At 38.2% G+C, this 72,089-nt stretch overlaps 1 protein-coding gene across 2 annotated transcripts; it reads right to left on the bottom strand.

Moving 5' to 3' along the window:
• Window positions 1–22,265: 22,265 nt before the first annotated feature.
• On the bottom strand, window positions 22,266–69,340 carry EFNB2 (ephrin B2). Of its 2 annotated transcripts, XM_081327495.1 has the most exons (5): window positions 68,298–69,340; window positions 49,233–49,516; window positions 29,152–29,244; window positions 28,336–28,449; window positions 22,266–25,848 (listed from the first exon to the last, which is right to left on the bottom strand). In XM_081327495.1, the coding sequence occupies exons 1-5, from the start codon at window positions 68,423–68,425 to the stop codon at window positions 25,466–25,468; spliced, it is 1,002 nt and encodes a 333-aa protein (XP_081183621.1). In that variant the 5' UTR covers window positions 68,426–69,340; the 3' UTR covers window positions 22,266–25,465. The 2 variants fall into 2 exon arrangements, with proteins under 2 accessions (XP_081183621.1, XP_081183622.1); XM_081327496.1 differs by lacking the exon at window positions 28,336–28,449.
• Window positions 69,341–72,089: the final 2,749 nt, after the last annotated feature.

Raw genomic sequence — 72,089 nt, 5'->3', positions numbered from 1 at the left:
GAATAAGAGACAAATGCATAAAAGCTTGATGATTTTTTCTAAGTGAAGTATTATTATTATTTAGGAATGTCAGCATGAATTAGAATAAAAATTGAATATGGGAAAAATTGAATTGAATTGGGAAAAATACGTACTTATACAGCTCCAGGACATGATTAAAGGAAGGGAAAACTCCATTTAAGGGAGGGAAAACTATAGAAACATGGTGGAATCAGTAAATTTGATGTGAAGTTCTCAGGTTATTTGTCTGATAATTCCACATGCTTATTCTTAAGAGACAACATGCACCTTTGTCCTTCTTTCAAAAAAAAAACAAAACCCCTACACCGGGAATATGAAAAACTTGGGCATTCAGAAGTATCTTCTCCAATATGAATGTCAATAGCAGCTTGATGAAAAAGTGAAGGTAAAGCGAAGGAAGCTTTTAAAATCACTTAATAGTCATGCAGGAAAATCTTCCTTCACTTAGAACTCAGTATCAGACAACTACAGGGATCCATAAGAGGCAGCTAGGAATGGCTACTTCTGCCCGCTGATTGGGGAATTCTTAAGAGTTGAAATCCATGGGTCTTAAAGTTGCAAAGGTTGAGAAACACTAATTGGGCTACAAGTACTTCCTTCTCACAAAGATCATTACAGAGAATTCTCTATGAGTCAGAACAGCAGAATTATGAGCCCTGGGCCACAGAACCAACCATTTCTACTATTACAGGACTGCTTAAATATTAAGAACTGTCAATTCTTTTTTCTTCTTTTTCTATTCCCATTTCCTTGTCTCTTGTATCTGGGTTCAGGATTATGGTCTTTTTTATTATTATTAAACACTTTCCAACAACCTTTCAGGATAAAATGTGGGATAGAGATATTACAAACCGAAGTGTCCCAAAATAAAGCCACCTACCATACAGCAGAGCTTAGGCTATATCTTGCAAACAGAAAGTCATTGTACTCCTGTTCAAGACCCTGAAAGGAAATCTCCAGTTGTATTAAGTTGGATATGATTTCATTTTTTCAGACAAGTGAAACTCCTGAGATTGCAGAAGTGGTCTGCATTATCATTTGTCACATCTGAGGTGCTTTCCTTCAACTTCTCCTTATAATTCCTGTCTCCCTTGCAAGTAAGTCAGGTGATATTTTTATTGGACCAATTTCTGTCTCTCTTGTGACAAAGTCATTAATCATTTACAGTTTCCTCCATGAGCAGGGTGGCCTTAAGAAACCACAATTGTCCTTCTTACAGAAAACCTTAAATCATTCCCAGTCAACTAACATCAAGGCAAAGTAGCACAGCTTCAGATATCTAACTCATGACCAAAACATCTCATCTCCCTACCTTGCTTTTATTCTGTTATAACTTATTAATTTGTTCCAGCAATATCCTTCAGCTTTCTAATGGGCCACAGCTGTCAGCATTTACCTTCACAAAACCAGACAACAAACCCCCATCTTTATACAACTCCATCAGTTCTCTTCTGTCATTAAAAGCAGAATACACAATGTAAATAGATATGAAAGATAGGTATTCCCAAACCAATAGAACATATATCTGATACACCACAGGATAAGTCCACTATAGACTCTCTTCACAGTTTCTCCACCCCTTATCTTCATAATGCTATCACCCAACAAGCAGCAAAACTAATCAGGGTTTATAAAAAGGGGGGGTAGTCTCTTGATCTAAAGTAAAGTTGTCCCAAAGGATCTACTCAGCTTTATTAAAAAACAATGAGTAAGTTTATATTAGTTAATATATAGCAAAAAACCCACTTTTCTAATTATGTTCCTCAAACTGACTGTAGTCATCTTATCCATCCCACATCTTCCCATTGCTAATTCTCCAGCATTATGTTTGCCAAGTGGTTTAATCTCCACTGTATTTTCCCTTCACAAATGTTTTGTTCTTAAAATAGTGGGGAAGGGGAACCTGTGAATGGGCTGAAAGTAGTCTCCTACACTGTGATTTGTTATATTTACTAGATAATTCAATACAAAGAAGAATAGAACTCCTGAATTTTTGCCTACTTATTTTGATTGAAAGTTGGTTGTTTAATCTAGATTTGAATACTTTAAAATGTAACTCATTTTCTTTCGTTTAGCTTGTTTGTCTCTTTGGCAGAGACTGTCAGATCTTTAGTACTTTAACTATCATTATCATAATTTATGCAGGTATAATTTTCCATAATATAGTACTCTTCTTCATCCTGGAGTCCTCAAAGTGTATTGGGCTGACAGCTTTTAAATTTTACAGCAGAGCTATATGTCATACTGATTCAGAATTTTTGAAATTATCCAAACTTGATTGGATACAGGGCCCCTCCCTGATAATAAAAACACAAATTCTGCTGAAATAGAGATGCTAAAGTTCCTATAGCAGACGTGTCAAACTCGCAATGTCACGTGACATTGCACAATGTATCAGGATGGTTTTTCCATTGCCAGCAATGGGGTGGGGTGGGGTGGGGGGCTTCCGTGTGACGCATACAGCACGCAGGCTGGCAGTTTGACACCCCTGTCCTATAGTTTTGAATTTAAATTTCATTTAAATTTACATGCCTTGAGCTGCTGGTAGTAGCATAAGTCCAGAAATATAGAAAAGATTGCAAATTTACTAGAAATTATAAGAGAAGGAAGAGGAAGAAGAAGAAGCACTCATAGGAGATGCTAGAAACAGGAAACATGAAAATAGAAGAATTGGGGTTTTTTTTCTAAAAAAAAGGGAAGAGTACTATTGAAAAACAAATCAATAGAGCATATGTTGATAATGAGAAGAATCAGAACCTGTTTTGTTGTTTGCCAATGCAATGACTGCCTTTAAGGCAGAATCTCACTCAGGTTTCTGAAAATACATTTTGAACCATTTGAAGTTATGCATTGCTTCATGGGTTCTGTGTTAACATCACATAGGTATTCATTGCCTCCATTCATTCCAATTCAATGTAGAATAAATATTGTCTATTTTATAAAAGAAAGTAAGAAAAATAGAGAAATGTTCAAGACAAAAATAATATGAAATTGTCTCTGCATTTTTCTTTACTGATTTTTTCTCCTCTTGGAAAGCTCTGGTTCAGCTAGCTGCTAGTTTATCGAGGAGTATAGCTCTCTGGCAATTAAAACATTTAGGCAGGAAAAATCAAATGCACAGGTATAGTATAGGTGGTACCTTGCTCAATAGTAGTAACTGTGAGAGGGATCTTGGAGTCCTAGTAGACAATCACTTCAATATGAGCCAGCAGTGTGCTGCAGCTGTCAAAAAAGCCAACACAGTGCTAGGCTGCATTAACAGAGGGATAGAATCAAGATCAAGTGAAGTACTAATACCACTTTACAATGCTTTGGTAAGGCCACACCTAGAATACTGCATCCAGTTTTGGTCACCACCAAAATGTAAAAAATGTAAAAAAAATGTCGAGACTCTAGAAAGGGTAGAGAGAAGAGCAACAAAGATGATTAGGGGGCTGGAGGCTAAAACATATAGGGAACGGTTGCTGGAATTGGGTATGTGTAGTTTAATGAAGAGAAGGGTGAGGGGTGACATGATAGCAGTGTTCCAATATCTCAGGGGCTACCACAAAGAAGAGGGAGTCAAGCTATTCTCCAAAGCACCTGAAAGCAGGACAAGAAGCAACCGATGGAAACTAGTCAAGGAGAGAAGCAACCTGGAACTAAGGAGAAACTTCCTGACAGTTAGAACAATGAACCAGTGGAACAACCTGCCTCCACAGGTGGTGAATGCTCCAATACTGGACATTTTTAAGAAGAGACTGGACACTCATTTGTCTGAAATGGTATAAGGTTTCCTGCCTGAGCAGGGGGTTGGACTAGATGACCTCCAAGGCCCCTTCCAACTTCTTCTTCTTCTTCTTCTTCTTCTTCTTCTTCTTCTTCTTCTTCTTCTTCTTCTTCTTCTTCTTATTATTATTATTATTATTATTATTATTATTATTATTATTATTATTATTATTATTATTATTATTATTATTATTATTATTATTATTATTATTATTATTATTTCTCTTGAAATGGGGACAGATTTTTGGTAGAAGAAGGATATTTAGTGTTACTGCATTTAACATAGCAAGATTTCTAAGTAGTCAGGCCTAGGTTTATGGCATTAGAGAAAATTTCATCCTTTCTTTTCAGATAGGTAATGTGGAATCTTCTTTAGAGGTGACAAACAGTAACTAGATATGTTGTTCTACCTTATTGGATTTTAGAAAAAAGGGCGACATGTTTCTTTAGAATTTTGTTTTATTTTTACTTTATTTAAGAAAATTTATATGGCTCGCTCTCAGTGATTCCTGCCAGCTTACAAAGATAAAAGCCAATATATAAATAATAAAAAGCAACCCCCACCCCTCTGGACACAACAGTTGCCTGGAGGCGGTCCGGGTTTGGATGGGGAGAAACAGGCTTTGTCTCAATCCTGCCAAGACTGAGTGGCTGTGCATACTGGCATCTCAGACTAACCAATCTTTTCCATCGTTAACTATGGGGGGGGTGAGGTGTTACCCCCTGTTGATAGGGCCCGCAACTTGGGTGTCCTCCTGGATTCACGGCTCAGTTTGGAAGATCATATAGGAGCCGTGGCCAGGGGGGCTTTTGCCCAGGTTCGCTTGGTGCACCAGTTACGGCCCTATCTGGACTGAGATGCCCTACGCGCAGTCACCCATGCGCTCGTGACCTCCTGGCTAGACTACTGCAATGCTCTCTACATGGGGCTGCCCCTGAGGACCACTCGGAGGCTTCAGCTGGTGCAGAATGCAGCCGCGCGAGTTGTGATGGGAGTCTCCTGATACTCCCATGTAACACCTCTTCTCCGCGAGCTGCATTGGCTTCCAGTTGCCCTCCGGGTGAGATTCAAGGTGCTGGTGATGACCTATAAAGCCCTAAATGGCATGGGCCCAGATTATCTGAGGGAGCACCTGCTGCCAGCATCAATTTCCCATCGTCCTGTGCTCTCCCACAGGGAGGGCCTCCTCAGGGTACCGACGGTCAAGGATTGCCGACGGGCGATCCCCAGGGGGAGGGCGTTCTCTGTGGGCGCGCCTGCCCTATGGAATCAACTGCCAACGGAACTACGGACTGCCCCCGACCTTCGTTCATTTCACCGGGACCTAAAAACCTGGCTCTTCTCGTTGTGGGATCCTGAAGCCCTTTTGCAAAACCAGGTCTTCAAGGCTTTGCGAAAGAATATCAAAGTGGTAGCCAATCTTACCTCTGTGGAGATGATGTTGCATAGGTAGGGAATCACCATGGAGAAGCCCTTGTTCTTGGTTCCACTAGATAGAACTCTGAGGACCTGCAGCATTCCCTGCCTCCCTGTTCTGTTGGGTCAGATACATGTGACCAGAAAAAGAGGGTCCTTCAAATAACCTGGTCCCAGTTGGGAGAATATATTCATTGTATTTTTGGAATATAACTATATTAGTTTGTTACAATAACCCTCCCCATAGCTTTTTGACTCTTTGAAGATTCATGATTAACCATAAGTTAACCATGAGTTAATTTTTTATGAACTACATCTGGCTTTTTACATAAAATAAGTTAACACTTTAGAAAAACTCTTTTATTTTGAAGCCACATAACTCATTGAATCTACAAGACTCACTGAGTATGGTGAAAGGAAATGATAAAAAATGGTAAATGAATAAAGAATTGATATAGTTTTAATTTAATTTAATTTAATTTAATTTAATTAATGGATAGTGTCGTCATACTCAGCTATCCATTCTAGCTGTCCTGATTTGAAATAGGTGAAATTCTAGGGTTCTTTTTAAATGATGTATCTTATGCATTCAGCAATGGAACACTAAAAGGCGACAAAGCTAGTCCTTGACTTACAACCATTTGTTTAATGACCATTCGAAGTTGCGATGACACTGAAAAAAGTGACTTAAGACCATTTTTCACACTTATATCCATTGCAGCATCCCTATGGTCATGAGATTAAAATTCAGGCACTTGGCAACTATTTATGACTGTTGCAGTGTCCTTGGATCATGTGATCATATTTTGCAACCTTCTGAAAACAAAGCAAATGGGGAAGCCAGATTCACTTTACAACAGGGTTACTAACTTAACAACTGTAGTGATTCATTTAATGATTGTGGCAAGAAAGGTCATAAAATGGGGCTACATTTCCTTAGCAACTGTCTTGCTTAGCAATGGAAGTTTTGGGCTCAATTGTGGTCATAAGTCAAGGACTTGCCCAAGTGATTGATATATCAGCCAGAACCTTTAGACTTGTAAAGCATATTAAGCTTTTGCCCTGTCCTGCTTTCTCATTCTGGTTCTGTTATTTGAATTATACCTTTACATGCCACTCAAAAGTTGTGTAGCCCTCTGCCTGCAAAAAACAAAGATCATGCAATCTAGCCTTTTCACTATCAAGCAAAATTCCAATGTGTTTGGCTTAGATTTCAGTCTATTACCCTTCCACCCATTATTATGTTGAAGTAGTGATTAGGAATACTAAGTGGCTCACCAATATTACATGAGGAGAGGTAGAAGTAAAGCTGGTTGTCATTCACATATTGGTCAAATTTCAACCCATATTCCTAAAAATCCTCTTCTAAAGAAAACAGAGTATAAAGAAATCCTGAGAACAATCCCATAAAACACTAAAAAATCTTTAGAAGTCTTTTCTGAAGTTAGCTATCTCACTGGAGGGAATATTTGAATTCAGGAATCCCATGATTCATAGTTGATATCCATGTTTAAATGGATTGGTATACCATATATATAAGGGACGTGGTGGCTCAGTGGGTTAGGACGCTGAGCTTGTCGATCAGATGGTCGGCAGTCGAATCCCGAGTGCCGCGTAACAGAGTGAGCGCCTGTTACTCGTCCCACCTTCTGCCAACCTAGCAGTTCGAAAGCACATAAAAATGCAAGTAGAAAAATAGGGACCACTCCAGTGTTAACAGCGTTCCGTGCGCCTTTGGCATCTAGTCATGCCGGCCACATGACCAAGGAGACGTCCTCGGACAAACGCTGGCTCTTCGGCTTTGAAACGGAGATGAGCACCGGCCCCTAGAGTCGGAAACAACTAGCACGCATGTGCGGGGGAACTTTTACCTTTACCTTTATACCATATATGGATGTTAATACTTCATAGTTTGGATAAGTGGACTGTAGTTTATTAAAAAAATAAGTGATAATAAATTACTTAAATTTTAAGATGCAAATGCACTCTACCTGTCTCCAGTCTCTCTCTCTCTCTCTCTCTCTCTCTCTCTCTCTCTCTCTCTCTCTCTCTCTCTGTGTGTGTGTGTGTGTGTGTGTGTGTGTGTGTGTCAAAAGAATGGTGAACTTCAGAAATAAGATTTGAAATCTGGGACGTTTTACAATGAAGAAAAGTACATTCCAACTGAGTATTGAATACATTCCTGACAGTCTATTTCTGTGGAGGGAAAGTCTTGATACATAAGAGAGTGTCTGTTTTTCCATGAATTATTTTGTTTCACGGAAACTCAGCAATTATCAACAATTGCCTCTTTGGCATCTTTGAGTCAGAAAGTGGGGGAGATTCCTCTAAGAAAATGCTACCTTTTGGCATTATACTAAACTTTTCTGTCTGCTTTCTGGGTTAATTTTCTGTTTCAAACCATGAACTTGAATAAAGAAGGAGAAAAACTGAAGAGATGTCCACAACAGATCAGCTAAACTGTATATGTTTCGCATCCCTATACCTATACCTATACCTGTTTCTGATTAGGAAGGAAGACAAAATAAGGCTATAGATCTCTCCTGTTCCTTTGCTATTCTTGTTTCTATCCTTTGTTCTGGAGCAAACCTTCAATGATTATGGATTCTCTATAACCAGACACATTGAATTTTAAATAATTGGCTTCAAAATAATTGGTTCAACATATAGGAGCATAGGTGCAAATATTTATTTATTTGATTTCTGTCCCACCTTTATTACATTATAAGTAACTCAAAGTGGTGAACATACATAATATTCCTTCCTTTTCCTGTTTTTCCCCAAAACAACAACAACCCTGTGAGATAATTTGAGCTGAGAGAGAATGACTGGCCCAGTCACCCAGCCAGCTTTCATGTGTTAAATGGGACTAGAACTCACAGTCTCCTGGTTTTTAGGCCAGCATCCAATCTTCACCAAACTGGCTCTCTACATTATTTCATACTTTACAGTATGTAACATTCTAATCTGAAGGAACCTGAAGAAGCATAAAATATTGGAGAAGAAGGATTTTATTATTCCTAAGAACTATGCCTATATGAAACACCCTTTCTATCTGAAGCTAATTTTCTCTTTACAATTAGGTCAACTCTTCTCTGCATGAGGTGACCAGTGGTAGGTAAGCAAAAGAATGGCTGAAAAACCGTTCAATTGAGTTTTGATGTATATAAAATTAAATAGCCATACTTTCACTATTAGATTTTAGCTCATTGGTCATCTACTTTGTTCATTTATAGAAAAGAATAGAAATAACAGGATTTTCCAAAACCCAGGACTTATCTTTATTTGGAATAAATCTTTAGACTCTTTAGGATTTAATTCCATAGAGCTGAGATTTCTAGATCCATCCCATTTGGAAGCCGCCAGGTGGAACAAATCTGTGTAACTACAAGAGTAACATTTTCCTTCTGGAAGATGCTATAGCATGGGTCCCCAACCCCTGGTCCATGGACTGGCACCCGTTCATGGCATCCCAGAAACCAGGCTGTGCAAACAAGGGAAGCCCCATCCGCTGGATGCAGGCAGCACCTGAAACGATGCCTCCTCCAGTCTGTGTAAAAACCTCTCTCCACGGAACTGGTTCCTGGTGCCCAAAAGATTGGGGGCCACTGTGCTATACAGCAGGTTTTTTACTAGATGCAAGTGAATGATGATCAGATATTCTTGAGTAATGTGGAAGAGCCTTTCTGGAAGAAAACCTTGAAAGCCTATAGGCCTTACCTGCATTATTTATTCAGAGCACAGAAGGTTGTACAGACTGCAGAATCTGTACTGACTACAATAAGTGTTTTCCAATATTTAAATATGCCACATTTCCAGTCTTGCCATTAAAATATTAAACCACATGGCTGTTTTGTTGAAATAATAAGTTCTTCCAAAGGGGCAACATAGAAAGTTAGCTTTGCACTATTTCTCTTTTACTCTCTGCAATAAAGAAGCAGTATGCAAACATCATGTTCCTACCAGCTGCAATAGAGATACTGGATGGAAATGTTTGTGTAAGTATGTTTTTGCTATTCAGAGCTCTGGCTGCTTTAAAATTGTACATTGGAGGGGAAATGATAAAATAAAAGTAAAGCAGTAAACCAGGATGAAATGTAGAGGGAAAAGAAATAGGTATTTAAATTGGAAGAGTAGCCTGTTGTATAAAAGGACTGTGTGTAATCACACATTGTCCTGATTGGTTTACTGTTCATCCAGGTTTTGATTTTATTACTGAAGAAACAGCGCTACATAAATAAACCCAGTGTTCTTGTCTAGCTGGCAAGTAACAATGTAAGAGAATGTTCCAGTACAGACATTTAATAAAGGTCATGGCATCTATCAAAAAAGTCAAAGTGAAAATAAATATTGTAAGAAGTATAAGTGAAATCTGTAGGATCTTCAGTTCATGCCATTCACATCTATATGTGGGGAGAAGGGAAAGTTGATTTGGGAAGAGGCTGGATCAAATCCTGGAGGGCCCATAAACTTTAAAAAAAAATTCCAATTTGGTGCCTCCAAAAGTATTAGAATACAACTCCCAAGAATTCTCACCAGTAGCTGTGTAGATAATCATTTGGCATGTTTTCTATATTTTTCAGAAAACTGATATCAAGTTATTATTTCTCTCTTGGATTTTTAGTTTGTGGTCAGAGGAGACAATTATACATAGAATGTCCCACGTCGTTCCCTTTAGTGTTTTCAAGCTGTGGTTTGCAATCTGGAAGCAACTCATTAAAAAGTAAAGCCTTTTTCAACTTGAGCTTGACTTATCTTGGCACCAATACAGACATAGCTCATCAGTGAATCCTTCCAGAATACTTTTTTCAACTTTTCAGTCTATCTCACAGCCCTGGCATCCCCTGAATGTCACTATGAGGCCTAGTCCCACTTGACTGAACTGTATCAAGTCATCACTGAAGTGATACAAAAGCTGTCTGTATTATTATTATTTTGACACAAGAATGGTTGGATAACTCTAGTAGATGCTATAAATCACCAGCATAAAAATGGATCTACCAGATTCTTCCTGCTTACAAAACTTACATCTGCTCTCCTACACCTCCATGGTTGTATTCTCATCTTTACTTTGGTATCGAAGATTAAATTTCCTCCTTTCTCATCTGCACCTTACTTCCAGCATGCACAAACTACCTCTAAGCTAAAATTATCTGTCTTCTTCAGTACATTTTATGTCTACTCTTCAAATCAGCAGCCATTCCACTGAAAATGACCCATAGAAATAAATCTTCAAGAACTATAATGATAACCATACAAATAGTACAATAAAAATATGGGAGAAGTATCATGCGATTCATAAATGCACTGAACTTCATACAAGAATGTTTTTTGAAGAAGATAAAAATGATGATCAAGAAACAAGGGTTTAGTCAATAGTGGTTTCCTAATCCTTACATATTTCAAGATTTAGTAGTACATAAAATTACAATAAAATCTTATGAAGGTTACTGAAGAATGAACCAAAACTCCTAACTGGTTTAAATATGTACAGATTAGCACTATAATGTGCAAACAAATGCAGAAGCTTGGAGGTCATAGGAGAGATTAAATTTGAAAATGTTACAATAGTGTTGCTAATAATTAGGTGTTTTTTCACAAATTTATAAAATACTGTAAAAATGATTTTAGGAATCAAAGTCACCAGATGTTCAGACTTTTCAATGAAAAAGGATTTATTGATGCAATGCATTTTTTGTTTTTAAAGTTTAAGGTAGCAGATTTTAGATGCTATAGCATTTACTGCAGCTGAATTTCAGGCTTTCCTGAGAGCAAATTTCATCAGGCATGCAATGTCGGCCCCATTTCATCCATCCAGTAATGGTCAAGCTGAATGCATGGTAAGGACCACAAAGGAGTCACTGAAGCACATAGTGACTGGGGACTGGCATCACAGATTAGCAGATTTTTTACTTTGCCAGCATTCCATGCCCTGCACTGCTACTGGGAAAAGCCCGGCAGAACTACATTGGGGAAGGCGGCTGATCACGAAACTGGACAGGTTGCATCCAGATAGAGTGGCAGCAGAAGCCTCTCGACCAAAACCCCTGAGGGGGCTGCAAGTGGGCGATGGGGTGTGGGCCAGAAACTATGGGCATGGGAATCTGTGGGTTCCTGGAAAAATTACTAAATCATCTGGCCCCCTCTCCTACGAAGTGGGGCTGGAGGGAGGGCAAGTTGTCAGACACCACATTGATCAACTCATAAATCGGTTTCCAGAACGGCCACTAAGCGAGGACTGCAACATAAGTTCCTCCCAAGGTCCCCAAACTGGCAGCCAAACTGGTCCATGCATAGACTCCGAAGACTCTCACAGCACAAGCAATATGCAGTTGGCCATAGAGGAGGGGAGTCCGGAAGTGCAACATGGGTCCCCTGACGGAGCAAGCCAATCTGACTGTCACAGCAGCTGTGCTAACTCTGCTGAACAAACTGACTCTGGGGTGGGCCAACCTGGAGAGGCCAGCCAGAGAGCACCGAATCATTCTGACTCAGTTGCATTAAAGGACACTGGTCTACCCGGCCCGGCAGGTAAGCTGGTAGACAAGAAAGTGAATGGATCCCTCAGGCGTTCCACAAGGACACACAAACCTTCTGCTTATTTAGCAGATTATGTGACAAAACAAGGGCTATAATGTTGTATGTACTTTGTGTTAATTATTGACTATGAGACTGTACCAAAAAATAATGGAGCTATAATGTTGTTAGGTGTGTTATTGTACTGTTAAGTGGATCCTATCACACTATTGTTAAATTTTGCAAACTGTATTGCTGTAATTACTTTTGTTGTTGCTATGATGTTGTTCATTCTAAGAGGGGAGGGGTGTAATGTATTGGGCTTGATTGTAATACCATGTGGTAAGCTGGAGCTAGCTAATGGCTCCCAGCACCTCAGACACCCCATCTCCAGTGCTGCTATTGGCTGCCCCTAGGTGGCAATAGGTTGCTTTAAACCTATTGGCTGCTGCCTAGGGGCCAGGCTATAAATTGCTGCAGCTGCAGCCCAGTTCTCCAGTTCAGATCCTGCAAGCAAATAAACATGATCATTGCTGAACTCACTCGCCTCGTCTCCATTCCTGCACAATGAACCCAGTATACAATAGTTGCCATGTCGAACTTTTATAAAATGTTTTATAGATGGCATTTAGATCCTAAAAAGCTTGCAAGTATGTATCCGAATTATCAACCTAAATGTTGGAGGTGTGGTGGCGAAGATGCAACGTATTTTCATATATGGTGGACCTGCAAAAAGGTTAAGGCTTTTTGGATAAAAATTTGGTGGAATATGCAGAAGATCTTTAAGCAAAGGATAAAGTTTTGTCCGCAATTGTTTTTATTGGGCATAATTACAGATGCTACTGTTGTGGACATTAAGTTGATGTTGAACTTAATCACAGCAGCAAGACTCTTAATAGGTCAATATTGGAAAAAGGAGGAACTGCCGACTATAGAAGAATGGACACTAAAAGTTTCTGACCTGGCGGAAATGGCAAAGATTTCGGCTTACTTGAAAGATCATTCGCAAGAACGTTATATTATAGAGTGGAAAAAGTGGATTGATTATATCCAGAACAAATATGGGACTAAAAAGTTTCATTTAGCATTTGAATAAGTCTTCTTTTCCTTTTTTTCCTTTTTTTCCTTTTTATATGTAATATTAGTATTGCTTGTAGTCATTTCATATGAGCTAGAGTGCGATAGAATTAATAGCTTATTGTTGTTAGCATATGGATGTTTATGATTGTTCTTTGTTTTTATACCTTGTACTTAGCTCTGGGAAGTCGGGGGGAGGGGGGAATGGGGGAGAGGCATAGGGAGGGTTAGGTAGGGGTGGGTGGAGGGAGGGGGGGATTGTTAAAGATAAAATGTACTGTAAAACTTTTCAATAAAAAAAAAATAGTTGCCATGTCATAAAATTCATAAATTTAATCTCATGACCGGTATGGGACAATTATTTTTAAATGATTCTATTTCATGCTGCAAAAAAATCAGTGCTTTATTGGAGGGAAATATTTCATGACTTTGAAAGCACATAGAAAGCACCTGGAAATTTAAGAGGTTTGAACTGTTAGTCTAATACAGCGGTCTCCAATCTTTTGGGCTTTGCAGATTGGCATTGGGGGGGGGGAGAGGGGATGGTTCCACATGCAGCTCCATTTATGCCTGCCACTCACACAAATGGAGCTGTATGCATGCACTTGCCCGCGCACTGCATGCACAAGTAGAACTGTACACACATGCATGCTCACCTTCTGCTTCTGATGCCTGGTTCTGAATAACTTGAGGCCTGGGAATTGGGGACCCTGGTCTAATAAATATGATTGCAAAGGCATGAATTTAAATTTCAGAACCAAATGCAGTTTTATGTACGGTTACGTGAAGTCACTGCATTCCAAAGGACTTACCGGTATTTCTTTTTTATTATTATTAATTTATTTCTTTTATCAACAGGAATAAAATACAAAACAACAGGGGGAAAAACATCCAACACTAATGAAAACAAAAAATGTTGTCTACAAAAAAAAACCACCAAATATCAAATAGATCTAACATTGAACATTCCGTCTGGATGCTGAAAAGTAAATTAAAAAAGGTTCTCCTCCCTTTACATAACAGATCTACAAATAGTTATAAGCTTTCCCATCCTTATTTAACAAAAATACTATATTAAAAAAACCAAATATTCCAGATGAGGAAGTCTCTATCTAATAATCAAATCGAGCCACAGAGGGGCTTATTTCTGAGTAGGCAATATAGAAGAGTAATTTTAATAGTCTTCAAAGAGTCAGGTACACTAACAAAAGCTAAAAATAAATTCTTAACTGAAAGACAATGTCATGGAAAGAAAGAAGCTCTTAAACGTCTGGAAAAAATGCTTCAGACGCAAACAATGCAGAAGATATTTATAGTGGCACACTCAGAATCTACTTTTATGTGCAATCGCTACAATAGCTATGATTATCGCAAGATCAGTGTACCTGATGCATCATTACATAAGGCTGATTGAATTAAAATGCTCATATATATATGAAAGTGATCATTCATATGATCATTTATATGAGTATTGCCATCCTTTTGTGATAGAAAAAAGAATTCAAATATCACTCACACAGGAGTAGCTCCTTTGTTTAAAGATCCTTATATCTGAAACCTAATGGAGTAACATAGAATTACTGTGCCTATATTTTTGACAGTGAACTGAAATTAGAGCTACGGTATTTTTATCTTAGAGGGAGAGGTTCTCTGTCATTTCCAGTGAAACAAATTTCTGCTCCTTCTAGATAACATGATAGAGTGTCACAGACACATTTTCCACGCTAGTGGTCACGATATTACCATATTATGCAACAGTCATAAGATTTCTGAACATCACTGAAAATTCAGCAAGTTCTCATCAGTACATGTGGGGTTAACTCATCACAGATAAAACAAACCTCTAGGAAACTCATAAGCCAAGCAGTTGGAGAAGCAATGTCATTTCCTTATTTGACACCCATTTGTTGGTCATGATGTGTGCCTGTTTCAGAATTCATATTTGGGAAGGATTGCATTGGGTTTGCATACTGGCTCAGAGCAGATAACAAGAAATAATATCAATGTGTCACAGGAAAAATCCCTAAATATAAATATTTCTCTATCTACATACTGATTTTAAGATTGAATAATGGAAGTAAGGGCCTTTTGTTCACCCATTCATTGTCCACATAAAGTATTACACCTACTCCCATGTAATTAAATGTGCACTTACCTGTAAAATAACAGTGGTATGGACGGAATACAGACTGAGCTAGTCACTAACTTCTTCATGTAATTCTGCCTAGAATTAGACTGCCAACCATTGTACAGATATTCAAAAGATATTCTTTAAGAGGACATTTCAATTGGTGAGAAGAGAATAATTCCAGAATCTCCATAGAACTCTTGATTCAAGATTATTCCTCAACTCTTGACTCAAGAAATACTAATAATCGGACTCCAAAATAGCAGTTCCACAAGATAATTTTAAGATCAGACCTAAAACCAGAGAAAAATAATGGCTACAAAAACCTTCGTTTGGTGAAAAAGAAGCAATTTTTAAATAATTTAGAGGCAAATGTTTAATAACTACTTACCCTATGTCATGATGACAGAACACTAAAATTCAGTTTGTCCCTTTATTTCTGATATCATCAAGTATTATTGTAAAATATTAATGAAGTACCAATCCATTTCGATGAAATAGTTTGCTTGGAAATGAACAAAACTTAAAATGCATACTGGCATGTAATGGTTATCAAGGGAAGGGCAGTAACTAACAAAACAAATATGGTAAAAAGTAATATTTACCAACGTTTGTGAATTTATTTTGCTGTTGTTCAGTTTATATGGCTGTTCACGTCAGAGCAAGTATCAACAGCAGTATTTAGCATGATAAGCCCACTGCTTTAATACCATAATAAATAATTGCAATGTATTATTTATTTATTAAATTTATATTCAGGCCATCTCACTATGCAGAGATTTGTTGATTTGATGTTTATTATAAGTTAATAAACGCAGATGAAACAGTATTTGCATACCAGATTTAAATATTTGGGTCCGGACTGCTAGGCTAAACTCCGACATTGTGGAACTATTTTCTTTGCTCCTACAAATATTTTAATGAACATATGTTCATTTGGTTTTGTTATTATTAGTTGTGTAAAGGCAGAGTTTTTGTTAATATTTGTTTTAATTGGTTTAATATTATGGCTTTATAAGATAGCCTTTTATTGCCATTTTTTACTGTGGGCACACCGGCACACATTAAAAATGAAATTCTGTTGCCTGCTCTCAAAAGTCTACACATACATAATACCCATATAAACATGCAATATACAACACATTTATATACCTTATACTTTACATATTGTTGTTGTTAGCTGCGAAGTTGTGTCCGACCCATCGCGACCCTATGGACAATGTTCCTCCAGGCCTTCCTGTCCTCTACCATCTTTTGGAGTCCATTTAAACTCACGCCTACTGCTTCAGTGACTCCATCCAGCCACCTCATTCTCTGTCGTCCCCTTCTTCTATTGCCCTCAATCTTTCCCAGCATTAGGCTCTTCTCCAGTGAGTCTTTCCTTCTCATTAGGTGGCCAAAGTATTTGAGTTTTAGCTTCAGGATCTGGCCTTCTAAAGAGCAGTCAGGGTTGATCTCCTCTAGGACTGACCGGTTTGATCGCCTTGCAGTCCAAGGGACTCGCAGGAGTCTTCTCCAGCACCATAGTTCAAAGGCTTCAATTCTTTGGTGCTCAGCCTTTCTTATGGTCCAACTTTCACTGCCATACATTGCAACTGGGAAGACCATAGCCTTGACTATACACAATTTTGTTGACAGGGTGATGTCTCTGCTTCTTAGTGTGCTGTCTAGATTTGCCATGGCTTTTCTCCTGAGGAGCAAGCGTCTTTTAATTTCTTGGCTACAGTCCCCATCTGCAGTGAACTTGGAGCCCAGGAAAATAAAATCTGTCACTACCTCCATTTCTTCCCCATCTATTTCACAGGAATTGAGAGGGCCGGATGCCATGATCTTGGTTTTCTTAATGTTAAGTTTCAACCCAACTTTTGCACTCTCCTTCTTCACCCACAGCAAGAGGCTCTTTAGTTCTTCTTCACTTTCTGCCATTAGAGTGGTATCATCTGCAACTTGGGGGTCCTTCTAGATTCACAGCTCTCCTTAGTAGATCATATAGGAGCTGTGACTAGGGGGGCCTTCGCCCAGGTTCGCCTGATGCACCAGTTGCGGCTCTATCTAGACTGGGATGCCTTGCGTACAGTCACTCATGCACTCGTGACCTCTCGTTTGGACTACTGCAACGCTCTCTACATGGGGCTGCCCTTGAGGACCACTCGGAGGCTTCAACTGGTGCAGAATGCAGCCGCACGAGTTGTGTTGGGGGTCTCCCGATACTCCCATGTTACACCTCTGCTCTGTGAGCTGCATTGGCTGCCAGTTGCCCTCCAGGTGAGATTCAAGGTGCTGGTAATGACCTATAAAGCCCTACATGGCATGGGTCCGGATTACCTACGGCAGCACCTACTGCTGGCATCAACTTCCCTCCGTCCAGTGCACTCCCAGAGTGGGCCTCCTCAGGGTGCCTCCGATCAGAGAATGTCAATTGGTGGCCCCCAGGGGGAGGGCGTTCTTTGTGGGCGCGTCAGACCTATGGAACCGCTTGCCGGTTAAGCTCCGGATGGCCCCCGATCTCTTGTTTGGCCATGTCCAGCTTTCCTTGATTCATGGATCTTACATTCCAGGTTCCTATGGAGAAAGAATCTTTACAGCATCAGACTTTCCTTTCACCACCGGACACATCCACAGCTGAGCATCCTTTCGGCTTTGGCCCAGTCACTTCATTCTTTCTGGAGCTACTAGTACTAGCCCTCTGCTCTTCCACAGTAGCATATTGGATGCCTTCTGACCTGAGGGCTCATCTTCCAGCGTCATATGGTTTTGCCTTTTGGTACTGTCCATAGGGTTTTCATGGCAAAGATACTGGAGTGGTTTGCCATTTCCTTCTCCAGTGGATCACATTTTGTCAGAACTCTCTGCTATGACCTTTCCGTCTTGCATGACCCTGCATGGCATAGCTCATAGCTTCATTGAATTATGCAAGCCCCTTTGCCACGACAAGGCAGTAATCCATGGACCTTATATATAAATAGATATAAATATTAATAACTGTCCATCTTGAATACATAGCTGAAAGAGGAAGATTGAAAGTTCACAAGGTTAATACTATATGGAACAAAACTGTGTCTGAATCTGGATGTTCTGCTTTGGATACTATGAAGCCTCGTCCCAGAAGGTAACAAGGAAAGCAGGTTGTGAAGAGGATATATAGTGTCCCAGACAATCTTGCAGACCCTGCTCAAGCAACACTTATATGCTATGTCCTGGATGGAAGGGAGGGAACTGCCAATAATCTTTTCTGCCATCGTCACTACACTCTGCACCACCTTCCTGTCTGAAGCAGTGTCTCAGACCTCGTCCGGAGAGTAGGAAACTCAAGCAACCGAGACGAGTGCCGAGTTCTCAGGAACAGTTTATTGTCAAGAAGCAAACAAACTCCAAAGGAAACAAAGCCAGCGTTGGCTGCTACCCGCAGCCAACACTGTTAAATACACATTGCAGGTACACGCCCACGGCCCACCCGACCGCACCCACGTCTGCCCATCCCCTATTTAACAAACGTCCCTCCCAAAAACCTCCTTTCATGTCCTGCCCCGGCACCCGGCACCCTCCACCCCCCAGGTAAGTTTCCCCGCACCCCTCTACTCCCCCACCATCAGGATCCACCCACGCACCCCTCCCCAGACCCGGCACCTCCTGGCCCAGCTCCTCGGGCGTCGCCCCACCCCGCCACAGGTTCCTGCTCTGCGCCACCGCCGATACTCCAGCCGTGCTGGCCCGGGCACAGGCTGCAACCCCTTGCCTCGCACACAACAGCTGATGGGGTCCAGGCCAAAGATCCGGGTCCGCTGGTGCCCCGGCAGCCAGTCCCACGGCTGGCACGGGCCCAGGGCTCCACGAGTCCACCGCCGCCACCAGGAGGAAACGTCCAGGCTGTTGGGCGTGTGCGTGCGCCACTGAGGCCCTCGCCGACCCGGCGTGCGCATGTGCGCAGCTCCCAGCTGCATCCCGTTGCCGCCGCTGCTGCCGTTCCGATGCAGGAGCGGCCCGTCTCCGGCCGAGAACGTCGGAGCGAGGTGCGGCACGGGTAGAGGCGTGGGCGCGAAGACGTGGTGCCGGTGAGTGTCGAGCCTGCGGGGCACGACACAGTGATGCTTTCAAACCAGACTGTGATGCAATATGACAGGATGCTCTCAATTGTCCCTTTATAGAAAGTGGTAATGATAGGGGAAGGAAGATGTGCTTTTCTCATGCGATGCAGAAAAATTCAGGCACTGCTGTGCCCGCTTCACCAGTGTCTCCCTGTTGAGCAACCAAGCCAGCCTATTCGTTAGTGGCATACCCAGAAATTTGATGCTACTAACCATCTCCACAGGTGAATCATTAAGGAGTGTGGCTGTGCCTGTCTTTTCTGAAATTGACAATGATATCTTTAGTTTACCCAACATTTAAAACTAGGCTATTTTTCTTACACCGGTTCACCAAATCCTCTACCTCCTTGCGGTAAGCACCCTCATTGTCATCTTGAATAAGGCCCACTAGAGATATACTGCACAAACTAAAAAATGAAGTGTCAATCCTTGGCCAATTCCTAGTTTGATTTGCTGCTTGTTTGCCATATAGCAACAACATAAGCACAAAATCAAAATAAAATTGCTATAATCACGAAGAGTATGATATCTATAAAATGTGCAAAATATTTCTATTTACTTCCTAAGGCTCTTGGTGATCAAGGCTGGATATGGCCTCAGAAAGTAGAGCTTCTTGCAATCATACTGCAAGAATATCAGTTTTTCCATCTTCCATCCACCAAGAAATAAGGTGTAAATGAGGTGTTTCCCACATTACAATACCTGCCCAATGAATTAGCAGATTGACAAATACTAGAAATAAATTATTCCAAGGTTAAAGAAGAAAAGATCACTATTTGTGGTCATCTATTCCCAAGTAAAGCCAATCAAACATCAATTGTCTAGAATAGGGCTGCCAATTCTGGGCTGGAAAAAAAAGCCTGGACAATCTCTAGGTGGCAACAAAGAGTCATCTATTGTTCATCCTGCAAAAAGTAGGCTTTTTGTAAACCAGCTTGCAAATAACCAATTTGCCCAAGGCAACATGAACACCAGAACTACTAAATCTGTGACTAAAATGCCAATTTTGTTTCCATATTCATCAATATTACATAGCCTAATAGTTGTACCTACAACAACTGGGGAACTTAAACCATGTTATGGTCCCATTATGGTATATGCTACCATTATTCAACAATATCCTACCAGTTAACATTGGGCAATTTAGGCAATAATAAAAAATAAATAGACAAAATCTATAAACATAAATAGCCATAACTGAAAACTAGTGAAAATACATTTGACTCTTTCAAGACATTCTATGTTGACCCCAAGAATAATTGAGAAGATGTATACTAAGTCTAGAAAGGGACGCGGTGGCTCAGTGGGTTAGGACGCTGAGCTTGTCGATCAGAACGTCTGCAGTTTGGCGGGTCAAATCCCGAGTGCCGCGTAACAGAGTGAGCGCCTGTTACTCGTCCCACCTTCTGCCAACCTAGCAGTTCGAAAGCACGTAAAAGAAATGCAAGTAGAAAAATAGGGACCACTACGGTGGGAAGGTAATAGCGTTCCATGCGCCTCTGGCGTCTAGTCATGCCGGCCACATGACCATGGAGACGTCCTCGGACAAGCGCTGGCCCTTCGGCTTTGAAACGGAGATGAGCACCGGCCCCTAGAGTTGGAAATGACTAGCACGCATGTGTGGGGGAACCTTTACCTTTACCTATACTAAGTCTGGTTTCAAGATGAAATAGTGGTATCAGATATTATTAAAAGATTTCATGGATTCAACAAAGATCAACATTTCCTATCTCATAATATCCATTCCTATACTGAACGTTTGTGGTTCTCTCATCATTCTCTCTCCTCTCTTACTTTTCTTCAAATAAAAATTATGCATTGCAATCATAAATGTGTTTAAGGGGCTACAAGACTTGTTTTGCATTAATTTTACTGCTCATTTTATCAGAGACAGGACCGGACAATAGCACGTTTGTTGCTCATCAAAAATTGCAACATCAGTATGTAGGTAGTCCTCAACCTATAACAATTGGAACCAGAATTTTCACTGCTAAGCAGTAGTTGTTAAGTGAGTCGTGCTCAATATTACAACTTTTTTTGCCATGGATGTGACGTAAATCACTGCAGTTGTTAAGCGAATCCAGTTTCCCCCATTGAATTTGCTTGTCAGAAGCCAACTAAGGTTGCAAATAGCAATTAGATGACCCTGGCTGTGGGGTTGCTGCGATGGTCATAAGTGTGAGGATCAGTTGTCTTTTTTTTTCAGTGCTGTTGCAACTTCCAACAGTCAGTAAACAAATAGTTGTAGATATTGAAGAGTACCTGTACTAAAATGAAAATATGAACTCAGTGCTTTTTCATTTGCAAAGGCTAACATTATTAATCTTGCAGGAAAACAGTCACAATACACTATATTTATGAAAGAGAATGTTTGTGCCTAAAGGTTGAAATGAAGGGTCCTTGGTACTCTCTGGACATGTTTTTTTCTTGCAGATATTTCATTACCCAAACTAGCTAACAACACTGATAATGTTACCTAGTTTGGGCAAGGAAATGTCTGCAAGGAAACAACCAAGCTCAGAGAACAGCAAGGACCACTCCCACACTATATTTCTTATCCCAGTATCCTTATAGTGATTGTCTTCAAGAGGTACCCTAGCTTTCTAAATCATAGTATTTTGTAATGGCTCCTGCATTACAAATGTGAGATTTAATCTAGATTTCAGTCTTCAAATAATTTCAATGTAGAGCAGACAAAAAAATTCAGGAATAAGATCTGCAGCATCATACTTTGGGATGGGACAAACACATTTTCCCCTTTTCCTGTTCCACAATTGAAGTAAAACCAAAAACCTAGTATTTGAGATAGACACCCTTTTGAAAGTTGGGAAAGTTTATTGGTGGTGTTTTTTTTCCAGCTCTGAAAGTTTGGTCCTGCCCAGGTAAATTTTATTTGCACAGTTCCTGTATATAGCCCATAAAGAGATATCATGAATCAATTCTTTGCTCACAAACAATGTTAGTTTAGGTCTCTAGATTTATATATAATGCATATGCAAGTAGGAATTTGCTCTTTCAAGTTCTTAACAAGCCACACTTAACATTCTTGGGTGAATGAAAGCAAAAGTTTTCTCGGGAAGAAAAGGATCTTGGAGAGTTCTTCATACCCCACAATATTACATTAAAATTTTAACTTGGAAAAGAAAGGGAAAGCTTGGAAGAACATTTCCCACCCTCCACAAAAAGCCATTGAATCCATTATTTCCATAGGAAAAAAATATTTTATTTTTTTTAGAGAACAAATTCAGTTTGAAACAGATGTGGAATGTGAATTTTCAGATTTCAATTTCTCAAAGGGGCTAACTGCAACATAGGACAAAGCAGACTTCAAAACTAAGACAGTCTATGTGTGTTTTTTTTTTAAAAAAAAGAAAAAATATTTATAACTCAAGCATAATACTGTGTTACTTACAAACTGGACAAAGGAATTTTTAAATAAATATTCATGGTACACAGTTACAGCACAAATATGCAGCAATTTGGCAACCTTTTTAAATCTTATCTCTTTATCCTGGATACTGTGCAAAGGGGAATGACACGGCCTTTAAACAAGCTGTAGCTAAATACATAGCAAAAGTCAGATTTTATACAAAACATCTTGCTTAGACTTTATAAAAAAACAGTGTTGCTCTATATACACAGTCTGGTTAAGAAAAGATGTTTATTCTTGATTCCATGTGTATTTTTAATTGAATCTTTATTTAAAAATGTGAATAAGGCTACTGTAACACCCCAAATCCATATACAGTCAATCTCAACTTATTTACAGCATCTTCACTCTTAAACAGGATGATGTAAATTTTCAAAAAGTTAGGGCTAACACAAGCAAGGCATTTACAGTAACTTTTCAAAGCTGAACCAAACACCAACCTCAAGGAATAGTTGGTAAGATTGTCATTATTCTGCACAAGACACAACACAGGTAGATGGGGCTCCCTTCTCCCAACCCGCTCCTGGGTTGCAGGATGCTCTTCTTTATAGATTTATCCAATATCTCCCCTTCCCATGTTTAGTACATTGTGAGAAGGGAACTGGCTAAACAACCTCTTTCAGGTTTTGTTTTTTTAAAAACTACCCCATCTATTTTTTCACTTCCCCTTCAAATCCTAAGAACTTACAAGAAAAACCTTGCATGGATGGGTTCTTAGAGGGAAAAGCTTTAGGAAAGACTGCTTCTGTGCTGTAGCTAGTTACCATAGTAACCTCCCACAGAACCATGCTACTTCTCGCTTTCCTCTCCCTCCCCTCCATCTCTCTCTTCGTGAACCAATGTCATTTTCAGGTTCAGGAAATACCAAAAGTAATCATTTCTATGACACAACTCTGTAGTGTAGTGTGGTGTGGTGGTTTTTCTTTTTCTTTTCTTTTTTTGCATGTGCTCTGTGGAAGTTGAGAACCTTAAAATGCTGTAGCTACAACTTCTTTTGAGTCCAGAAAGTGAAGTGTTGCTATGGTAACAGGACTATGTGATAAGACATCTATTTTGCATAGCACATAAAAAAAGTAGATTTATGTCCCGCAGGGTGCAGAGGTTGGAGGAGAACAACAACTATGCTTCAAAGCAGGAACTTTATAGTAAACTTTCCTATTGGTATCCAGCTCAAAAAATACTCCATCTCATAAGGCAAGGCGGGAAAACACAGCACAAAAAAAGAAAAAGCCATATCAGAATATCTTGTTAAAATACACTGTGTAGTTATACACTTATCTCATGATTTAGGGGCTTTGTTTCCTAGTCTACTGGTTATGTAAGACAGCTAAGAGGGCTTGATTATTTTTACATTTCTTCTCAATATTGTTCTTTTTGGAGTTAAAAAGATATATTTTCCCCCAGAAGTAGCCAGATTGATTTCATGATCACAGAGGAATTTCACATCTTCTGTAAGGATTCTGTGCAATTTCAATATATAGATATATTAGTAATCTGAACAAAATCTGCTACCATACATCCCTTGGGTTCTATACACTTATTATAAATAAGTCACATTATACCTCCCCTTCTTGTAGCTGAATATGTTGCATCTTTGTGGATCACAAGTGGTTTACCATATGTGCTTTATTTCAGAAAGAGAAAAATCCCATGAATGGCAGTACAAGACTAACTCAAAATGCACTGCCAGAAATCAGAATATCAAAAGGCTTGATTGAAGGAAAAACACAATCCTGACCAATTTTTATATAGATGTGAATGCTTTGTTTTAAGTGATGGAATTATAGCCCTCTCGACCATTAAGCTTGTGATTTGTCTATGTCAGATGTTGCTGTTTTCTTTTTCCCTATGATTAGATAAAATATGATAAGTAATAGCAGCTGTGTCTGCTTAAAAAAATCATTTGAAGCAGACCAAGATTTTGCTACAGCTAATTCAAAGCTGTACATCTTATTGCTGGTAAAGTACCACAGCAGTCGTGCCCTAATATATCACCAGCAACCTTCCGTTGTCTTGTCCTTCAGGCACATTAATTTACTTGCACTACTTTGTGGGAGAACTATTTTCTCCTGCAAGTTACAATTTGAGAAAACCTTGGCATCCTTCAAGTACAGACCCTAATCAACTGCTTCTATTGCTGTGTGTTAACACTCTTCATTGAACTCCGGATATCAAAGTGCTGTGCTATTTAAATTGTCTAGCTTTGTCTAGTTGATATTCCAGAGACAGTAGCATTCTTTCAGCCCTTCCCTCTCTCTTCTGCCACATGTCACTTCTATTGTGGATTCGGCCGACAAGCTATCTTTTGGCTGGAAGATCTCCCTTCAGCAAGCCCAAAGTCTCTCCCAAAGCATTATCCATTCAAGTAAGGCTGCTTTCACAAATAAGTGGAATATGGAATGGTAAAAATAATTTTTAGAAAAATCACTTCTCCAAAAGCAATGCATGATATGGAGTGCATAAATTTTCACATGAAGGATGACAGAATGCTGTTTGGTTGAAGTAAAATGTCACAGGGACTGACTAAAACAAACAAAAAAGTTTAAAATCTTACTTAAAAGCAGAGGTCTGTAAGACAAATCCATGAGCACCAAGAGAAGCACACACAAAGTCACAGGGCTGCATTTCAAGCTTGATGACTTAAGACTCTCTTCCTAGAATGCCTAAAACCATTAGTATCTGCGAGTTGCTCCATCAACCCTGGGGGTTTTTGTACGTGCCTGAATGCCTACAGCACATGGCTTAGAAGGTGATGAACAAACAGCAATTGCTATGGGAATCTTCTATGTGACTTCTTCCAGCTTCCAAGTAAATGCTTGTTCACCAAGACAGGAATTCTACAGACTTGAAAGCTGCCCCCTCAAAGCAGCTCTCTGTAATAGGGTGGAGCTTGCTGTTCCCTCCTCTGCATCTGGTCCACGAAACCACAAAGTGGCTCATCACAATCCCCAACCTCTGTGTCATGGATAGCATTTGACCAGACAGACAGAGAGTTTCAAAACAGGAACCACACTGAGTGTTCATCAGACCTTGTAATAAATGTTTGCTGGGCTTTGAGGGGGCATCTCTTGAACTATATACACAGGATGTCCATAGTCACCACTGACTTTCTCATAGTGAGGGCAAAAGACACTATCTGCAGTCCTCAGAGGGATGATAATGTCACTGGGTTCAGACCCGTTGTTGTTCCCACTGCGTTTTGGGGTTGCTAATGTACTAAGCGACAAAGTTGTTGTGTGCTGAGGCGAATGCTTCCTGTGTCTCCTTCGATACTTCAACAAAAGAACCACCAGTGTGATGATGATGAGGAGGAATATGATGGACCCTGAAGCTATCCCTGCAAATAAGGCCACCTCTGAACCAAGGATACTGGAATGTCCAGCTTTGCTCCCATCTGAGTTGGGACCTAGGAATAAGGTTGGAGGGAGAAAGGGAGAGAAAGAGAGAAAGAGAAGGGAGAAATCTAAGTTCAAAACAATCACTGTCCATCACCACTTTGTAGCCATATTTAATTGTCTTCTGAAAACCGGAATAGCTAGATGCAACCAGTCATTCGCATTACAAAGACATTCTGACCGTTGCTCCTATCATGTTGCTCCCAAATTACACTTTGTATCTATTTTCACCCATCAGAATTGAAGGACAGCAGTGATAAAACAGCCGTTGATGCATGTCATGTCTCCCCAGAAGTTGCCCACCTTCAGGCAGCTAGTAGAATACAGTAAAAGACTCATCTGTCACTATCTTTTACAAACACCAATTTGCATGAAACTATACTACTGTCTGTTTCTTCCTGTCTACATATGCATCCTTATTATGTAGCCCAGAATTTAAAACAATATGTAAATACTGATGAGTGGAATAGCTATCTGTAGGCTTCAGTGTTCTAATACTGACTGAAAGTACTGCTAGCTTCGTATCACTATTGGGATTTTATTCAAATCCAAGTCTTAGAACTGTCTTTAATAGCTTTTCAAACCCAATGTTACTCAACTGTTACACAGAGTATCATATTTTGCAGTGGGGCTTCTAGACCAGCCATGTCAAACTCGCGACATCACGTGATGTCACACAATGTATCAGGACAGTTTTGCTATTGCCGGCAATGGGGTGGGCATGGCTTCCATGTGATGCATCCAGCCCACGGGCCGGCAGTTTGACACCCTTGTTCTAGAGTAGTAATTTTCAAACTTGGCAACTTTAAGATGTGTGGACTTCAGCTCCCAGAATTCCCCAGGCCATGCTGGCTGGGTAATTATGGGACCTGAAGTCCACATACCTCCAAGTTGTCAAATTTAAAAGAACACTACTCCAGAAGGTTCCAGTATGTTTGTCATAGTTAGTAGGACTTGTTGCTTATAGAATTCAAATAGTAAAAGTTGTAAATCAAAAGCAAGCATAATATGTCCAGCAATCCTTATTGCAAGGATATTTAAGTTTTATTAATTAAATCAAATGCTCTCTCACTGGAAAAATCAGTGCTAATTTAGCTGCAACTGGATGCTTGATTTAAATGGGAATATTGCTGTGATGTTAAATTTAGGTGAAAAGCCATTGCACATTATATTTCTAATATAAAAGTATTGATGTTTTCTAGCTGCCAACTAAAAGCTCTATAAGCATGAGGGCAAATAAATTTGAAAAGAAGCTATGAAACAATTAATGAGAATTTTAAAATAAACTAATATCTATGATTGAACAGTAATATCAGTTTGCTGTTCTTTCTGCTAACCTTCTCCAGTGTATTCTTTCTTGTTCAAGTGAAGCAAAGAGAAGAAGCTGATGTTAAAAAGGTGGCTAGTAACACAATTAATGAAGCAAAAATGCCAACCACCATGGCATGCCAATACAAAGAGAGAGGCCTTTTGAACTTCATTTATCAGTTTCAGGAGATGGGATATCGCAACACAGAGTCACCATCATGCAAACTTTATGAATGTAATAGTGGTTGGTTACTCTAGCAGAAGAGCAAGCTGCTGATGTCAACAGGGAGAACCTTTGTACAGCAACTATATGTTTACATGGGAAGCTGAAATCAGGACAATATCTCTATTGCTAGCCTCTCCAAGTAAAAGCAGGCTGGTAGTTTCAGGAAATGAAACTTTCATAAATGCTGCCAGGAGATGATGATGGTAATCCATAAGTGATTAAATATAAAAATATAAATATAAAAAGCATACCAAATAAGAGGGTTTAAGGGTGTTTAACTATGTCCTGGATTGCAACCAATGTTTTCCTTTTAAAAAAAATTAAAATCCATTTCTTATAATTGCAAAATGTTTTAGAGCAAGATCTGTTTCTAAAGATCAATAGCAAATATGTACGAAACCAAATTCATATGAAATCAAACAGGAGAGAGAGAGAGAGATTACTTTTTTTTGCAGAAGTTTTATCTTTTTTTGGATTGGTATATTCTTTTTTAAAATTGGCTGTTATATATTGAATTTGTTTAGTCTGATTAATGCTTTTGAGGTGCAAATGTGATGCATAGATTGTCCCTTGATCAGCAGCCAAAGCTCCATGGCCATGCAGGTGATAAGGACAAAGGAACATACCAGAATGATATAAAGGAAGCTCTGAAGCTAAGCATTTTCATTCCTCAACATACTCTGAATTTGTATGTGTGAGAGAGGGTTATATGCCAGTCTTGGAAGAGACATAGATAACTTCTTTCCAACAGATCAGTGGGGAGGAAGCATGTTTTTAAGAAGAGGAAAAAAGGAAAAAAAGCCATTCTGTCACTCTTGTTGTAGCTGTTGCAAGCTCTAAGGAGTTTAGGAAGTGGTAGCTCCTCTACCGTAGATAATCTCTCCCCCATCCCAGTCTCCATAGGATTGCACTTAGATAGCCCATAACAGACCCTCCTTCAGGATCTAGATGTTTTCCTGTTTACCTGCATGATCCTTTACAAAGGGACTTGTTGTGGAGCTTTTCCCGTTGGTACCAGCTTCCTGTTCCGGGCGTTTAGTTGGATCAGCATTTTTGGGGGACCCACCAGAATTGGGAACTGAAAGAACACAAATGATTCACTACAAACTAATAATAATGTGCTTTCTAAGCTGGTTATTAATTTTCATGAGGCATGAATGGCTTTGAACAGAAGGTCATTTATTTAGGACTACAAGGAGATAACGAGAATCTAATTTTCCTCTTTAAAGCAATTTTTTTTAAAGCTATATAGTTATTTTAGACTTTCGGATTGTGAAGCTATCAGCAAAAATGAAGGGGATTCCTGAAATTGGCAAGAAAGCCTTTGCAAATGACATTTCAGCACAGCCAAGCAAATTGATTGACTACTAAATCAACCTCTAATTAGGAAGGACAATTCATTCTTTCCCTGTACAATAGGTTATCTGTAGATGAGAAAAAGACCATGAACAAAACCCTCATTTTTAGTGAGGTTTTGTTACAAGCAAAGCTGTGAAAACATTAGCTCCCTCTCCTTTTAAAACAATTTTGAGCTGTGAAACTGTACTTTAATATATAGTCTACAAGCAAGAATAACTGGAGCACACACTATTCAAGGATGACTCGAAGATCTTAATGAAATTAACTCTTCTTATAAAATGTCAGTAACTTAGGTGTAGAAAATAGCATTTTACTTCAGAGTATAAGACAGTTTCACCCACTTTGCAAACCAGGGCCACTGAATTGGGGAGTGAGAGCTGTTTACAATTGTTGAATAAATAGTAATAAAGATAATCACTACCTTGTTCAACCTTCATAAGGATCTTCATGGCTTTTGTCTGGCATACACCTCCCTCCTGGTTATCCAAGCCTTCAAGAGATCCATTGGATGTTGCTGATTGGAAAAACAAAAAAATCAAATGAAAGTTTTCAGGATGCCAACAGGTATAGCCACCTAAAACAGAAAACAGATGTCACTTGTCCAAATTTACTTCTGCTGTTCAGGTTTATCCAGAAAAAGCTGGAAAATACTGGCAATTAAGAGAACAAACAAACATCCAATACAGTCTGGTTTTAGTTTCTAAGTCATCCAAAGAGCCTTTTTCCATAGCTGTCAACTGACTTATGCCGGTGTTTGGTCTCCACCTCCACCTCCACTCCCTTGAAAAAAATGGGTTAGTTCAGAAAAAAGTTTGCCAAGTTCAGCAAAACAAGGAAGTTTAGTTTTTAATTTTTTTTATTGAACTAAAATTCCACAGATTAAACAAATCAATTATTTTTAGATTGTGAAAAATTGTGAATACCTTTGATTTAGTTTGTAATAGTTCATTTATACATTCCAGTGCTTTATATACTAACAAAGTAAGATATGATGTGAATTGAAGCCTAACTTCTATTTACCTTTTGTATCTTCAATGAGGCAGGCAAGCTCTGCCTCCTTTTACTTGAAAAATTAATAAAAAGGGCATCAGTGATAAAACATTTTTAATAAAAAAAGATATAACAATTCAAATAATCATTTTACCTCATTTCTAATTCCTTAGCTACCTTATCTTACTTTACATTTATCTACATTTATCTAGTAATATATACCAACCCTAATTGAAAAGTGATACTTTCTCCTTAAAAACAGAATCACATTGCTTGGCAAAAGTCTCACTGAAGCAATTGTATTTCAGGTTACCACTCTCTTTACACAGCTCAAAAGCATGGTCTAAAAAGGTTGAGTATGCAGTTCAGTTGAAAGCCAAACACAAGGAAAGTGTCAGTACTAGTCCCTCAGAAAATTGCCAGTAGAATAGAACAGGTGAAAATGTCTGCCATGTTATTGATTAGAAGACCATAAGGGGCAGGAAGGAATCGGTAGGTTACAATCTCATCCACAATGTTTAGTACAGAAATCATCCAGAAATAGTCTTGCAGATTGTCCACCTTGATTTACAAAACTAAAGTTGCTAATTTATTGCGTCCAAGCCAAATGGCTGATCTTCATTTCTAAAGGAATCATCCCTACACAGAGCAGGGAGGAGGGGGGGGGAGAGAGGGGGATCTTTATCCTTTCACAGCACATATGATACATCTGGCCACTTACTCAAAATATGAAAGAAAAGGAATAAGAGAAGACCATGAAAATACTTGTAGGATTTCCCATGGAGAAAAAGTAATTAAATGAGACTTCTGGCACTAAGCAGAATCTCTCTTTCATCTAATTTAGATAGGGCCCCATAAGTCTTCTTTTTCTTTAGGTCTTTTAGTTATCCCACATTTTTCCTGGGGCATTTCTATTCTTAAAAAATGTACCTTTTATCTATCTATCTATCTATCTATCTATCTATCTATCTATCTATCTATCTATCTATCTCAAAAAAATAAAGGGAACACTTAAACAACACAATGTACTGTGTTTAATAGTAGGATGTCTTATCTTGTGTTCCCTTTATTTATATATATATAAATAAATATCCTGTTTTCTTCATATGCTCAGAGTCTTTCACTAGGTCTGATATTTTTCTTTCTCTAATCTTCTCACTAGCTGCAAAAACTATGAACTTTTTCTCTGCCTTTGATCTATTTCTTGCTTTTGTTCTACTTCTCCCTCCTTGTGGGTGTAACATAATTCCTCCCTACATGAACTTCCCTTTCTTGCAGCTCCTTCTCCTATTTTTCTGGATTCTGGAGAGCATTTTGTCTTTTGGTGTTACAGACTAACAAAATTTCACCTCTTCATTTTCTAACTTCGGCTGTACATTTTTAAAGTGAGTAATTCGGGAGAAAACAGATCTGATGTGTTACATCTGCACTGCTAGAAAATAATGGAGATGTATAGTTTTGTTTTGCTGAGATCTTTTTCTTCCCCCAAAGAAAAGAAAATCAATACCAAGAACCAGTTTTGAACATAAATCAAATGCATCTTTTGTTGTGTTTTTATGACCTTTTGGTTTTTGCCTTTGTGCCCATACAGTTTACAGAAATAATAAAATTAAACTCTAGCAGACAGCATAGTTAATAAAGTGTGACTTAATGCCAAGATGCAGAAATTTACCTTTTTTTAACTTACCTTTCTCTAATTAAAATGTAAGTGTCATGCTGATTTTCAAAAAGAAAAGGTGTGGTTTGGTTAGCTTAACTAAATGCAACACTAATCAACTAAACAATCCAGAGCTTTAGTCTCAAAACAGAACAACAAAAAACCCCTTCAAAACTAGTATTGCCAAAGAAATACATACTATTATGTGGTTGCTTTCCTTAAGGAACTGAACCTGCCTAGGCTTGAAGCTGGTTTTGCAAAAATGCTCATGTTACATTTATAATTTAGTGTAGTCTGAAGGAGTTATGAATATTTTGGTAAATGATTTTGTAATATAACGTATCAGAATTATTTACTGTGGGAGCTAGTGACTCCTTTCAGAGCCCATTTTTATATATCCAAATAACCAAGTGAGTATCTTCTTGCACTGACTAATGTGCAGGAAGTGTATGTGCATTCATGCATGCATGTGATATGTTGTTTATAGCAAAAGAATGTCGATGTTTAGTTAATTCTGCTAGAACATTTGCATATTAGAACACGCAAGTTCTCACCAGGCTATTATATTCCTCAACTTTTATCCTTCCTTTAAATATATTTCAAATACATGTATAGATCCAAAAACACAAACCAAGGCTCAGCTCCCATGCAACTACAAGTCAATGTGGTAGCCTTGAGTGATTGTTCTTTTCCTCCTTAGTTCCTGTTTTGAAGGCTGAGGAGAGAAATGAGCCAGCAAAACCATACAAGAGCTCTATTTCTGTCATGCTCCTGACACTACCCACATTCAAACTGTTACCATCATCCACCATATAAAAGATGCAATGGATTGCTGCGGACCGACCATGTAATCAGAACACAGCAAAAGTGTACCATAATAAAAAATAGGCAGCTAGCTTACCAGCAACTTGCTAGGAAATCAATCAGTTGTGCGTGCTTGCAAATTAAAGGAAAAATCTCTAGATTGCCACATTAGCTAAATTTACTTTTCTGTTATGTCCAAAACCATTTGCAATTTACAGCTCGGCAGTAAGAATTTCTATAACCATACTTAAACCACAATAAAAGAGTTTAGATATGCTGCTCCCATTTTTTAAAAAGAATACTGCCTGAATTTCAGTCAAAATTGCTATGCAAAGAAACATAAAAACTGCCTCTATATAAATGCCTATGGAAATTCTCAGTCATCCAGGAGCTGAAGAAGCTTCTTGGATAAGAAACGAAACGTCTTCACAGAAAAACATGGAAGTTCAGTTGCCTCGTGAAAAAGCATCTTTGGGACTCAATATTGACTCAATATTTACACATATTGATTTCTGCATGTTTAAACAGGTTTTCTAGTTTTCTATCTTTTAACCTAGTATTACATAGTACTCAACAAAGTGAGAGAGCTTAATATTTTCTAGGCTATTTTAGCATTTAGAATACAACCTAGAAATTAATATTTCATTAGTAGTATGCTACAAAGCAGAAAGAATTTTTCTCATATTTGAGATAGAAATAAATTAGTAATGTTAGAAAATTTATAAACTGCAAAATATCATCCATATATTTCTGCTATAGAAGCACAGTGTGTCTTAAGCTATGTTAGCTTAATCAAATGTAAACTTGTTTCCATTACAGAGATATTATTTATATGATCCCACTTATTTTGTAAATGTAAAGAATTTTTAAAAAGCATGGCTACAGCAATAAAAATTAAGAGCTGTGCAAAGCATTTGAAATGGGTATGTCCCAAAGAAAAGGGGTGAAGGGAAGCATGTTCAAATCAACACAACACATCCTTAAGAAGGTCCAGCATTACAACTTTGAAGGGCTTTCCCACAAGTATTCATGTGTTCAAATGCACACTGCTTTCCTGCCAGTCTTCACATGCACAAACAATAGTTCTGCTGGTATTGCCAGTGAAACAAAGAGACTGGGCACATGGATACAAGTACAGCGGAGACAAGGCTTTCAGAGGACCTAGCTGCTTTAATGCTTTCAGGAATAATGTTTTAGTCAAGCCCACTTTATTCTGCAAAGTGCCCCTTTTCAAACTTTAAACAGTCAATATAAAGATGTTTCCTAGATTTTGTGTGGCGTGGGTATGCGGGTGCACATCTTTGAGTCAATGCGTGCTCCTGGCAATGGCCTGGATAAGCCCTTTTAGTTTCTTGGCAAAATTTCAAACAGGATTTGTCATTGCCTTCTTCTTTTCTAGGGCTGAGAGTGCATAACTGGCCCATGGTCACCCAGTCACAACTGGCCTAAGAGGGAATTAGAATTCAGAGTTTCTAGCTTGGTGCTTTTAACCACTATACCAATCCTAGAATTACTTAGAACAGCTGCATTTTTATCTTCAGCAGGCAATCTTATATTAAAATGGGAGTCTTTCAATCAAGATTTGATTTGTTATATATCTTCAGAAATCTGTGAAATCCTTATTTATAGAAATGTATCTCACTCCAAATGAAGAAGGGAAAAATAGAGTGATATATACAAAGAATATCTGTGGTATTATTTTTATACAGTCCCTGTGGTTTGGAGATAATATTAAATTTTAATACTTCTTCATTTGACTGTTATTACTGCCTCCCTAGAAGGCTAAGCCACTGCCTAAGTCTTGGCTGCTTTCAACCTGTCAAGTTAGTGACATTGCTCTAATCAGATGGAGAATTACCGTAAGCTTCTGGATTTATGCTTAGATGCAGCCTTTCATTCACAAAGAGATTAAAAACAAACGCAAGACATACAAAACACAGAAAATCAAAACTGATTCTTAATTCAAAACAGGGTGCATTTTTTTTAAAACAAGCAGATAGGAGTGAATATAACTGCAGATGGTAACAGTCATTTACCAATTGGATTCTAGTGTCCACTCCAAATGTATCCGCATTTTTAAGCAGAGTAATATAATCCCCCTTTGGGCTACAATTTAACCAATAATTTAATTAAGAGGAAATAAGATGAATTAATCATTTGATTCATACTACCTTGTGAATAATCTTGGAAGAATCTATATATACCGGTAATAAAGATACGTGGAAGAAATATAAAATATTCAGAAATAGTAATTGCTATATTTTGGAAGGTAAAAGAGGTATGTAAAGATGCAGCTTTAAACATTTCCAACTAGTTCAGTACATTTTCCATTATAAAATATGGGAACGGAACTTCCATTTTTATTGTACTGCTATATTGCTGGGTAAAGTTAATGGAAGCAGAAGTAACAGAAAATGTTTAATGGAATTGCATGTAATGCCAGAGACTGACTTCATCAGTCAAAATTGTCAATTACATTTTTTTTGTTACAGAAATTAAGTGATTGTTTTTTATCAGCTAGAGATACCAGGCTTTCTTCCTCCATATTCTTCCCCCATCCCCAACCAACTAAAAACATATATAGATCCATGTATGAAAAGATGCTCCACATCCAGACATCAAATGAGAGAAATTCAAGAGGAAACATAGGCTGATAGCATCTTTGGAATTTGACTCTCTGCAGAAATCTACTAAAGGATTAGTTATCTGGGTATTTGCTGAAGGATTTAGGTACATTTTCTATACTCAGAATGTGAGTTTGTAAATATACAGTAGAGCATCACACATTGCTAAATGTTACAGTTGATCTTCTAAAGGGAATTAAATGTTGAAATTTCCTTCTGCTTGGAGAAGCAAAACAAACACATCACGTTTTCAAAAGTGTTAGGGACAGTCAAAAGGATTTTGTTTACATCTAGTTTCTATGAAGTCACTTTTCTTTCCTAAATTCTGAAACACTAGTACTGAAGTCATTCAGATATCATGTTAGACTACAATTCAGAAAAAAAGGCATACAACCTGTACTTCCAGAGTTGCCTATAGTCTTTGAAATCCTCACATAAAAGCCACAAGAAAATTGTAAGAAAAAAATTATTTAAAAACATTTTTTTGCCATTCTAAACATCATTCAATAAAGCACTGCAGAGTGATTGCAACAATATTTCTTTCTAATGATATGTAGAGGAATTTTGTCCTCACAGGTTTTTTTTATGTGGCCCTCAATGTATTACTAAAAGGGACAGGTGCATTGCACAGCCTAAAAATAATTGTGCTCCCTGCTTTAGAAAAGATGTGAAAAGGCCGCTGTCCCTTGAGTCTCCCACTCCTCTTTCCTCCACCCTGATTACAGTTAATGAAAAAGAAACTAGAAATTTTGGAGTTTGTTTAAACCAATTAAGTTTACCAGGGCAAGAAGTGGCTAGGGAAATAAGAGAGACTGATACTGTAGATTATGGTCCTTCTTTTATTCCTGTTAACTGAGAACAGATGTGGAAATCACTGTGCAACAATGAGACACTGCATTCTTGAAGCCCTTTAAAATACAACTCTCATCAGCCCAACCAGAATGCCAACTATCAGAGGTAGGTCTAGAATGGCAGATATAATCCAGATCTAACCCATCTTAATCTCTCACCAGTAAAGACAAAGCTCCAAAATAAACATTATTTTTGTACAATTGTTCAATCTCTGAAGCATTTTAAAATTTATCCAAGCTATACACCGCTACCTTTATTGCCAATAGTGTTCTGCAGTTTCTGTTGATTTCCTAATTAAAATGAAAATACAGCTTGAGTAAGAAGGGCTGGTAAAAAAAATAATTTTGAAAGTGGAACTATTTGACAAGCCTTCTTCTAGTTCTCCAGGTACTGAGAGCATCAAATTGGAGAAATCACTACAGCTGATGCTTCTGGCATTCTGTTGCACAAAACAAAATTGGAATAACTCAATTCTACATGAACACGTGAAAATAGGAAGGGATGTGAAAAGCATCTTTAAGCTCCATATAAGGTGATATGATTTCTTATACATAATGATAAACCATGATAAATAAAAGTGAAGAGCTCAGAGACTGGAACAAGGTCAAATATCTCCTTCTGGGTGACCAAGCAGAATGTATTCTGTTTACTCTCCTCTTTTTTATATATTCTATTTATTTATGTATTTATTCGTAAGTCACCTTTATTATTTTACTAAATAATTCAAGGTGGCAAATATATCCAATACACCTTCCTCCTATTTACCTCACAACAACAATCCTATGAGGCAAGTTAAGTTGAGAGAGTGACTGGCCCAAAGTCACCCAGCTGGCTTTCAGGGCTAAAGTGAGACTAGAACTCACAGTTCTCTTGGGATTAAAAAGTAATATGAAGCTCTTTCAAAATTATAACATATAACTACGTATTGAAGTTATATTTCAGAAATTCATATTGTTGAGTTTTCAGACACCTTTCTTCAAATACAAGTCTTAAAAAACTTAAGCAAAACTGGTAAAAATTATTTTATCTCCCATAACAACAGTAAGAGTAATTTTCAATATAAAATGAATTGTTCTATTATGAATTTGTCAGATTTTCAAGTCTTTAAAAGAATCTTTTTAAAAATGTGTTTCCCATAGAATTGGGTATGTATGCTGTAGTTATTGTCAGTTGCTTCTGCTTTCATTAAATGCCTACTTTAGTAAAGCATCAAGTAATTACTTCTTATACATATGTTATCTAATTTTACAAGACAGTTTCAAAAATACCCAGATTTACACTGGTAGAAAAAGCGACAAATCAAGGTGCTTGTTTTAGTAGCAGCTAGAAATTGCACATAAGCAGCTGTCTGTGGTGATCTAAGCACAGAGCTTTAATTAAAAGTATTACACTGCTTTTATACCAATCCCCTGATCTCGGTCCTCAAGAGCTTGAAAGCTATAGAAGAATCTCTCAGACAGAGTTTAAAGCCCACAGAGGCTCTCAGTGATTGTGCTAGCTGAATTATGATAGACTTTGTTCGTAATACAGTTTTCCATTTAAATTTAATTATTGATGTAAGCAGTTTTCTAATGCTAGAATGTGACATAGATAAAAACACAGGTCCTACCGATCACAAATTCATACTCTGTGTGTGTGTGTGTGTCTGTGTGTCTGTGTGTGTGTGTGTGTGTGTGTGTGTGTGTGTGTGTGTAAGGAGATTATGTTGCTGAATATCCTTCACATTTAGAATTAGAGCAAAAACTCCCTTTGGAAAAACACAAGGAATCTATAGCATACATCTTACTATAACCCCATTCAGTTTTCTATCATCACCATATCTATTCATAGATTACTTATCTATTTATTTTAAACAACCTTATACTTGGTTTTTTTATTTTTGCTTACCATTTATTTTGTACACTAGAATCAGAACTAGAATACAAAAATTATATATCAAGAGAAAATGATTCATAATTACTCACTAGGCAGGAGATCAGCACAACACCTTCTTTTCAGAGGCATTCATAGGAAGAAATAAAAAAAATCAAGATAGTAGCTACAACTGCATAACTGAAGATCTGTTCCTTTTATGCATGCCAACTTTTAATACTTCTTCTTTTCACAGATGCCCTTGCTCTATTATTTTATTTTATTTTAATTCCATTTATATCCCGCCCTTCTCTGAAGACTCAGGGCGGCTTACAAGCTTAGCAGTAGCCTTCATTCTATGTATATGCCTGCTTATTAGGGCTTTCACACACACACCCAAGCGGCATTATTACAAAGTCAGCTTAATTACCCCCAACAATCTGGGTCCTCATATTATCAGCTTTACATGGTATTATTTCATTTCATTGTATTCATTTATACAATCTTAATACCAGTCCAATCAAAGTGACCAGTTGCAATGACCATGGGATGACAGGGGAAGAGCTGCAGCCAGGAGAACATTTAGATAAGACACAGCTTTGGGAACAATGCCACAATGTTATCAAAGGCTACTAAGAGATCGAGACCAATCAAAAACTTCACCCAGTCCTAACAAAAGTAATTCACCAAGCAACTGATGCTTTTTTAAAATCCTATGTGTAGGCCTAAAATCGTGAACTAGAAAGGATCTAGATAATCTACTGCTTCTAGAATCTTTTGTAGCTGTAGTTGTTGAGAAATAACATCCATTGTTTTCCTCAATGGTTTTTCTCTCAAAGGGAAGCATAGATACTGCTCAATTACGTATATCTGCTGAATTTTGTTACAATTGCAGCTTCAAGCCATCTTCAAAGGTACCCCACTACCACCAACACAGCTTGTCCAGTATGTCCAAATTTACAGAGAAGAATTAAAAGTGAAATTCTCCAGTTCAGCTACAGCATTCATTGTATGCATTGCCACCTCCTATAAACTAAATATTAGCATTTCTATTTATAACTAAATAATATCACTCATTTAGTTGGGTGTGTCCATATGGCATTAATTTGAAAGTGAGTAATCCATAGCCATTCATGATCCAGAGAGATGCCTGACCAATAGTAAATATTTTGCCACACAATGAGTAACATAATTTGTTTTGCTGGTATCAATTGCTTGGGAGAAGGGGAAGCTACATTCAAGCTTTATTTCCTTCTTTAAAAAACGTGCTGAGTACAAAACACACAGAGGCTAGTTTTGGAGAATGTTTTTGTAAATGGTGCTTCAAAAGATGTTAAACTGATACACATGGAACATTTGCTTTAGTTTAGTTTCTATTGTGCATAAGATTTGTTTATTTGTATCCCACCTTTATTATTTTTAAAAATAACTCAAGGCAGGAGACATATCCAGCACACCTTCCTTCTCCTATTTTCCCCACAACTCTGTGAGGTGAGTTGGGCCGAGAGAGTGACTAAACCAAAGTCACCCAGTTGGCTTTCATGGCTAAGGTGGAATCTGAACTATCAGTCTCTGGATTTTTAGCCACGTGCTTTAACCACTAGACTGAACTGGCTCTCAGTCTACATAGCAAAATTTCTTTTAAAAGACATAAGAAAAATCAATGCAGAATACAGTTGAGTCCTTAGTGTTCTAGCACACATGTAGGCATTCTCATTTCACAAATACATAGTAGTCTTACTAGTTCTTACCTTCCTCTCCACAGGAATGGCATTGCAATTGTTTTCTGTCACGTAGAGCACGTATGACAAAGTTTACCTAAGATTCAGCCCTAAAAGCATTACAACTGCAATCTGCTCTCAACATTAGAACAGGTATGATTTTCAAGCTCCACAAATGTCTCAAAGCAAAAGAAATGCTTACAAATATTGAGAGATGAAAAAGTGTTTAAGTTGCTTAACTATAAAAATTCAAAACCTGAATTTATGAAAAGCAACAATCTCTTCAGGAGTCTTATGGATTCAGACAGGTTGCAAATACTGCAATCAATAAACTAATCAATGTTTATTTTGCCCAGTCATTTTCTGTTCTAGTTACTCTACGGCCCTCCTGTAAGTGTAATTAGCAAACTTCTTACAGCTTTAAATGCAAATAAAAATCATATATATATTAATTCTAAAAGAGATTAAAAGCAAGGCCATGCAAATTGTGTATATTTTTAGTTTTAGTCATCTCCATTTTAATGCTGATTTTTCTATTTTTAATCTATTTATATATATTGTATATATAATAAATAAAAATAAAATCACAATATACACCACTCAAAATCATGTTTTGAGAAATGGACGGCTATATAAATTTGAGTAACAAATAATACCAAAAACATTTGTTCTTACTTTTTAATAGGAATGCAGCCCTGTTTCAAGAAGGTACAAAATTGTTATAATAGTTCGTTGTGCAGGTCACTATAAGGGTAGCCTGTATTTCATTTATACCACCTGTAGCAGAGAATAGCAGCAAGCGGAGGAAAACAATTTTTAAAAGGGTTTTGTGGTATAGATGCAAGACAAGAAATATGTTATGGCACACTAGTGAGGTCACCAGTAGCAGGCAGAAAAGTGCCCACAATTCAGGAAACCTCAGTCAATTCAACAAGTTCAAACACAAGCACTACTAAGAAGATCAAGAGTTACGTGTCCTCAGCAAGTATTTTCTTGAATTATGTGAAAGATGACCTCACTTCTGAAGAGAGGCTCAAAGCTTCAACATTTATACACTTCTGCAACAGGTATACTTAAGAACTTCAGTGAAATAAGCCTTTTTTCTGTAATTCCCATGTTGTTATGAATGATGAAACCAGGGACATTATGCTCACATATGATTAATGCTTATATTGTGCTATCAGGGCATATGGCATCTAGAATACCTGCAAACTTGAATTTTTTCAACAGACAATCGGACAAAATGGCAAACATAAGCATACAAGTAGAAAAAACGGGTGCAAAGAAGAAAGCCTTTTTGTCATTAAAATTTCATATATACTATATATACACTTATACAGTATGTGTGTGTATGCAATTCTTATATAAGCAATATAGTACAGTGTGTGTGTGTGTGTGTGTGTGTGTGTGTGTGTATTTTCACTGAAGCCACACTACCAGAGGTAAGCTATTTTTTTTCCTGCCCAATTTTCTATTCTGGGGAAAACTTCCTTCGATGTTAACAGATCTCCCCAATGTTCCTACAGTTTATTATTTAATCTGCTGTTGGAAAAAAAGCTAAAAGAAAAAGTTCCAATTTCAAGCAGAAATATATAGCTAACTCCTTGTGCAGTCTGCTGTCACTAATTGCCGGCAATGATATTAATGACCCAGTAATTGCAGTAAGAGTGGCACTGAAGTGGAAAACATCATCTCAAGGCAGAGTTCATCTTTAGGTGGTAGGCCATCACCACTGACTGATTTAATGCCTAGTGACATTTCAGAATATAACACTACAGACAAGAAATGTGCCACTCACGCTCTAATGGCTTAAATGGACATGACGTTATTTGCTGTGACTGCAGAGTCCAGCAGTAGCCTCAACCCTCACCAAAGTGACACAGGGTTTGTCCCACAAATGAACCATGTTCCTTTCAGGAGAGATAATGTCTACTCTAACAATCGAGTGCCACTTTCCACATTTTGGCTCCAATAAAAAAATAACTTTGTCTCCTTCTTTTAACTTCAGCACAAAGTTTGTTTCATTGTACAATGGAAAAAAGCTTTTTCATCTTCTGACCACAGTTTACTGTAAAAATAATTTAGCATTTAAAAATCAGCAAATCAGATTGATTAAGATTGACTTTTTAAATTTGAACAATATTAAAGAAACATATTATAATATTGCTTTGAATATTTGCTGCTTTCCTCACTTTAACAAAAGAATTTCCAACAAAATGTATTTCATACAGTGCAAACAATATAGGTCAACTGTACATTAATATCCTGAAATGGAAATGAAAATGAAAGCCTTGTACTTTCTGAAGCATCTTTGCATGAATGGAGATCCAGGGTTTAAAGCATCTACATTTTTGGCAAAGCTTGCCCAGCATTTCTAAAGCTATCCCCAGGCACAGATAACACTATCACTCAAATGTTTTATACAGCTCTAATTTAATAAACAAAAAGGGTCATTTTGCAATAGTTCTCAATTTGTGACTGGGCTGGAATTAGGAATGAAATTTCTGTAGTAAGTCACGTCAGACTAGATTTTAGGACCATTTTTATGGTGGGCATTACGGTGAATCCACTGTTGTTAAGCATAGTCACAGTTGTGCATTCTTCTGAATGCACATTTTACCAGCAAAAAAAGGTCGCAAATTGTGATTACATGACTACAGGATGCTGCAACTGGTCTAAATGAGAGCTGGTTGCCAAGCACCCAAATTACAATCACTCAACCATGGATTGTGAATACCGGTACTTTATATTGATTTTAATCAACAAGCAAATAAACACATCTTATGTGTACATTCCAAATTAAATTTTCAAATGTGGTAGGCAGTAATTTTGCTGTGAAAGCTGATATAGCTGGTAATCTAAAGCACAATACAATACATTCTGAAAATACATACAGGTGATCTTGCACCAATGTAAGAGCAATGTGGGGATAAAAACAGTTTCCAAAATCGAAGCTTACATACTATATTTTGAATCACTTTCTACAAAAATATTTTTCAAAATTAGATTGTGAGGTGCTGCAATCAGTATTCAACTCACTATTAGGAGAGAATATAAAGCTTGTATTCAAGGTATGCAAAGCAACTGCCACTAGAAAAACTAATTGTGATACTGGTTGTACGGCTAAACATTTACCATTGTGCTGGTCTCTGGATCACTGACATCTATGATAAATTGTATTATTAACACTGGAGCTGAAACTATTTGGACACACTTAAATGCTGTATCATTTAGTTTACCAAGATGCCAACATTTACTTTATAGCAAGTGGTAATGCATACAATGAATGTTGTAGTTTAATTGAAAATTTTCACTTCTAAATGCAAATTTGAGGCATTTCTAAGCTCTCCTCCCTTCTAATTAAAACTGGGATTTTGCATTTTTATCATGATGTATAAATAAAGGAGAACAACATCATGACATGTTTGAAAAATCCTAAATAAAAGACTTGGTTGAATCCTTCCTTTCTTTCTTTCTTTCTTTCTTTCTTTCTCTTTCTTTCTTTCTTTCTTTCTTTCTTTCTTTCTTTCTTTCTCTTTCTTTCTTTCTTTCTTTCTTTCTTTCTCTTTTGCACAATGCTTTCTTTTCTATTAAAGTTATGTATAAAATTGGAAGTGGTAATCTGTACCATCCTTACAATAAGTTTTATGGTTCTGTTATTCCACCTCTAAAGTTAAATATTTTATGTATCTTTTGCTTATCATATCTATACAGAAAAAAATAAACACACTTGCAAACTGCATTATGTTACTCATTTAAATTTATTCTGACTTTTTAAAACAGACCTACTTTTCTACAGGATGCAAATGACTTCCTATGATTTAATGAGAACTCTTCAAATCCCACTGCAGGAGGAAAAGAGCCTGAGGGCACTAATTTTGCATAGTTTTACACTAGTAGTTAACTTTACACCGGGGAGTAGTTCAGGAGTAGTTCTATTTAAGTCATAGAGATGCTTTAAATATATAAAATCAAACCTCTGCATGTAAGCCTTTGTAACCAGTGGTTTAAGTTATTTATTATGTTTAAAGTCGGTCTGGTCTAATGGGTTTGGGGTATTTTATTTAGTATTTTTAATTATTTATTGTAATGGGCTAGTTCTATTTAATCTTATTTTTAACTTTTGTATATTGTATTTTTATTGCCCTGTACACCGCCCTGAGTCCTTCAGGAGAAGGGCGGTATAGAAATTAAACAAAATAAATAAATAAATAAATAAATAAAGAAAGAAAGAAAGAAAGAAAGAAAGAAAGAAAGAAAGAAAGAAAGAAAGAAAGAAAGAAAGAATATTAGTTTATTTTAATACTAATCTGCATAATGAATACATAAAGGATCCTTAAGCAGAAAAAGGAGTTTCTCCTTTATAGAATTTTATTGTCAAAACTTTCATGTGTTTGTGTGTTCATGCATGCATGCAAACCAGTCATGGCATGAAATATTAAACCAGTTAACAATATTCAACTGATTATAAAACAGTAAAAGCATTTCTAAGCAACTCTGAAATACTTCATTTTCATTTGTAAGGAGTGTTTTCTAGCTTCCTGTGTACTGTAATATCTGCCATACGTTGGGGAAAAGACTGGCTCACCAGCTCCCGCCTACTAACAAGTACAGTCAACCTTTTTCTCTCTCATTTGCTACCCATGAGAATAAGAATGGTGCTTACATATTCCCTTCTGGAATATCTTTATGTCTAACTATAAATGAGATCAACTGATGGCACTGCCTATGTAATGGCACATATATGAATGAAGGCATTCTATAATAGTCACATTAGTACATTTACAAGACCCTGGTGAATTGAAAAATGCACTCCCCACAGATTCTACATCCATTAGTTCTATCCACAATGTTCACACACACACACACACACACACACACACACACACACACAGAGGAGAAAGAGAAAACCCTTTAAAATCTTTACTTTCCCCCCTTCAGTAATTTTATGTTGATAATGTGTATTTAATTCAAATAGAACTGAATTAGCTGAATTAAGAATGATTCTCCAAAGATTCAGTGACTGAGTTTTCTGTATCATATTACTCTAGGAGGAGTCGAAAGTATTTTCTTTTTTTAACATTAATAATTCAAAATTTTATTAGTTTAACCAAATATAATATAAAATACAAAAATACAAAAAAATGAAAAAAATAAGAGGAAAAAATAAGAGGTGAAGAGAAACGTGTAGGGCAAAGGAAAAAAAAGAAAGAAAAGGCATTGACTTATGATTTGCTGAAGTAGAATAAAATAGTAGCATAAAACTTCAGTGTTTTACTTTTATATAATCATATAAACTAGCTATTTCTATAACAACAAACTTATATACTGGCAAAATGCAAAATTTTCATTTTTTTCCATCTCAAGCACAAAGTCCAAAAGCGGTTTCCAAGTAGCAACAAAGTTAATTGTGTTCTTTTCTTTAATCAGAGAAGTCAATTTGTCCATTTCTGCTAACTCAACTTTTGCAGCCATTCATTCATGGTGGGAATCAAAGTGTTCTTCCATTTTTGTACATAAAATAATCTTGCTGCCGTTAACATACAGTATATAACATCCAAGTCCCATTTTTTTCTAAATCTTTTCCATTAAACCGAAAAGTTGAAAGTAATTTCTGTATGTGTAATATAATTTAAAGCAAAAGAGAGAATGCAAAGATCATATTTTGCCTATAGTTGTGCAACATAATATTTTTATAAGTATTTACATATTACAATAAAAGGTCATGTCCTCAAAATCCAGTGTTTATTATTTTAAAAGCTATTGCTTTAAAAAAATTGAACAATGGCAGCCTATAAAAACAAGAACATCATAAATAGCTATTGTTAGGGAATGGAAGTGTTCCTATTCAAAACCTTTTGCTAATACTGTTGTGTATAAATATGTAGTAGAATTTTTTAAAATTATTCTGTTGAATATAATTTTTCTGTGGGAGATTATATTTTTAAAGTCAGGAACAGGCTGAACTACTTTTCTTTACTTTCATTCACCCTTAAAGTCAAACAGATGGAGTTTTATCAATTTAAGGCACATCTGGGAATATCAACCAGAAAATCCAACAGAGTAACAACTTCTGTAAAACAGTCAAGAGTGAAACTACATGGAAACATCCAGATAAGAAGGAAATATTATTGTGCTGATTTATATTAATTTGAGAAATATATTTTTATAACCTATAAAATTACTTGCATGCATATTTATTGACAGGAAAATTCTCTGGATAAAAGTGGAGTTGAATTATAATCAAACTCCACCAGTTGTTAGGAAAGGGACCCTGATCCAAGCCATTCCCAGCTTGGTCCCTCCCCGCCTCAAGTCTCAATAAGGCAATTCCTGTTTCTTCAGTTTACCTATCTTCCCTTCATCTCCACTCTTTTGGCCACCCTGCACAGCAGTACTGCACAGTGGCAAAACCAATGGCACTGGAGCTTAAATAGAGGCCTGTGCCTTCAGCAATATCAGCCAGCTGCTGCCAACCCTGGACTGCAACTTCAGTGCCGGTGCTGGTGGCACCACCACTGCCAAGGAACGCCACCTCAAGGCCTGGGCTGCAGCCAGCCATCCCAGTGCAAAGCCCCTAACACCCTGCACTCTGCAGGCCCTGCTACCCCCAGCAACTATTGGCCCCATGTATACGCCTTCTTCCTTCACATGTACCATTCTCCTGATGCTTTGGAAGGCAAAAATTTGGAGAATAGTCGATTTGAAGAAAGGTGGACACCCCTTCTCTCAAGGTTTCAGATGCCCTCAGAAGCCTTCCAAATCAAAATGGTGCACGTGGCCTCTGGAAAGAGGTCTGGTGCAGCCAGGAAGAAGACAGCATTTGAACAGTTGCTGAACAAATAATTGTTAAGCAAGGATCATCTGTAATTGAATGTAGCTCGCTATTCTCATTTGTGCTTGAAAGTTACCTTATCTATTTATATACTGTATATGTGTATGTGTATGTATATGTGTTTGTTTGCCACCCATTTTACCATCCGGGTGGCTTACAATCATATTGTGAGCCACTTACTGAAAGGTGAACAGTTTCAAAGTTACTTACCACTTCTACCAGTAGGTTAAAAGTTGTCAAATTTTTAGAATCTTGACTGGTTAAAAAAAGTAAAAAGTAAAATTGAACACAAGGAGAAAGTCACTCCTTTCCTGACCTTAGCTTATGGTCAGTTCAGGAACCAAGATTAAATCCTATATTTGTTTTCTAGTGCCAAAAGGTTGGTGACGAAAATGGATTACAAGAGCCTTCATGAAAGAATTATTAACTGGAGAAAGTGTATCTTATCAAATGTTATTATTGAGATATACTTTCAATAGTTATTAATATCTGGATATGGTTCCCTATAAAAGCTACTTGGAAGGAATCAAATTGGTTTCCCAATAAAAATACACAGAGCTGCAGATTGAGTTAACCGTGCCTCAGGAGATTTTGTTACAGTAATCAAGACAGACTCAACTGCTGTAAGTCTACTATTGTACCGATTTCTACTTAGCAAAGTTGCAAAGGGTAGGAATGCAGTCTCTTCTTTGCACTTTTACTCTTATTCACTCTGTGATTTACCCTCTGTCTCTTCTTTTCTGTTCTGTGCTATATCATCTTTCTTCAAGAATGACCACGAGGTAAGAAAGATAGAAGTTGGCTACTTTTCTTTTTTCTTAACTTTGTTCACACGCAGGTATTTGACTCTTGCCTCTGAATTCAGGCTTTTGATATGATTTATAGGCAAATTTAAAAACTACTTTTATTTAAAAAATTGTGTGAAACAAAGAATCAAACATATGATCAGATTTTTATGAAATAAAATAGATTTTTGAGGGGGGATTTCAGGGAACTGTACACTGACCTGTGATCAGAAATTAGATCTTGAAGGCACCGTCCACCATAAGATCCTATCATTTTTTCCCCTCTAAGCTATTATAGTAAGTCTGATACCACTTCCAAGGCACCAGGCTGAAAGATGATAATTCTTTAAATCCCAAAGAATGCTATAATCCTCCCGGAAATGTAATTATTATATTGTATTACCATAATCAAATAATTATACAAAAATGAAGAAAATGAGTTCTATTTATGGATTTACTTAGAATATTACTGACAAAGATATGACAAAGCTGACAGTTTTCCATAAGTTCCATTTGTCCATAACTCTCATCATAATTAAAATGGTACCATTTATGTCACAGTTGACCTACTATTGAGAATTAATCCCCAAAACATTAAACAACTGATATATTTCATAACAGCTATTTGAGCACAGAGGGACCTGTTACACTGTACATTTTCATATGGAGTACTGGCTACTACCTCTAGTTTCAGTTCTGTACTTTTTATCCTAGCAATACAAAATATATTGATTCACTTCTTTCTCAGAGGTCCTAGGCACTGAGAAGTCTTGCATTTAAAATTACAAGAGCCATATTTTAAAACAGATCATACCTGCACCAAATTACATTTTCAATATTCTATTTTTTTCTGAACAATACACATTTGAATCTCATTGATATTTACTGTACATATGATGAATGTATTTATTTTATTACTGCTTATTTTAGTCCCATTCTGTTCTTTACCATTTTTAAATGAATGTACATAAAAGGAATTTGTTGCACTTTGTTTTTCAGGGATGATTCAAAAGACAATGATTTTTTAAAAAAAATAATAATAGTATTTTTAATACTATACTATAAATACTATGCCTGTGTACACAGGAATGACCTAATAAAATCATTTCCTTTATTTCCAACTACCTGGATTACAGGTAGTTCTCAAACTAGGATAATTGGAACCAGAATTTCCATTTCTAAGCAATGCAGTTGTTAAGTGACTCAAACCTGATTTTACGATCTTTTTTGCCACAATTGTTAACTGGAACACTGAAGTTGTTAAGAGAATCACATGCCTGTTAAGTGAATCTGGCTTTGCCCTATTGACTTTGCTTATGGGAAGCTGTCTGGAAAGGTCATGAATGGTAACCATCATAAATACGTGACAGTTACCAAGCACCTAACTTTTGACTATGTCACCTTGGGGATGCTGCAACTTTTGTAAATGTGAGGACCAGTCGTAACTTTTTCAATGCTGTTATAACTTTGAACTGTCACTAAGCAAACGAGGTCTACCTTAATCTATGGGTAATTAACTTGTAATAAAGAAACTGTATCACTCATGTATGGCTGGGACACAGCAATGATCTGTCGCCAGAAGAACAACTGCGTCTATTGCGCTGATGGTCTCTTGAGAAGTAGGAGTGTCCAACTTATTTTCATTCAACTTTAAAGCACCCATCCCACAAGATAAGGCAGCTAAGCTTTCTCCAACCCATCCTTTCACCTCTTTCCTGGCATCACTTCTATGCCAGCTAATCATACTCCATTTTGATAGTAGAAAACAAAAGTGTTCATGCAAGTACAAATAAATTTTATTCCAATGATATTTTATGTTTTCTGTTCAAAGTTATTACCTCACTTTGTGATCACTTTTCTTGTATGTTATGTGTGCATAGGAAACACACTGAACTCTTTTAACTGAAAGTTAAAGTGTCATTCTATTACAAACCAGGATTGTTGTTATTTATCACTGAATGAACATTGACTGAATATTATTATATGTCATTACATCTCAAAAATCCAATGTCTTAATACTGCAAATGGGATTCAGGGAAAATGTGTTAGATCAGAAAGATGACCTATATGGGATTCAAGCCCTTTAATTTCTAGCATAACTGAGTTTTCTTCTTTATACTGTTTAAAACTATATTAAGATACCCAGGTATTCATAAATTACATTGCTAACATTGCCAGTTCAGTCTGCCCCAGTTGTCTGAAAACCTGGAAATAAAACAAGATCTAAAAACAGTAGGAAAGAAGTTAATAATAAGCTGCCATGAAAATACTTTGAAAGAAAACAATATAAATCCTTTAAGCTTCTTACTTGATTGAATACAATGAATAAATTAAGAAACAGCAAGATGAAAAAGGAAAGGAAACAAAGTTATTGTTCACTTACATATGATGTAATAGTCTTTGTTTCTCTGAAATTCTAGACCCCAGAGATTAGGGCTAAACTCTTGAAACTTGATGGTAAACTTAACATCTTGATCAGGCTTGGCACAGTTGAGCAGAGGAGTGTTGTCCTTTTTAACAGTACAGCTATCTGCTTGGTCTTTTTCAACCATATAGACTTTGTAGTATTCATACTGACCACCAATCTTAGAGTCCACCTTTGGGCATATAATATCCAGTTTATCTCCAATCTTTGGATACAGTACTAATCCTTGTCCAGGATGGAATCTAAAAGAAAAAAAAACAGATAAAAGTCATTCATTAGATAAAGTGAACTAAGTATTATGCCCATAAAAAGAAACCTATAAACCAAAGATAGCAAATAATAAAAAAATAATAATTGTAAGGCAATCCAGGCTACAAAAGTAACAATAAGAGAAACCCAGTTTTAGTTTTCTTTACTACGGACAGTGGAAATCCAAAATGATTTAAGTGAACCATCACAAAGTTCTATTGCTTTTAATGTATTTACCTTAAGAATTCAAATTAAGTTTCATTCAACAATATAATAATTAAAGAGACATTTTCTCAAGCTTGTTCTAAGCCAGGGGTGTCAAACTGCTGGCCCGCGGGCCGGTTGCATCATGCAGAGGCCACGCCCACCCCAGCTCCAGCAATGCAAAAAAAAGTCGTGATACGTCGCGACACATCACGTGAAGCAGCGAGTTTGACACCCATGTTCTAAGAAATGGATGAAACAGGACCATCTGATCTAATATCCAATATCCAGTATTGGATAGAACTATTTGGAGCCTCTGTTCATTATACAGTAAACAATTTCCACTGAGGTAAAGGCACCATCTCTCTCCTAGTCTGCCATATGGAGAACAAACAGCAGCTGCCGCTTCTAGGCACCGGATATATATCTGACCATCTTTTATTACACCATTTTATTAGGAAGGTTTCGGCTCTTCTTTTTGAAACGTAAATGAAAGAGTAAAGCTTCGGTTTTGTTAAAACTGCACCAATAACTTGTTAAATGTTCCTGGCTTGTACCAACCAGACACATGAAATATTTCAAATTATTTAAAACTGGCTATTCACTATTCAAGCAACTCAGTTTACCTTAAGGTAGAGCCCTAACAAAGGTTAAGATTTAAAATGAAAATAACTTTTGAAGTATTGGTTTAACTCCAAATAAGTGTGCTCTTTTTAAGCAAAAAAGGCCACTGCAATCTTTACGTTCTGCCTAAGATGCATGAGTCCCTATTAATATTTTTAGAGCTGCAGGTGCAGAATCTCCCAATAATAATAATAATAATATTCTCTAATATTAATATTAAACAACTCCTAATCTAAACTTCTCATGGCAGTTATCTTACTGTAAGAGAAAACATTGCTGAATTAATTGGCTTCTTAATGAATAGTTATTTCCAGCAGTTTATAGCATGCAGATTTTATAGACTATAATAACTCAGATTATTGCAAAGATTTGTCATAATTTTAGCTTGGCCATTAATCAGAAAGATGAAAATCTGAAAGTTTGTATTTATATACAGTTAAAGCTGCTACATACTATTTACATAAATCCTTCAGCAAAGGAGGCAAACTATGAACAGTAGTTCATCAGCCCACAACCAATTGAATTCCCCACCTGTTTTGATAAAGGCACATGAGGTGGCAGTGTTCAAAGCTAATTAAAACAGATACAAAGTTTTTAGACTTGATCAAAAACTTCCTAAAGCCCATACGTGGTGCCAAACTTTTCAAGGACATATCCTCTTTTTAAAAGTGCAGTGTGACGTTTTATAGCAGGTATAAGCTAAGTACCTCTATAGCAGTTGCAGCATCTATATCTGGCAGCTAAAGCATGAAATAAAAAGGGCCCCACAATTGACTTACTAATCACTCCCACTGCACATTTTTATTCAAGTAAGAAATCATATAAATTAAGCAGAGGAGCCCAAATAAGTATAAGATGAATATAAATGTGAGGCAAACAGAGAATATATTGCTTTATACAGAATCAGATGGGAGTTTTTGAACAAAATGGATTTAATCTTCCTTTACCTGTTTTTATTTGCCTTACTTGTAGCTGCTACAATAGAAAATATGGAACTGCATATGGTTAGGATTCCAGCCAACAGACACAGACTGATGGCACCTTTCACCTAAATATATCCAGCTTTTATACTATTCTACTTCAGCACTGGGACAAACAATTTGAATACAAAATACAGAAACTCCAGAAAGAGATCTATGGCTTTATTTTTACTTTGCTGAAATATCCTGTTTTTCTTGAAAAAAAATCAAGAGTTTAGGCATTTTTAATTTGAAAACTGTATGAATAAATACTATATCAGTATTTACATTCTAAAACCAATCAGATACTAGAAAAAATGAGCCTTTAGGCTAAAAGTGTGACCATCAAGGAACCACATCATGGTTTCCTTGACCAGTGGATGGAATCCCATTCCTCCTTATGTTCACTGGATGTCTACATCATTGCTTCCCAACCTCTGTCACTGAAATTACACATATGTTAAAGTTCCAAGGCCAAATACTGACATCAACGGGGGGGGGGGTATCCCTCCAAATATTATTCTACTTTGTAGATCTGTATGATTTGATCAAAATATATTTATTTTATTTGTATCCCATTTTTATTATTTTTACAAATAACGAACACATCTAACACCTTTTCCTCCTCCTATTTTCCCCACAATAACAATCCTGCAAGGTAGGTTGGGCTGAGAAAGTGACTGGTCCAAAGTCACCCAGCTGGCTTTCATGGCTAAGGGGGACTTGAACTCATGGTGTCCTGCTTTCTAGTCTGGTGCCTCGACCACAAAACCAATCACACAAGTAATACAGTCTGTCATTCTTAACAACCTTTTACATTACCGTACTTCTTGATACAGCTAGTTTTACTATCTTTCTTTGTCATCTTGTTGAATATTCAAAATCTTCAAATTATCACCATTTTATTAACAATGGTTTGAATTAATGATGGCCACAAAAAAAGTGAGTTAAGACCTAAATTGGGGCTTACAACTATCACCCTACTTGATTGTAATTCTGGCACTTAGGAACCAGCTTGCATTTACAACTGGCTGTAGTGTCCCACAGTCATATGAAAATTTGCAGTGCTGTAGTTGCATGATTTGAGTTATGAACATCATAAAAATGGTCACAAACTCAAATCAGGTCACACGATGACTCAAGTTATGACAGCAATGACCTACAACAGAAATCCTGATTTCACTTGCAGTAATAAATCAAGACTACCTGTATAGAATACTTCTAAGTACTACCATATTTCTATGGAATTTTATTTTTATAAAAGCAGAACTTAATTAAAAAGTTTTAAATTATTCAATTTCAGCAGAATGAAATTATTTCTTCTGAAAATAAAAGTATCATAACAATCATGTGTTCATTTGTTAGACTACAACTTTAAAAAAATATGCTGAAGATCTCTCGGGTGGGAAACATGTAAACCAGAACTAGACTGCTAACAATGAGCTTCCCTGGACTATGTTACATTTTCAAATTATATCCACACAGCTGCTATTCACAACAGGGTTTATCAATAGAGAAGCACACTTGACACAAGACTGGATTGGTCTGCTATTCCAGGAGTATGTCGTTATTGAGGATTGCAACAAGACAACAGTTTCTAGACAAGCTTAACTGACTTTCACTTTGTAACACTGTGATTCTTAATCCTTTTTTATACACTACATTCTCTTCAAGTGAAATTATACAGACGGACATGCAGGCTTCTCAAACATTCCCATTTCCTGTGTACACTTGTTTTCTTGGTTTAGAAATGTTACAAATTGCAGGAATATTTATAGAGCCCCAAACAATACCCTCATCTTTTGGGCCTTAGTTGAATACATCTGGAAATTTGATAGCATGTTATAGGTTCTCTCACAAAATGTCTGCCATGGGGAAAGGCTGGTTCATTCACAAAATGTCATCTGGGAAAAATAGCATCTGAAGAAATAGTCTCAAAAAACACACTATCTCCTCTAGGTTTCCTCCATGGACATTAATGAGACCTCTGCTTTCCATTTTTGTCTTCTTATCAAACCCTTTCTAAACAAACCATCTACCATTTATATTCTCTAAGATTATACAACATTCTTGCAAATACAAGTATCCTTGACTTATGACCGTAACTGAGCCCAAAATTTCTGTTGCTAAGGGAGACAATTGTTAAGTAATTTTTGCCCCATTTTACCACCTTTCTTGCCACAGTTGTTAAATGATTATATTGTAATTACATTAGTAACACGGCTGTAAGTGAATCTGGCTTCCCCTTTGGCTTTGCTTGTCAGAAGGTCGCAAAAGGGGATCGCATGACCTCTGGACTCTGCAACCATCCTAAATATGAATCAGTTACCAAGCATTTGAATTTTGATCATGTCACCATGGGGATACTACAACAGTCATAAGTGTGAAAAACAGTCATGTCAATTTTTCAGTGCCAAGTAATTTCAAATGGTCACTAAATGAACTGTTATAAATTGAGAATTACCTGTAACAGTGACACAAATGTTTTACACTGCAAAATGTCAGCTCTCTATCTTCTTCAGGTTAAAATATTACTTAAAAATGTATAAACAGTTTGATAGTTCCCAAGGGAGAATTTACTGCAGAACAGAACAACAGAATTGGAAGGGACCTTGGAGGTCTTCTAGTCCAACCCCTTGCCAAGGCAGAAATCCTTATTGCATCCCAGAGAAATGGCTGTTCAACATTTTCTTGAAGAGCTCCAGTGATGATTGTCTGCAACCATACAGCTCTTCAGAAAAGAACACAATGAAACTCCTTAACCCACAAAGCAAACAAGGTTGGGAATCTGTGTCAAAAATGCCCTTTCTTCTGGACCTGCCTGGGATGCCAGCAGCCCTGGACACCTTCCCCTCACCAAAGGTCAGGGTGTACACCTGGTGACACAAAGCAATGCCAAGGACAGAAAATGGCTACTGGATCTTCCTCCTTCAGGAGGTCCAAGACTGGTGTCCTTTAGAAAGGCAGAAGGTAAGTAGGATCAGCAACAACGCCACAACAATGATTTTTATTCCACTTTTATCACTTTATAAGTAACTCGATGTGGCAAACATATGTAATACTTCTTCCTCCTATTTTCCCCACCACAACAACAATCTGAGAAGAGTGGGATGGGCTGAGACAGAGTGACTGGCCCAAAGTCACCCTGCCAGCTTTTATGCCTAAAGCAGGACTAGAACTCATAATCTCCTAGTTTTTAGTCTTGTGCCTTAACCACTAGATGAATATATTTAATCTCCATTAGGGAGGGAGGGATGTCAGATTACAGATTGTAGACCTAGAATAATAAAAATGTAAAAAAAAAAGAAACCACTCTACTCCATATACAGTATATTCAAACCAGGATTCAAAACATTTCATAACTATGGCATAAGTACATAAGGAAAAAGTTAATCCATTTACTGATTCATGTTTGGTTACACAAGGAAGCAGCTGGTATGTGGAAGATTTGTTATCTACCAAGTGAAAAATGTTTGGGAGGAGAGAGAAGGGGGGTATTTAAGTTTATAATATGTCCAATATGAAATTAGCAATGGTAATTCCGGTTATTCTGCTAATATGTCTAGCTATGAAACTTGCTACCTACACTGAACTCTTATGTGAGAAACTCCAGTATGCAAGAAAAAGCTTAATTCCACTGAAATACTATTTAACCCAGCCTTCAAAAAGGCATCAATAATAAAATTAGAGTTGTGTCTTTAAGAAATGGATTGTGAATGGCTATGGAACTACTAGGAGAGAATGAAGATACACAGATACAGGGAAATTAGATGCTTACTCCCAACTACTTCTGAATGAATCATGACTGCACCTCTTGGCAAAAGTCCAACTGTTGACCCCATAACCTCATTCCACATTTACTTGTCCAGATCTCAATTCTCAGCCTCAAAGTTCTCTCTCTTTCCCTTTTAAGTATGCCCTGTTTTCAGAGGAATAGGCTGTTAATAGAAAAGGCAAGGAAGCCGTTACTGAATTAGGTTCTTTGAAAAAGCACTTTAAGAATGTGCTTTAAGGAAGAATCTGAGCATTTCTAAGAAAAATGTGGGGAAAATTGCATGCTGGGCTGGGCAACACAGAAAAGAAAATCACAATTCAGTTGAATGTTTATCATCAAAACGATGGTTTTTACACTTTTTACATGCACAAAACACGTAGGAATTTTTAAGACCGCTAAATGCAGGAGAAGAGTTGCCCAAAATAACAAATTAATCAGTAATTGAAATAACAAATCAAGAGTAAAATGAGAATCCACATTTTTTAAAAACAAAAAACAAAAGGCTCTTCGCAAAGATAGGATTTTCTGAGTAGCACTTTACTGCCCCCTTTTGCACTTTAACATTAGAACAGGTCTGAGCATGAATGTCCTTCTGTGAAGAATCCCTGTGAAAGAGCAGGTAACTAGCGAAGAAGATTTACAGAACTCCTAAGCTGCATTTTACAGCCTTTACATTGCTGAATATGTTAGCAACTAGGATGACAAAGCAAGTTAAACAAAGAGCTTAGGAATCAGGATATGCAAGGTTAAACCAAACATTCTATTTTTCTACAGGCAAATCCACACTCGATAGGACTCTTTTCTGCTATTTTACATCCTTTTTGAGATGTAGGAATGAAAAATACACTGCCATTTAAATTGGTTTGCTATGGTTACAAGGAAGGAGAGCAGGAACCAAAGGCCACTATAGGATAGCTGCAGCAAGGTCACAAATGTTCAAAATTATTTTTCAAGCCGTGCCTTTCATACAATGTCATGCAAAAATAAAATAGCGCAAACTAATTCAAATGCCCTCCTACCTAGTTCAGCTGTTCTAAATTACAATCACACAGTCATTTTATTAAGTATGATGATACTGTATCCCTGCATACCTGTGTTTCTTCTTTTTTTCTTTTCCAAGCCAAAAAAAAAACTTCCTTTGTGGCTCACTGTTTATTTTTTATTTATTTTTTTAAATTCCATTTGTATCCCGCCCTTCTCCGAAGACTCAGGGCGGCTTACAAGCTTAGCAGTAGCCTTCATTCTATGTATATGCCTGCTTATTAGGGCTTATAAACATACAGTCCTGATAATGAGAAGGAAGACACATTCTCTCTTCATAGAATCCATGAATAAACCCTGTATGTGCTAGGCAACTTTATATTTAAACTTAATCCATTTCCCTGTCATGTTAAAATTACTAAACAAGTCACAATAATATTACATTCCACTGCTCTTAACAACGTGCAACTAAACCTTCATTGTGATGAAAGATAAAATTTAGTTTTCATTTCTGCTGCCACAAAATGGAAGAGTCTGATGCTGCATTAAAGAGGCAAGCATGAGTGTTCAAACTATACAGCACTAACATTATTTCTGTGTTACAACAAGGTGATCATTTTTTCAACTATTGTTATAACATGATTACGGTTATAATAGTTATAACTATCGTTATAACATACTACTTGATATGGAAACTTTTGTTGAATTGTGTAGTAGGATGCTGGTAAATGTTCTTTGTTTTAAAGGATGAAAAAGAAAAAAAAAATGGAATTTGAAAGAAGATAGCAAAAACCAGCTAGTTCGCTTCATTAATGGGTGTGGCAACATAAGCAAAGCTAGCAAAACCAACCCAGAAATAATTTTCCATTGCTGGTTTATCAAAGATTCTTACTCTTAAATTCCTTTGTTAGTCAGAATGTAAGATGGCAGTTTAAAGTTTGAGGCTCCTCTTAATTATATTTGTGGCTTTTTTTACTCCAAGTTCAAAAAGAGTGGTGACAATCATGTCATTGGCTGGAATGTCAGACAACTGCACCTTATAATACAGGAAATTCTAGTTTCATTATTCTTTGATGGAAATTTGCCTGAGTAAGAAAATCACATGCCGGACGCTGAAACTTTCAAAAACATGCTGTTTTCAAGCTGGGATGTAATACACTAGTTATTTCTTCACCCTGGCAATACCTATATATAAAGCTAGCCCTATTCAAACAACTCATTCTTCTTTTGGAACTGAACTTGCACTCACCACCTTGCCCTGCAAAGAGGATAAGTCCAACATCTATTTATCATCAAGAAAAACACCAAGTTATAAATAAGGTACTTTAAATGCAAATTTTACATTGTTTAATGAGAAATAAAATCACTATACATGATTTGAATAGAAGTAAACAATTTATAAACTATGTTATGTAGTTTAGATGTGCCCTTGTTTTACATATAATACTAAACCATAATGTATGTGTGTTTGTTTCTTTTTAATTTGTACAATGCATTTGTACAATGCATGATTTTTTTCTTACTGGAGATACATGCACAGATCACACTACACCCCAAAACAAGCCAACCAACTGTATGGGATATTGTTACTTCCAAAATAGTTATTTCCAATATCTATTTAGGTCAATCTATTGCCATATAGAGTTCATCTCCAAACAGTCAAAATTCCTGATTCAGCTCTAATTACTAAATTCGTTATATGCTCAGTGATTTGTATTAAAAAATACAATCACTTAGAAGTAAAAAATATTTAAGAGCCCGCAAAATACATAATGCCACAAAATTTATAAATGTTAAAATATAAAGATGCCACGATGTAATTCTGCTCAGATATCAATTTCACCACCACAGATGTATAATACTTCATGTATGGTTATCAAATTAAACTGAGCTATAATCCTATATTTCCTGAAGAAAACCTCTCCAAATCCAGTGGGACTTCTGTATAGACATGCTCAGGGCTGCACCATTATTTAGGGCATTCTTATTTCACCAAAGCTAGGTTTCTAAAAGATTTCATGAAGTGTCACCAAGTCTTCTTCATCTAAGTATATTTTAGCAAAAGCCTAAGTTGTAATAATGTGTGTTATTAGCACCACATTACTAAAAGCAAAAGCATATAACGTATGCTTTAAGAAAAACATGACAGTGACACTAATTTTGCAGATCCTAAAGAAACAGAAATCATGGTTACATCTGTGTTTTAACCAATCTCTCTTGCAGAACTTTGGGTCCTCACCAGGAATCTGATTTTTCCCAGGCTCATTTCACCAATGAAATCTAGAATTCTCTTGAGGAGAAAAAAAAACCCTCCAGACTTTTTGGGCACCACTATGGCAAACACAGGTGGCCTTATTGGATAACTCATCTGAGAGTCAGCAAGGCAACAATGTGAAGATACATATATGCATTACTCTCCAGCTAGATTTTTTAAATCCAACTTCACACATGAAAAACTCAGACAAGCATAAAGAATTTTAAAAGTGAAAAGTACCAGCTACCTAGAAAATGGGCTGGACTTGAGATAAGTGTTTTTGGGGGAGGTCAATATGAGTCGAGGATTGCTTCAAACACCATAGTGAGAATAAGACAGCCAGCCACTTCCAGGATGGGTTGCTTACATGAAGGTCTATATACGAAGTGGCCCAGAATGGCAGGTGAAGCCAATTTAAATATAGGATGCAACAATCAGTGTGAACAGCCGGTTCTCTGTGTGGATGCCACTTCTGGAAGTTTATTCTGGGCCTGGGCAACAAAAAATTAGCTACCGGTTCTGCCGAAGTGGTGCAAACCGGCTGAATCCCACCACTGGCAACGATACTCTTCACTGCGCCAGGCAGTGAGAAGTTGGCTATAAGGGGGACATGGCAGACCTGCCTCTTCTGAGTTTTTTTTTCTTTTCTTTTTGCTCAGTATCTTAATGTTCCTGCTATTTTTCATAATTAAAAAAAGAATGTGCTGCTGGAGGAAATGGGATAGCTGGCTCAAATCAGTATTGGAGAAAAGTGATAGGAAAGCCACAAGCAGTATGCATAATCTCATCTAAAATGATAATGGCATTACAATAGTCCCAGAGCCATAGGACTCACTTGCCTCATTTTTCATGCTTGAGATTTTGCTAGATCTCTGTTATTTAAAAAGTGCCAAAATACACTTTCATCTGTAACATGAGGTGTATACAATGGCTAGAGTCTGACAGAATTTCCACAAAATGGTGGATGATTTTATTTGTCATATTTATATAGTTGGCCATCTTTCTAACTCATAAGGAAGATACATAAAAATTGATATTCTATCAATATTTGCTACAATTCAGAATATGAAAATTATAAGCATTAAAATTAGTTAGCTATTTCATTCCAAGCGAAGTCTTCCACAGGATTTTTATTATTACAGTAATGAACGGCAAGGTGTTACTCACTAATTCTAAATAATGTAAAAACTGGCTTATGCTTGTCTGTTGCTTCTGCTTTAATCAAGTATTTTATAAGCATTCAGAAGAGTCAATATTTATGGTTCATTCTTTCTGTGAAGCTTTATGAACCAAACATAGAAGACCATGTACATGCTTTATGTCATTTATTTGTATATTGTTTTATAATGCAAATAAACTGTAGTATTTTCTCTTCTGTAATTATCCAAAATGTCTACGGTATCTAAAAGACAGAAAATGATTGGGTAAGATTGGCTATTTTGGATCCAACTTTTTTAAAAAAATGTTCCAATTATTTTAATGAAAATAGACTTAAGGACCAACTACATATCTTTTGGAAAATGATAAAACAATGTATTAACAATGGTGCTTCTTTTTATGGAGTAGATAACATGTAGTGCTTTCACACATCAGGCAAATCAACTACGTATGTACATTTAAAAGCCCAGAGTGCTCCAAAAGTGAAATGCCATGATGTAGTCCCTGACAAATTCCCATATCAATTGTAGAAGGCTTTCTCAGTGAATTTGTCAAAACACCTTTCTTTTAAGCTGTTAGAACTCCCACAGACACTTGGCTGGCCACTGCAGGAACAGAATTTTGAGCTAAAAAGATATTTGGCTAGATTCTGAGAGCTCTGATGTTCTAGAAAGATCATCAATCAAAGGAGGAAGGGGAAGGGGACTCTTTTAACAGGATTAGTTTCATTGGAATCAAAATAAGATAACCTTTATTGTCATTTTTTAATGTGAGCACACTGGCCCACATTAAAAATGAAATTCTTGCCTGCTCTGAAAAGAAAGTATGTACCTACCCATACCCATACACAACACACATATGCACATGCTATATACACACATAGCATACCTAATGTAGGAACTTACCTTATAAGATAGCAGATAGTGCATCAATTCAATCCCATCCATGTTAATCTTTTGCCACTTATTGGACTGGACTTCGAACTTTCTTCGGCCTTAACTTTCAAACAGGGATATGTAATAGTTCAGATCCAGTTTATCCAAAAATATTTGGATTGTAGAACAGTAGTATACATTTGGACCAAGTCTATTCTCAATGGAGGAAGTTCAGGGAATGCCTTTTGAGAAATCACTATCTCCCTGCCCAGTCTATCCCAGAGTTTAGCCATGGAGGAAATCCCACTATGTGCACAAGAAGTTAAGATATAACTTCTAAAAATTACAAATAAATTATATGCAGTACTGAATGTAGTAAGAACCTCGTAGCTGTGAAAAGTTAGATTTCTTATAATCTAAATGAACAAGATTTCTAACGTCAGAAGGTAAATCAAGATATGAGTTTATAGGAATAAAACACAATCACAATAATATTCAATATCATAAGAAGGAGTTTGACCTCTATACAAGATGTTATTCCTTGCATTTACCACCTGCCTTAGTCTGTGTGTCAAGAAAGAAATCAGCACAAGTTATCTATGGGCTAACGGCTTCTTCACTGCATTGTGAAAATTCCTTGGAAAGAGATAATATAGTCCTCCAGCTGCAAACTTCAATGCAAGTTCTCATCAGAACAAAGATGTACAAGTAAGAGCAATGTTAAGATGTACATGTATAGATGATTTCTAGAACGAACATCGTGAAAAAACATACTTGACAACCTCTGCATAGAGAAACACTATAAATAATTGCCTCTTCTTGATGTATCACAATGTACATAGCATTATCTGCAACATTTCAGAAATGAGACATGACAGGTAGGTTCGAAAGCTAAACGTTGGATAATGGTTAGCAAACAAATGACATAGGCTTTTGCATTATTTCTTTAATCACTTTAACCCTTGTTCCAACAGAAAGCATAAGGCCAGAGTAATTCAGCTGCTTCTTTTGTCATTTGCCTTTCATAAATATGCACCAGTCTGCATTTGAAAGGCTGAAGGAGGCTGCAAGCTTGCTGGACATTTATCATGCCCTGTTCGCTGTGAACAAGCAAATACTTTAGTTGAATAGCCCATTAGCAATCATTGTCAAATGCAGAATGTAAGGTGCTTGGATGTGACCAGCCTTTAAAGCAGTGAAGGGCCTCCCCTGAGCTTTGTATATTATCTGCAGCCTAAAGGGATCTTTCGCTATAAACTTCTGAAGGTTATTGGGAAATACTACAAAATTCTCAATGCTCATTATTACATATCAGCTTGGGATAATTAGACTATTTAGATTTGGGGAAAGAGTAATGGGTCAAAAAAGTATCAAAACTGTTTTACACAGGAAAACATGTGATTCAGTAATTTTTAACCAGTCAGCCTTCTCCAAATATGCCAAAACTTAAAATACAAAATGGACAGATTGCAACAAGCCTTCTATGATCCCTTAATCCATGCTTTGTTCTATTAAAACATTCCCTTTTCTTGCATGTGATTTACAAACTTTCATTTTTTAATCATAAATATCATAAAAAGTTTCACGGGAGCTTCATATAAATTTAGCCATTTAGTTTAAATCATATGACTATAAAGCTTTTTAATGAACTTCTCTTATTTCTAAGAATGGAGGGCACAAAACAGAATATTTACTTTTGCTTCTCCTGTGGAGTGCAAGACTGAAAACGCTGCCAGAAAGATAACTAAAAGCCTTCTCTTAAAAATAAAAATATCACATAACCTCCACTGTACCCATCTCCTACTTTCTTGTTCCTTGCCAGCATGTCCCTACTTGAATCCCAAACAGATTAAGTAAATAAATGTGAAGTCTGCTAAGCCTACAGAAGATATGTCATTTCTAAAGCTGGAATTAAAAAGGAAAAAAAATGCAGTTGAACCATTCCAGGGTTACAAAGTTTTAATCAATCCAAATCTCAGCAATAAAAAAGGCAGTAAATGAAATCCACCTTTACCATATTAGGCACCATCAATGAACAAGAACTGAGCAGCCTTTCTCTGCTGCTCATCCAGTCTGGCCATAAGAAGTCCTTTATACTTCCTAATCCCACCCCCCACCCCCAACCCCCAAGTTTTTCTTTTTTTTCTTTTTTCTTTTTTTTCTTTTTTTCTTTCTTTTTTTGCAATTCTCACATAATACCTTGCAGCCCTGAAGCAAGGTCCTTAGTTTCTACATCCCTTTCACCGACATGTCATTTCCAACATCAAGCTAATCTATATGTTGCCATGGTATCCCCCTTTATCTGCCTTTACATCTTATGAGCGGCATGGATTTACCACATTATTTTTTTATCTGAAAGACAGAAAATGGTGGTTTTATTGCCATACAATCAGATTACCGCTGCTAGTTTCTCTATGCCTTTTTACCATACTTCAATCAAAAGGGATCACTTTCTTTATACTCTGCCCTTGATTTACATTACATCTGTAAGGGCCTAGTCTGGGTTGTAATCCCCTTATTAACTAGGAGCGGGGTTGATTTGCCTAAAAATAAAAGCAAATTGTGTCCGACCTTTTCATTTTGTTTTTGATTCGGAACTACAAAATGGATTATCAAAGAAATCCTCAGAGTTCACACGGCTACTATACTACTGAATTCAAAATGAGAATTAAACAAGTTAAACAAGGAGAGCGATGTCAGGGGTTTACATTTTCTACCATGGCTGAAGGACTGAATAGCAGTACTTCTTTGTATACTTTGCCTACAGAGAAAAACAATGGATCTGCACTTTTTTTGTTTTGTTCCCAAGCAGTTCTGACATAGTCCCTAGCCATCACCCTTCCTGCCTACTTTACACTAACCAAATTCAGAGGGAGGCAGGGAAGCTAGGATATGGTCTTAGACCCATGCCTCAATACCCCAAATCCTTGGGTTTTAATCAAAATACTTTAATTAGATAACTCCCCTTAAGCAAGATCTACTTTATTACATAGAAAAGTCAGAGACTACATAGAAGGATGTTCATTGGTGGAAAAACATTTTGTTTACTTCAAAAAAAAAAAAGAAAGACCAGATTCAGAAGAGAAATGTTTTGATAAGAATATTTTTATCTTAAAACCAGACTGAGGGAGGGAGGGAGGGAAGTTTAATAAACTTCTTACATGGTACAATATACTGCCCCTAAATGAATTTCTTTTCGGTTACATTTTCCCCATTAAAAATCATGAGCACAGATTATATTATATAAAGAAAAGAGGGGAAAACTTCCTAAGTCAACTTGACTCTCAGTCACTGCATTGTCTAAAGCAATTACTGAATTAAGATGCCATATGCTAATTTTTTTAAAAAAACTGAAGTAGGAGTTGCTTCCCTTCAGAACATTTACAGGTAAGAAGCTTTGGGATGTGTGTGTGTATGGGTGTGTTTGTGTATGTACACATACTATGTTTACAACTGATCATGTACATAAATGGCAATAATGTATATGTAGGCAAAAACTGAATGACAAATATAGCCTTTTGCTATAGGTAAGCATGATCTATTTTTTTTAAAGCTTGAGTTACTCATTGCATCTTGTGTCCTTCAAAGATATTGGAATGCCACTCCCATACTATCAGCCAACATGACTCAGTCTTATGGGAATTGCAGTCCAAATATCTGGAGGTCACTACAATCAGTAAATCTCTTTAAGCATATGGACATTTCTCAAATGGACTTAATCATAGCTAGGACTACACTTCTTTAAACCAAAATTGGCAATGTGGTTTTAAGTGAAATCTGAAAATGATTTTTAATTTCATTATATAAAATTAACTTTCTATGAGATCAGATAAGCTTTGTATAGATACGGTCTTTTATTAGACTGTATACATTTGGGGAGATAATATCCTTTGAGTGATAAAGGTCTCATTTGCACCATCTATAACTCATAGAAAATAATTTTGACATATATGCAGTGATTTCCAGGTATCCCTATATAAATTATATTTCATAGACACAATAATAGTTAAGATTAAGAAGCAAGGCTCTGGATTCCTAAATATCATTAAGGTTTACCAGACATATTGCAAGATGTGGTCTCACCTTGCTCCAATAGCTTTTGTATCCTTCTGAAACAAGACTGTCTGTTACAAGTAGTTTATCATCCTGGCAAAATGCAAGAAATGGTGATGTGAAGGCACTCACAATTCACCCCTATGATTCCCCCACTTTCCTCCTTCTCTGTATTAAAACAGACAAGATTAACCCAAAGTAAATTGCAGAGCACAGTTCAAGGAGCTATTCATTCAGCAGTGAATGTGCATTTGTTTGCCTACCAGAAAACAAGAATAAGAATTTCACAAACAAACAATGAGAGGCAGGCTGGTTTACGCTACTGAAGAGACAGCTTAAATAGGCCCATCAATTGTAGGCCATTTTATCAGTCTCTGACAGGCTGATGTTTATTCAGGCTAACTGCTACAGATTTTATGTGTAATAGGTTATCGGGGATACTGTTTGGCTATTTGTTTGCTTTTCCTTAGTCAAATTACATCTCGTTAAGGAGAAGAGTTCCACCATTGGCAGAATGTTTGGCCGACACAACTTCTCTATGCAAGAAAGGACAAATTTAAGTAACCTCATGTGTCTTCCCTTCACTCTGAAACTCACCTAATAAAACTTCAGTCTGGGATTTATATGTAATTGGGAAATCACCCTACTGGCTACAAAGATTTTTTAAAAAGTCAAGATACGCAAGGCAATGTATTTTTGTTGGCAGGAAGAAATTTCTTCATTCTGTCACTAGAGCTATATAGGAGCTTATCTTGTCTTTGTATCTAGTTTTCTAAATGATTGAGAAGACCACAGAAATCGCCTACAAAGAAAATCTGACAGCAAAGCACAACATATGTGGTATCCCTTACTTTAAAAAAAAAGAAAAGCATAGGGCATTTTTATGACAAAGGCATTAAACCACAGCTGGAACATTAATATGAAAGTCTCGACTGACAGCCTCCTTATTTTAACCACTGTTAAATATGCTTGTTACCAAAATAAATCACAGAACTGGAATTTGGGAAATCAGGTTGTGAGAAAATGCTGGTTCACCTTCTCTGGCAATACCTCACATTCAGTAGGACCTGGTCTTGACAAAGTCTCCATCGAATCACTTCCAGGGTAACAGATTTCTAAGTTATTATAAGCTTTCACCCTGAGCTAAAAGGGCTTAATATCAATTATACAATTATGTCTTCAAACTATGAAAAAGCATTACAATGCAATTGTATGCATGGTTACTCAGAAATAAAACCCATTCTGCTGTAAACACATGAAAACTGTGTTTATGACTGCAACTTTATATTCATCATTGGATCCAGGTACTTCTAAGTAGCATGTCAGTGGAAGCAAGGGAAGAAGAAAAATCTCTCTATAAATGTCTTTCCTTTCTTTTAAGGAATAAAATGCTACCCTTAGGGCTCAGAACAGAAAAGCACTCAGATATACAATATGTTGATTAAAACTGACAATCGGACTCATTTCACACAGGGTAGGGTTACTAATGCATTTATCCAAAGTGCAGGCCATTTACAGATGCTACCTCAGAAAGGTGAACAAGCTTGAATAATTAATACCAATATATTTCAATCCTATCATTGAGCGCTACTTATTCGAAATACTCCATTTAAGTGGTAAAGAGAGTGCTGCTAATTAAATTATAAGTTAACTTGCTGTTGATAATATTTCTATCAAGTAAAATCGAATAATCAGTTTGATGACAAGGCCCCTCTATTACAAATGGTCAAGTAAATCATTTGATAGTGAAAATGAACCCTTGCTTAAGGAGAAGGGGGAAATAGCACGTAGGCAAGCAAGCCCTGGAAACTGAAGGGAGAAGTACTACAGCACAGCTAAGTGGACTTTTTATGCACTGGAAGAGTGACCTCTGTAGGAAAAATGCAATCACTAAAGGTGGGAGAATATGCTCCTTTTTTGCCTAGGACTAATCTTAACACTATTATATACAAGGATAACTTCTCCACTTCAACATGCAGTTACACACATATGCACAAGAACTTCATATAAACTCTACTAATCCTTTGAGGCAGATTTCTTTTCTGGTTTAAACTGAGTTTAATTAAAATATTTTCTAAGTTGCAGAGAGAACGCTAAAATAAGCTCTTTGGCTTCTCTCTCCAGTAGTAATGAGAGTGTACATCTATCTCAGGAAAGGAAGAAAGTATTACTGAACCGGGACAAGCATTTCATGATCCTACAAAGGATAGGGCAGTTTTCCACATTCTTCATTTAATCAGACTTAACTGAATATTTAATTAACTATATTATCAGGGCCGCTTTGGACAAAAAAAAAACTTTGGGGAAAAGAGAGGAATGGCCAGAATCAATAGCAGGGTGGGAGAAAAGTGATGGACATCAGAATATGTTTAATTTTTGAACATAATATCTTAACTAAACTTCTTTTATTTTTAGACTTCGAAGTGTGAAGAATGTGAAGACACATTCAAATGTGTGTTATTTTAGCTGAAAGTAGCATACCCAACTTATGAACTATTTCACACTTGTGAGAAAGACTGTTCCAATCCAGCTGGATTATTTTACAGAGAAGTGTAGTTTGTTCATGCCCAGCAAGCTTAGGTGGTTATGCAGAGAAGCGGATCTCACTCAACATTTTCAAATAAACCACTTGCTGAGAAATCATGGAGATTAATGTGGCTTTTTTTAAAAAAAAAATGTTTTCTCAAGAAGAGAATTTAATTTCCTCCACCTTTCTTTTAGAAACAAAACACAGAAATTTAACTCAAATAATGGTTTCTTAGACTGCAAAAGTTAACCAGGCTTAGTTATTTGCAGGAAGAAATATCTAATTCTTTGTCCCCCTATATTCTAAGAATAAACTCCTTACATAAGCATGTTATTACAGTATTATACTTCATCATTATATCATTTGGTAGAAAATTCGGAACTCTCTGAACGACAGAAGTTTATCCCAGAAGCTTTATGGGGGAGGGGAAATGTCTAAATCCACTAGACTTAAGATAGAAACTCCCACCACATGCCACTTTCTAATTCTTTGCATCAACTCTTTCCAACCTTTTCTGGGGTGCCTTTTATCTGTGTTCTGCTTGGATCTCTCAAGACTAGCAGTGGGAAAACATTCGGCTAGGCAAACATCTTCCCCAACACCCTGGCCTGGTTTCTGCTGACAAAATTAGAATGAGACTTGATTAAACCTGGGATCCTTTACCTGGGTCTACAAAGAAGCTGGCCTCTTCAATCCCTTCCCACTCTTTCACGCATGTCCCTTCCTCAACAGGCTGCAATCCTGGAAAAAGGATGACAAGTCTGCCTACGAAGGACCTACATTTCTGGCAATCCCACAAACCAGGCCTGCTACTAACACTCTGCATGGCCAGAAAGCTTCGGACCTCAGCCCGTCATTTGTCGCCCTCCTCGCCCAACAAATTATTCCGACCCCAGTGCCTTTCGCTGGGCTCCATTCTTTTCAAGGAAAGCCTCGAGACCAGCATGCGGGTCGCGCGGTCAAGAGACGCGCCGCGTTTCGCTTCTAAAGCAGCGGAATGTCGCTCCCACCGATGCAGCGAAGCGTGCAAAATAAAGATCGCGGCACGATATTTCGAGACAGCCACCCCACCCCCTTCCCGCAACTCGAGAGGCTCAGCCGCCGAAGGGCCCACCGAGGAGAGGAAGATCGAGGACTCAGCTGCGGCTCCTTCCCCCATTTTGTTCCAGTCGGCAGTCCCGTTTCCCCGGCCTCTCCGATGGAGGGCTGGCCAGATCTGCGACCCTTTGCACTCCCCGCAGCTCGCTCGGATGGCAGCGTTGCGGCCTGTCTAAAGGGCCTGGCCGCGTTAGAGAGCGAGGTTGCCCTCGCCTTACCCGCCTTCGCCCGGGCTGCGGAGGAAGCGAGCCTCCGCGGGTACTTACTTGGAGTTGGAGGAGTTCCAGTAGATGGGCTCCAGCACCAGAGAGCTGGCCAGCGCCGTCCGGCACAAAAGCACCCAGATCCCCCAGCAGCACCTCCCGAGCGGGGATCCCTCCCGGCGCGCTACCATGGTCGGGGGCGCCGCCGGCGGCTCCTGCCCCAAAGGTTCGCCAACTCCGCGGCGCCCGGGAGAACGGGGACGTCCACAATCCCCCACACGAAGGAGCCACAACCAGAGGCAAATCCCGGGCAGCCAACGAGCTCGCCCTCCTGGCTTAAGTCGTCGAGCGCACGGCCGTCGGCATGGAATCGCAATCCCGAGCTAGAAGAAGGTAGGCGAGATGCAAGCGGCCCCGGGAACACGACGACGAAAAGCACCGCCCGCCGCTCAGTTCTACTGCCGCCGCCGCCGCCGCCGCCGCCGCCGCTGCGCTCGGCTGCTCCCACCTCGCCGCCGGCGGCCACCAGGCTCAGTGCGAAGGAAAAACCGAGCGAGGACGCCCAATTTAATTCCCCGGCGGCGCACGCAGTTTTCTTCGCCCCTTCTATAAATCCACCCGGAGAAAGCGAGGTAGCCGGTGCCGTCCGGCGGCAGATCCGCGGGGTTCCATCGCCCTCCCGGCCGCCGGAAAGAGGCTGCTTATTCCTGGCGTCCAAAGGCTTTTCGTCCCCTCTTCCGCGGGGCGAGCCCGGCAAAGGCAGAGATGCCTCCGGCGGGCTCCCAGCACCCGCACCGCCGACGACGACGACGACACGGCAAGGAAGCTAAGACGGAACGAAAGGCCAGCCAGGCAGGCGGCCCTCGACTTTACATTCGCTGCCGCCGTCGCCGGGGCCACACAGAGCGGCCGCTTCCCTTCCCTTCCCCCGCTGCCGCCCTCTTTGCTCCTCTGGTTCAAGGCTCTCTCGACCGCGTCTTGCCGGCTGCCGGGCTTCCTGCCGCGGTCTCCTCTTAGACTCCAAACGAGAGAGTGAAGCTCCGAGTCGCCGCTCCCGCGCCCTGCCTCCTCATTATAAACCCAGCCACCCCCCTTCTCCAGCAACTCTTGCGCTGGTTGGGTGGCGCCTCTGTCACTTACGCCCAGAAGCGGAGCCCACCTTCGAAAGGGGCGGGGCCGGCGAGGGGAAAAAGGGGGGGGGAGGAGGGAGGGACAGGTAACGCGCCCTGTCCTCCAGCCCGAGCCACCTCCGCCTGGGTTCCGCTCTGGGGGCCGAGAAGGCCAGCGCTGCTCCCCAGCTAGGCGCAGGTGTGTTTCTTAAGGATTGGACGCAAGGAGCGTCTCGTTCCCCGCCCAGCCTGCTAGCACGAAAGGGAAGAACGCCCTTCGGAACACCCCAACTTTGCGGCCGCCTTCGCCTTATTCCTCCTGCCTGAAAAAGCAGGTGGCCTCTGACCGCCGAGCCCGCGACTCTTTAGGTTCGAGTTACAGACGACAGACAGATCGTAGCCCGGGAAAGTTCCTGGCGGACTCAACTGCTGGCAATAAGGAGCGCGCCGGGAGGAGGGGTCCATTTGAACCCTCTGCCCTGTGGCTCGCTTGCGACGCCAGGCTCGCCCGCTGCAATCCTGCTGCTCGCCCAAATCCTTTACTACCAGTGGGTATTCTGACTTTCGAGCTGAAGGCGCAGTTCTCCCGCGCAGCGCCTCTATGTCTCTCGTGGGGTCGCTTTGCAGAAAGCCTTCCAAGCCCTGGCACTGGGGGCTTTATGGGCGGCGCGGTTGGGTTCGGTTGCCGGGCCCAAACGGGCCAAGAATTCATTGGAAGGGAGGCCCGCGATTAAGTTTGGAGCCGAGTCCTGAAATTAAAAGGACGCGCTAGCGCGGCAGGTCTCGCTTTAGACAAACCAATCGCTGCGTTCTTAGCCTGGAGCCGGCTGTGTGTAATATCATAGAGCTACAGCGCCCACTAGTGGACGCTATGAAAACCGCTGCTTATTTTACCTTCGTTTTGGCGATCCTCGGAAAACTTCGCCTTGAAGTCAAACCGGACTTTTGTTGTTTTTGTTGTTGAAATCATCGTCGTTGTTAACTGAGCTTTTTAAGAGATTGAATCTGTTTAGGAATTAGAGGTGAAATGTGCTGCTTTCGATCTGAACTGTCTAATCGGCAGATAGTCAAAGTAAACGAACGCAAATTAAAATCTGGCTAAAACTAGATATAGCCCATATGTTATGAATTATAAACGTTTTAATTGAAGGTTTGAGTAGTGGAAAGGTAGGAATTCGAAATTACCTAAAATGATGTGGATTTCAAGAAAGATAGTCATAAAAATAATTTTGCGGCGATATTAGAAGAATGTGTGATACCGCAAATATACGATCAGGCATTAGAGCTTTATTTGAAAAATACCTATTTAAAAATAAATGCAATGACGTAAAAAAGGAATTAATTCTTTCGGACTGAGAAGCAGAAAACACTTTTAAATATTGGCTTAACCACAAGGAAAAAAGCAGCTAGAAAATAAATGTCAAATCTACGTTCTAAGTTTATTCTCCTCCCATCACTAAAACTTAATGTTCTTGCGCTTAAATAAAATGATACCAGGAAATCATCACAATCAGAAGAAATCTGGGTTTAAATTTCTGGGATTTTTACTCGTTTATTTAGAGGAGGATTTTTTTTTAAACCGAGTGAAAGTCCCGCTTGCAAAACCGAGTGACTCCGATTTCGCAGCTCCAGGCTTGGCATCGTCTCCCGTAGTCACCGAAATGGGGTGGCTATAATCTGCTCATTCCTGGGACACTCGCACAAAATTGACCCGCACAAAATTGCCCGTCCGGGGCATCGACTGATTCGATGCCCCGGACCAGCCCAAATAGTTTCTCCGGGGGGGGGGAACAATCCTCTGTGCCCCCCCTCCCGGAATTCAGTGCTGCAACACCAAGACCCATATGCGAAGAGAAGCAGAAGAAGCGGGAAGGTGTGGGGAAGGGAGACAACCTTCGTATTACTTCGGTAAGTCCAAGTTACCTTTTCCAAAAAGAAGTGGCCCTCGGTCCCAGAGGCTCGGAGCCCCATCCGAGAAGAAAGTCGGGCAACTCGCCCTTCTGAGACAGGCGCCTCTGGAGCCCTGCGAGAACCTCGAGCGGCTTCAGCTTGAGCGGCTTCGCCAGCTGGGAGAAGAGCACATCTGGAAATAACCACATTGAGGATATTTGGCGGGGGGGGGGGGGAAACGAACAAAGTGAAGCCAACCACTTTAGCCCCAAGGAGAACTTCCCCAGAATATTTGGAAGATTTTTTTAAAAAAATGCTTTTAAAGGATTTCAACTTTTTCTGATGTTTATTCATTCAGGAAGACGGTGCCTGGAAATTCGGTGTTCCTCCCCTGTCCCGATCTATTGGATCCGATCTAATTTGCTGAACTGGGCAACCGATATGGAGGTGGCTCCAGGAGTCCTTTGGCCGTTGTGGAGCAGCGGTGCGACAAGGCCCAGCAGCTCTGCTCAGGATTGGCAGGGGGTGGGGGGTGGGGGGAGGGCAGGTGTGTACTCAGCGATCCGGGATGGGGGTGGCGGTTCTTGGAAGACTCGCTCCGCAGCTGCTTGGACGTCTCGAGGTGGCTTCTCCCGAGGAACCGTGCTGAGGATCGGTTTTGGGCTCAACCCGTTCAGGGAGCCCCGGCCGACAGTTGCAGAAAGGGACGGCCCGACGTTCCCAGGTAGGGCGGCCTAGAAGATGCCTAGGAGAAGCCTGGCCGCTGAATGGCTTGTGAGAGAAAGTTTGAGAAGGACGAAATCACTTCCTTGGCCACTTCACTTTTTTTTCGGACGTTCCCCCTTCCTCAGCGACA

The sequence above is a fragment of the Vipera berus genome (assembly GCF_964194415.1).
Source record: "Vipera berus genome assembly, chromosome: 4".
NCBI lineage: Eukaryota > Metazoa > Chordata > Lepidosauria > Squamata > Viperidae > Vipera > Vipera berus.
Note: the sequence above shows the minus strand (reverse complement) of the source record. Positions and strands in the feature narration are given on the sequence as shown.

What these genes read in the sequence shown, in the direction of transcription:
- EFNB2 (XM_081327495.1), bottom strand. Translation starts at nt 68,425, where the DNA reads ATGGTAGCGCGCCGGGAGGGATCCCCGCTCGGGAGGTGCTGCTGGGGG. An exon ending in CAAAGACTATTACATCATAT is followed by an intron (nt 29,245 to 49,232) that starts GTAAGTGAACAA and finishes TTTTCCAATCAG; the next exon opens with CAACATCCAATGGATCTCTT. An exon ending in CCTTATGAAGGTTGAACAAG is followed by an intron (nt 28,450 to 29,151) that starts GTAGTGATTATC and finishes GTGTTCTTTCAG; the next exon opens with TTCCCAATTCTGGTGGGTCC.